The sequence below is a fragment of the Urocitellus parryii genome, chromosome 7, assembly GCF_045843805.1.
Source record: "Urocitellus parryii isolate mUroPar1 chromosome 7, mUroPar1.hap1, whole genome shotgun sequence".
In the NCBI taxonomy this organism is placed as follows: Eukaryota; Metazoa; Chordata; class Mammalia; order Rodentia; family Sciuridae; genus Urocitellus; species Urocitellus parryii.
The window spans coordinates 94,328,974-94,401,062 of NC_135537.1; the positions used below are offsets into that span (position 1 = coordinate 94,328,974).

Sequence of the window (72,089 nt, forward strand, 5' to 3'; positions counted from 1 at the left end):
CAAAGGGTGACAAATGCTCTTTTCCTGCCCTGCAGAAGGAGCCCCTATGGGGAGGAGGCCAGGCCAGCTGCCTCCTGCAGTGGGCTATGCAGTGATAGGAGACTTCTTTCCCAACTTAGGAATCACTTCTGAAAGCAGGCTGGAAATTGGCTGTCCAAGGTCATTACCGAGGGAACTAGGGAGAATCCAACTACTTTCTCCCTTGTTTTGCCTCCTAATATTTCTCAGACAATTAAAAACAAACAAACAAACAAAAACCACCCTGAGATCCAGTGAATTCTCTAGAAGAAGAAAGAAGGGGTGTCCCAGAGGGAAGATGTGGAGTCTTTTCAAGTTGTTCAGCCCACACCACTGTGAAATGCAGAGGGTCTTCCAGCAAAGGGTGCAGGTGGTTAGCTGCAAGACAGGCTGCTTCCTGTTCCTCAGGCCTGTGGGGTACCAGTGAGGGCCTGTGAACCTCCCTGTAAAAGCTGCACCCCTGGAGAAACTAGAGAAAAAGGGTAAAGATCTCAAAGGCTGGGTGCAGTGGTGCACACCTCTAATCCAAGTGGCTCTGGAGGCAGAGGCAAGAGGATCCTGAGTTCAGAACCAGCCTCAGCAATTTAGTGAGGTGCTAAGCAACTCCATGAGACCTTGTCTCTAAATAAAACACAAAAAATTGGGCTGGGGATGTGGCTCAGTGGTCGAGTGCCCTTGAGTTCAATCCCCAGTACACCCCCCCCCCGGAAAAAAAAAAAAACAAACTCAAAGGAGACTTCCTGTCCCCACCTAAGCCCTGAAATACTTCCTGCTAAGTATCAGGAAGCTTCTAGTAAAGCCTAAGGCTTTTCTAAACTCCTTCATGGAGGAGGGCTTCAGGGGCCAAAGAGCACTGGAGAATCCCTCATGGTCACTGTGGTCTTGCTTTGGTTGCAGTTCCTATGGTTTTCGAAAGGCCTCTGGGCCAGGGCATGGTGGCTTGGGCTGGCCCAGTACTGGAGGGACAGCAGTGGCCAGGCTGGGTGGAGGCGTCAGCTTCTGGTCCAAACCCCAGGAGCCACAGCAAGGGCTTGGCCAGAGGCCCAGTGGCTCCAAGTCACAGGAGCAATGGTGGTAGGCTTCAGAGGGCCCTCTGGCATGCTACCCAGGATGGTCCCAGGCAAAACTGAACTCAGCATAACCTGACATTAGGTACCTAGGGGTTTGTGGCACTTCATTTTGAAACTGTAGCTGGAGCTTTTGCTAAGGATGGGTGAACCCAGCGATGTTTGGGGTTTGGCAGATCCTTGTGACAGGTCTTCAGACACTAGAGGTTTGGAAAAAACCAGGAGGGCATCTTGCCAAGCCCTTCCCCTTCCCTTTAATTTTTAAAGCCAGTATGTACTTTGATGAGAAACTCAATACATGTGTTTCTGATTCATTTACATGTTCAGGGCCCTCGTTCTATAATTTGACGTCGAGGAGGCTAAGAAGCCTCTTTCATCCCGCGCTGTGGAGATGTCTGTTTTTCTTTTTGGGGGAAGCCAGACATCTCAATTTCCTGCCATGGAGTTTGACTCCGATGGGGCTTGAAGTTCTAGGTGGCCCTTAGACAAGTCCCTTGAACCCTGAATGACTGGACTGGAGGCAGTAAAGTCTCCTTTCTCTGCCTCAAGCCCCGTTCCTTTCCCACCTTGTAGGAACACCTTGGGGATGTGCACAACAAATTGGGAGCCCCTCCTGGGAACCCAAAGGCTTCCAGAGATTTACCACCCAAAGCCCCAGCAGAGCTCAGCAGAAGGGGAAACGGGCTCGAGAATGGTCATGAGGTCATTGCCCAGTTTAACTTGCAGCTCATATTTTACATATTTCATATCCTGGCTAGTAGGTCCCTAGCCCAGGCCCTCCTGGGTGCCCTGGCCTTCCTGGGTGCTCCCTCCTCACTGCTGCCCCCAGGACTGATTCTCACCATAGTCTCACAGCCTTTGGAATCTCTTCCTGTCCTCCTCTTTCATCTGTCTCTGCATATCTGTCACTGCAACACTGGCTTAGGGCCACCCCCTCTAAAGGCACAGCTCCCAGCTTGGAGGCTGCAGCTGGGGAACCCAACCATTGCCACACCAGTTTCACGTACAGACAGAGCCACCCAGGCCGTCAGTGCGGAGGTGGTCTTGGATGCTGACACCTACTGTTCTTCAAAGAGCTGGAATGGGAAATTAATCTGCCCAGGGTTTGACGGAATAAAGAGGGGTGGAGTCCCACAGGCACTGAATAGAGGCTCCCATTTCTATGGAGAGCTTCGGGTCTGCCCTCTAGTCACAATATCCTCAGATGTTCCACTGCTCCTGGGCGGTCTGAGATAATCCTCTAGTGATACGAGGCTTAAACATCTGCAATTTTCCATAATTCCCATTAGTAGGAATCACCCAACTGCAGGGTCCTAGATATTGGGAGCCGGCGACCACACCCTGAAAATTGCACTGGTTTCCTGCTTCTGCTTAATTGGCAGTAAGAGTTGTTAGAGGTAAACAACTCCTTGTAAGGCTATGGGGCTGGGCTCTGGCCTGCTTCCGCTGCGCTGTACCTATTAGACTTTTCCACGTGGTGCTAATTCATTGGCGGGGCTGTAATTCATTGGCGAGGCTGGGTACTTAAGCCAGGGCAGACCGACTGCTCGGGGTCTTTTCAACTTACTTCAAGGGTCCTGAATAAACTGCTGAAAGAAGAATCCTGTGTCGTGTTTTCCTTGCTGGCGAGGGGACGCGACACCCAGAGATCAACTGTGTCCATTAGGAGTGTCCAGCATGGAGTCGAGATTTAAGCAACCCAAGTGCCCGTCCACAAAATGCAAAATGTGATCTCTGCATGAAACAGAGGATTGCTCTCATCATAGCCTCTTTCTCCCCATGTCGGTATCAAAGTTCACTCCTATGTGCCCTCAGATAAGCTCACCCCTGAAAAAGCCCGCAGTCCTAAGCCATCCCAAACACACTTTGAGCCAGGGGTTTCAGAACATTCCTGCTCACAAATAGTGCTACATCCTGCACTGGGCGAGACTTCAAAGATTTGCTTCTTGTAAAAAAGATCACTCTCAGTTTCCAAAATCAACATTTCCCCTCTGAGCCTTTTAGCACTTGATTAGTTGGCAAAACCAATATTAGTTTAAATGAAAGGCAATCTACAGAGCAGAGTGACTCACGGAGCTGCCGTCCTCCCCCAGGGTGACCGAGCTGACAGGCTACGAGCCACAGGACCTGATTGAGAAGACGCTGTACCATCATGTGCATGGTTGCGACGCATTCTACCTCCGCTATGCGCACCACCTCCATGAGTAGTACCACCTGGGCCTGGGAGGCAGCTGGCCGGGGAGGGGGCATCCCTTGCCTGGCACAGTGTCCAGAGGAGCCTGAATCCTCAGAGGGGCTTCGTTACAGGTGCCAGTTCTTGAGCATCCTCTCCAGAACCTGCTCATGAAGCCGGCAGGTGCAGGGTGTTGGGGAATTGCCTGGATTCCAGATTGTGGACTTGGAATCCAGCTTCTATATGAAGTGTGCACACCAACTATGAAAAATGGCAATAACCAGAGAAGAATTGACCCCTGATCACTTAACTGTGGTCAGGGACTGGTTTAAGGGATTAAGCAGATTACTAACCCAGTGAGGGGGAGTCTCGTGTGCATGCTTCTCCTTCTACTGTTGAGGATGCTGAGGTCCACTGAGGTAGAGCCACTTGCCTATGGTCACTCATCAGGGAGGTGGCAGATCTAGGAGTCAAACCTAAGCAGAGTCCAGTTGCTGAACCCCGACCCTGCTGGCGATGCTCAGGGAAGGCCTACATGTTCCATGATAGAAATCAGCTTGGAGTGAGTGAACAGAACAGTGTTTGATCGGCCAATGGAGGTGATTTGGGGATATCTGCATGTTTCAGAGGGGATGCTCCAGTCACCGAAGTATCACTATCAAAGTGACACTCCGAGAGTCCAAATGCAGCAAAGAATAATTTGGATGGAGTGGAACACCTCCTCCTCCTGCTGCTGTTTAGTGGGTACATACAGATGGTCAGAGGAGCTCAGTCTCCTGCAGAGGGACCCAGAGGGCTTGTCCTTTGTTCTCGCTTTGCTGGGTTAACTAAGAGATGTTAGAGGACAAGTGCTGGTATCTTGTCGGAGGTGGGCGGCAGTTCCCGGGGCAGCTAAGTCTGAAGCCACATTTTGCAGCGTAGAACACGGCATCACTAGGGTGTGGCTGCTGTTTTCTTCTCCCCGAGTCACCACAAGCAGAGGCTGTGGCAATCAGGACTTTCAGCTGGACAGACTCCTTGCTCCCGTGTGCACATGAAGACTCCGAGTTGTGAACCATCCTTCCTCCCTTCCTTCCTTCATTCGTACCTTCCTTTCTTCCTTTCTTCCAAATCACAATCTCATAAGCATCCCTGTTACTCCTGAGACCAAGGTGGGTAGGGAAGCAACAGCTTAGCATCTGGATGGAGTCCGTAGTAGAGCCTCACCCCTGAGGAGCTGAAAGTGGTTCTGCCAAGGGGGCAGCCATCCCACAGGCTCCTGGGGAGGAGCGTGCTGGGAGCTTCTGCTGCAGCATTGAGCTGCACGGGAGAGAGTTACTCAGAGTGTGGCTGGACGCTGCCCATGAGGCCTCCGAGCATGGGGAGAGAGAACCGGTGGCATTGAAAGTCCTCACTTTTTGAATTTTTATTTTATTTGTGGTGCTGGAGATGGAACACCTTTTCCTGAGAGAAGGTAAGAGGATTTGTGCTTTGGAAAAATCATGAAGGTCCTAGTGACGCTAGTCATGTGACCCTGGCCAGGGCCAGAATGGGCAAATCAAAGAAAACCAGAAAAGGCTATCGTGGCCATGATGGCGACCATTCCAGGGCTCTGAGGGTGGCTGGGGTTGAGCAGCTCTCGCAGAGACCAGGGGACAGCAACCCTCTTCCCGGGCTCGGGGAGGGCGAGCATGGTGGGATCCACCATGAGCCCCGGTGACTGCCCAGCCTCCCCTCTGCCAGGGTGTCCTGATGCATAGAGAGGCTGGCATCAAGGAGTCCAGGCGTTCACCCAGCAGAGTGCTGGGAGCCGGCCCCAAACTCACGCCTCGCTTCCATGTCGAGACAGGCCCTGTGCCTGGGTAGCACCAGCCCTCAGGGCAGCCATGACCCCAACCTGGCAGTTTACCCTCAGTGTCTGTCACTGTGACCAAAATACCTGACAAGGGCACTTAGAGGAGGAAAGATCTCTTCTGGCTCATTGTGTCAGAGGATGCAGCCACAGGCAGCTAGCCTGAAGGCAGAAATGTCATGGGGGAAAGGCGCGGCCGAGGAAAGCTGTGGCTGAGGAAAGCCTTCCCCTCATGGGAGCTAGGAAGCTCAGGGGAAGAAAGAGAGGAAGGGCCAGGGACAGGCAAACTCCTCCCCAGTGAGCGCCTCCTCCGATGGCTCCATTCATCCATCAATGGACTGATCCATGGGCTGATCCACTGATGAGGTCAGGGTCCCTGGGATCCACTCACTGCCTAAAGCCCCGCCTCTGAACCTTGCTGTGGTAGGAACCAGGCCTTCACCAAGAGACTTTGGCAGTCATTCCAGATCCAAGCCTTAACCCCCTCCTCTCCCAGGCCAGACTCATCAGATAAAATAAGCACACATCGCCAGCAGCCGGGGTGGTGGGGTTGGGACTTCATGATGTGACACTTTGGCAACTTCAAAACCTCCTCAGTGTGTGGTCCCAGAGGCTCTCCTTTCTTCCCCAGGCCCAGAACTGGGGCAGAAGGGCCAGCGCCAGGCCTCCTGGTCCCAGCTCTCCATCCCTGGGTCCAGATGCACCTGTTATATTTCCTTAAACTCCAGTTACAGACACTGAGCTTGGAGTACAGGGGCAGTTGTTTAGTTGAACTGAAACATGGGTGGGGAGAGGGAAATGAGCAGGGAGGAAGAGTCTGCTTCTATGGGCTACTGCAGGGGCGGCTCATGCTCAGTCCCCGGGACTCTGGAGCCTGTATGGCCCCTGCCCCAGAGTTATGGAGCCCACAGGGAGAGGGAGCTGAGGTAGTTGGACTCCAGCCCCTGACAGTCACTGCCTGAGGACTGATCTCAGGGCAGGGCCTGAGGAGGGAGAGCAGGCAGGCAGTGGGAGTGGCCACTGGCTGTTGCCCAGGTCAGCCTCCCCCAGCCCCTCCTCAGCTCCCACGTCCCCTGGCCACCATCTGGGGCTGTGTGACGCTGTCCAGGCACTGGCCCTGCACCAGTTCCCCTCTCCTGCCAGCCCTGGCTCTCGACTTCTCTCTGTTTGGTGGGGCCACAACTCTCTCAGGGGCACCGTCACCTCTCTGCCTTCCTTGCCTGGGACCCTGTTGGCCAGCTGCAATGTCCTCCTGTCCAGCTCCTGCTTGAGGGCTGAGGGAGCCCCCACACAGGCCAGTTCTCTACACTCCAGCTGGATGCCAGCAGCTGCCACCTCTCCTCCTGGGGCCATGTGTCCAGCTGCTGGCCCCATAGAGCCCACCCAGGGACCAAAGTCCTTTCTTCCCTTCACCTCCTCATGGGAACTGGGCGAAATTGTGAGGGTGGCCATGACAAAACTTGCTGACGAGGTGGCCTAAGTGACAGACACTTATTTTTCCAAAATTCTCAGACGGGAAGTTCAGGATCAGGGTGTTGGCAGGGTTGGTTCCTTCTGGGCCCCTCTCCTTGGCTTGTAAGTAGCGTCTTGCCCTGTGCCCTCACATGGACATCCCTGTGTGTGTCTGTGGACCTCATCTCCTCTTCTTGCAAAGACGCCAGTGACATGAATGATGTGACCCCAGGCCTCTGTAATCACCTCTCTGAGGGCCTGTCCCCCAGCACAGTCACACTCTGAGGTAGTAGGGTGAGTCCTTCCACAGGGAACCTCATGGCAGGGGACCTGATCTCTCCTGCTTCTCACCCATGTCATGGGCCGGGCTGCCTCAGTCCAGCTGGCCAGGCGGCTTGGGGAGCAAGTGAGAAGCCTGAAGGCGTAACTTTGCAATGTGATTTTTCAGTCTTGTCACACGGTGCTAGGGCTCAGGGGCCTGGCCTGAGAGGAGGCCCCCAGGCTGGCCTGCTATTCTAGCCTCCTGCCCTCCCATGCTCCACCCAGAGCTGCATCACAGCTGCTGCCGACCCAGCACTTGAGTCCTTTGCTCTGATCAGCTAGAGCTGGCCTGCTGGCTCTCTTAGGAACACAGGGACATTGGCAGCCTCTGCTGCTCCCCCTCCATCCTCCGCAGATGGCTGCAGGTACCGTAGGCCACTGTCCCACCCACCTGGGCTCCTTATGACTTTGCAGTGAGAGGCACAGTGGCTCCTTCTGGCCAGTTGGTGAGGTCACTGAGCACAGGGACGGAGCAAGCAGCAGCTACCCTGCGGGACCAGAGTGGGTCGCTGTGAGGTTTCCAAGACTACACTCTGCACAAGCCAGGCTCTCTGGAACAGGGCCAAGGCCCTGCGGAGGCCTGACTGGACACGAGGGCCATAGTCAGCTGGTTTTCACACATTTTTTAAAGATGATCTTTATTGGGAGTGGGAGTCCATGGGGTCTGCAGAATCGCGGTCCCCAAGAAAAATAACTCACAGCCTTCCAGAAAGGCAAGTGTGAGCAAAAGCAGAGCCTGGCACTGCTGTTGGGAGGCCTCTGGGGTCAGTGTGAGTGGCACCGCAGCCCAGGGGGGCTTCTGTGCGCCACAGTGGCAAGTGGGCCTGGTGTCCCAGGGAAGGTCTCCAAGTGAGGCTGTGCCAGGTCTACCTCAGAACCTTCATGACAACAAGTGAAGACGGGACCTCACAGGAGAGACTGTGGCCTTCCCACCCACCCCACCTCACTCCTGGGGACCCCAGGCACGATGCAGTCATCTGGCCTCAGACTAGAGAGGCCATGCTCCCCCAGACACCCTGACAGGCTGGTGGGGAGGGCTCGGTGTCTGCGCACCTGATGATAGGTGTCGAGGGACACCTGGTGGGCTTCTGTGTCCATGGTTCAGAAGAATCATGACCTTCCACAGGACTGAGAATTTCACCTCTTTGGGTAGGCCCCTATCCAGAGTGGGCCAAGCCGAAATGACAGAAGAGAATGCAGGCCATGTCCCAGAAAGGCTTTGGGGCCTGAATGTGCAGTTTACAAAATTTTAAGCAGAACTGTTATGACAAAATTATAGGACATTAGAGTAACTGTATAGAGCCGAGGAGAACACTCTCTGAAGGGCACACGGTAGTCATAAGCTCAGATGCTTAGGGGGCCAGGCACATAGCAGGAGTGGGCAAGTTAGTATAGGGCAATAGAAAGTGGCAGAGTCTGGGCTGGGGATGTGGCTCAAGCGGCAGCGCGCTCGCTGGTTCCATCCTCAGCACCACATACAAACAAAGATGTTGTGTCACCTCCTTGGCCTCCCGCAACCTGGCTAGGAAGGCCTGGAGCTCCAGCGTCTCCACAAAGAGTGCACGGCACACAGTCTGGTAGTGGGCCTGCACGCCCCGAGGGTCGGTCAGCCGCGCCGCGCACAGTCGCATGGCCTGGGAGAAGGTGCGCGGGGCCCAGGGGCCACCGTCTGCAACCTCCTCCTGCTCCTCTGGATCCCCGTAGCCCTCGTCCGCTGCCCCACAGCCGCTGTCCTCGCAGTCGCTGTTGGCCATGAGGTCGATGAGCCGCTCCAGCTGTGGGCTGAGCTCTTGCTCCTCCCTCTCGTCCAGGCCCCAGTCCAGTGCGCAGTAGATGGCAAAGCCCAGCGACTGCACCATCTGTAGGACAAAGAGGGGTTGGCGGCAGGTGTCAGGGAACAGTGCAGGGCGCCCCAGAGCTGGGCAGGCTGCCAGCCCCTTCACAGGAGGGGAGTGGCCAGGCCCAGTGAGAGGCCAGGATGGAGGAGCCAACGGCCCACTGAGGGGATACACCAGGTACAACACGGTGAGGTGCGTGACTGAAGGGACTGCCCGCGCCACACCACTTTGCAGAACAGCTTGGCCCCTCGCAATCCAACAGACGTGGGACCAGTGCCTCAGCAGCTCTCTCTAGGTGCTGAACTGACGGTCCCGAGCGCAGCCACTGGAACGTTCTCCAGCTGAGAGTGAGACCGCACTCGGGACACTCACAGGGAATGCTACCACACAGCAAAGAGGAACCAACAAGCAGTCCCACGTGCTGATCCAAGGGACAGGATCGGCAGGGAGCCTTCAGGACACACCGTCCCTTCCAGGAGCCTCGGGGAGCTGAGCCTGATCAGATGCAGAGGGTCAGGGGCTCCCCACAGGCATCCTCACTGGGGTGCCACTGAGAGGGGTGGACCTTCCAGAGGTTCCACTGCAAGGTCTTCTGCTGGAGTGTGCCCTCGGAGGGAGAGTGCAGCCCAGCCCTTCCCTCCTCTGCCCTGTGCTCCCACCATGAAGTCCTGGTGGACACAGTGCTGAAGGTGGGGCCCGCGGATGGCTAGACCCGAAGGGATATGGGGGGTTACTAGTGGGTACCTTGCCCCTCGGGTGGGAGTGCCCCAGCTGCTCTGGGCTGTGTGCTGAAGCCTCATATGTTTTGGCCAGGTTTTAGGAGAAGGGAACCAAGGCCTAGGGAGGCAGCAACTGGCTCCTAGCCTCTGCCCGAGCCTCCTTCCTGCTGCCTTAAGTCATGATTCTGTGAGGGAGTCCTGCTTGCTGCCCCCACCTGCTCCCCAGGTCCCAGTTTCTTCTGAAGACAATGCCAATGGCAGCCCCTTCCCACCTCTCAGAACCACACAGATCCTTCAAGTGGAGTGGGTGGGCAGTTCCGTGGGGGTACCTGTGGGTATGTGCTGTGCCTGGCCTTGCTCTCCAGGTACCCCTCTAAGGTTGGGCCCATTTTGCAGGTGGGCAGATAGGCTCTGGGAGGCTGGATCCTTGCCGGGAGCTGAAATCTGGCTGACCCCAAGCCAGACATGGTGAAGTCTGACCTAAAAAGTCATCACACTGGAGTGGGTGGTGGGTGAGAGGAGGGGATCATCAGGCAGGGTGGGTGGGACCCAGTGCCGTGGCCCCCAGTGAACCAGGCACCCCGGGCTGTTCTGCCTGCTTTGGATAAGCTTGAGGCTCTCCGAGTTCTTCACCTATTGGTTCGGTTTGGTTTATGGCACTGAGTCTGAACCCAGGCCTCCAGCAAAACTCTAAAGTTTCCTTTCATAGTGTACATTTTTAAATGTTTAAAATCCTTTGACTACTGGCCAGAACTGGGAAGAAAAATATTTTTAGGGGGATGTATTGATTTAGGGCATTCTTTACCCAGCTTTTTGTTTGGTTGGTTCTTTGTTTGTTTGTTTGTTTGGTTGGTTGGTTAGCTTTTTGCTCCCCCCCTCAAAAAAATTAAATATTCAAGTCAACATGTCAAAATATGAGCATGCCTAATAAGGACCTAAAATTTTCCCATTATTATGTGATTTCTTACATATTTTAATGGAAATATATATTTACTTGTAAAATTTGTGTTGGGGATATTTCACCATTGGTTTCAGTTGCAAAAGACACCATATGCTCTGGAAAAAAATACTGGAAAAAAATAAAGGATAAATTATTGCTAAACCCATGCTAGAAAAGTTTGAATTATGACCAGTATAGAAATCTAAAGCAGAAGATCCTTAAGCCAATGTATCTAAAATCCCCATTAAGTGCTTCTGAAAATGCTGGTCCTTGGACTGTACCCTCAGGCATCTTCCCAGGTAGAGTTGGGCCCAGATGACAATGATGCGGAGAGATGCTCCGACCTGGAGTCATAGGACACTGCCCTCAAGTTGACAATGAGCTTGTTCCCACATCTCTTCCCCAAATCCTCCAACTACTCTACCAGGTACGAAAAAAAAAGACTACTGACCCATTTTACAAAATCAAGGCTCACAGAAGTCAAGGGCAAAGGCTGTACCCGGGTTCACAGTCAAGAACATAGAGAAACCAGGACTCAGTGTGGGAACTAAAAGTCCAATTCTTTCCACCTACTGTTTTTCCAAACTTGTTTAATCATAAATTTCACCCACAGCAGTTGTTTAAAATAGAAATTCCCAGACCTCATTCCTGGAGTTTCTGATTCCGTAGGTCTGGCCAGGTCTTGGAGTCTGTGTTTTTAATAAGTACTGGGACTCCCTTAGGTAAATTTTATGATCAGACAAGTTTGAAAAAATATATTCTACTATATTTCCTCTAGGACAGGATTTTTCAACAGCAGTTCTACTAACATTTTGTCTAATAATCCTGTGTTTTGGGGCTGTCCTGAGCCTTAGAGGATATTCAGCAGAATTTGAACTTTGCCCACTTTGGCACTGCTCCTGCTGACCCCCACCTCACCCCCAGTCCTACAACCAAAACTGTATCCAGATATTGTCAGATCGCCCAGTTGAACCATTGGCTCCAACTATACAAAGTGAATGCCTCATCTTATTTAAATTACAAATAACAATAATAATAATAATAAAACAGAAATGGGCACCAAACCATATTTCTTTAAATACAATTTTTAAATTCTAGCTTTTAATAAAGATTTGCAACAAGAAAACACTTTTCCTTCAAATCTATTTATTTTTTGTTAGAACTCTTATTTTCTTTGTCAAAGATCATCCTATTATGTTTCTATTAATAGGTTAAAATAAAAGAGAATGTAAGAGATCTTTCAGGGTTTGAAAATATTCTATTATGGTGTGTATCATATATTTTTCATAAAGGATCATTTCAATCCAATTATCCAAAACTTCGTGTAAAAATATGCTACTGCTGCAGAGACAAAAACAATTTAAACTAATGAGCCCAGAGGCTATTCTGATTTCTCTACATCCCTAGTCTTCATTAGAATGTGACATACATTTATTTTCTTTTAAAGAGAATTATAATAAAAGTAGTATTTGCTATATAATATGCTACTCTTTATCTCATTTCTATTTAGCTCAAAAGTTATTTCACTAAAAACAAAATAATTTGAAGCATCAAGATTTATGTCAATCTTAAATTTCTGGCTAAGCTACACATTCCCAATAATTACTAATCTATTTTTGTTTTAGAAAATTTTTTACTTAAGTTTCCTAAATATTGTGAAGAAAACTTAAACTACATTTTGGAATACATTTTAGGACCTATAATAATTTATCTCAAAGTCAAATGTACAGTTGCTTTGTCTAGTTTTTCTCTAAGGCAAGAAAAAAGCAATAATGCCTCCAAAGTAGGTTTACCTATTTTTTTTTAAGTTAAATGACTAAATGCATCTCAATTGAGATTCTGCAAGTAAGGCTAAAGAAATGTTTTATATGTGTCTGAACTTCTTGTATCATGGTGACTAATCATTGTTAGAATAAGAAATGTGAGTATAATTTTAAAGGGCCAGAATCACTAAATGGAACTGTATTTTATTGATAGTGACCATATTCTTCATGTAAAATTTAACTGATTCATTTGATTTTCATTGACTGTTAATGGAGATTTCACTTACCATTGGATTTTTAAAGAATTCATATTTGGCATAATTTTTTCTAAAGTACAGCTTATTTTCTTCTTCCATTCCCCAGTTAGACAGAACTTCAGTCATCCACTCATGGTCTTCTAGTGTTCTTTCTGTGAAGAATGCTTCAGTGAATATGTTAACAGATAAACAGACACACACACACAAATAACTGTACAAACATTTAGAATAGATTTTGTATACATGTCTCATATGCATAGAAAATTTCAACTCAATTCCTAAATATTCAGATTGATAAAAATTCCTCATCAATTTTGAATTAGTAATTAAATTTTTATACCAAAGCAGTCATCTGAAAAGAAAAATTTCATATCACAATGTACATTTTGCTAATTCTCAATTTCCTTTTATTGCTATGCAAATTATGATATAAATTTAATAACAAACTGCATTAAGATAAAGAGCTATCCTTCCTCCAACTCATCATGGTGCCAAAATTAAAATATTTGTTTCAGGGTTGAACAATTCACCTCATTAAGGGATGAAGAATTTTGACAGATTCAACACACAGTTAAGAGGCATAATCTGGGTAGATGAGAAAAAATTAAAATAGATGCTTTTAAAAGAAAATGTTAATGAAAGTAAATACAGATTTTTTAAAGAACCTCAATTCCTTATGGTACTTTGTACTTTCAAAACTAATATTAAGGAAAACATATCTTGTATTAACAATAAAGATAATTAGGTAAGGGGGGAAAGCACTGGGTAGAAAAGACACTTGAATGATTGAAGCAATGGCAACTTAAATAGGTAAAACATAATACCAAATTCCTATTTCAATAAGAAACTGTAATGATGTTCATATATTATTATTTATAATAGCCTCAAACTGGAAGTTACCCGAAAGTCTAGTTACTTGCATATGAATATGATGTGAAAATAAATAAGTTGTATAAAAGCATTCCCAGAAATGTGGATTAATTTTAGAAACATTAAGTGAAAGAAGTCAGGCCCAAATAGTATATGCTGCATGATTCCACTTACATAGATTCAAAACAGGAAAAATTATGCTATGGTGCCAGAAATGTGAACAATGCCTATACAGGATAAATGAGGCATGCAGGGAACCACTGGGGTAAGGTCAGTGCTGTGTTTCTTGATCTGGGTGTTGATTACCTAGCTACGTGGCATTCTCTGAGAAGTTACAGAGTTATCCACGTTGGCTTGCTCACTTTTCTTTATGTGTGTCATAATTCCATAAAACATTGGGGGAAAAATGTAACTGTAAAATTATTAATGCAAAAGAGGAAACAGAGAACAGCCAACAAAAGAATAAGAGATTCTCTGCTTTTTTAGTATTTCTAGGACCTTTTTGAAAAGTATCTATGCCTCAGAAATTCAACGCTCAGTAGTGATCTGTGACCTACTGCACCTGAACCCTTGAAAGTAATGTCATCCTTAAATAGAAGCTTATTCATCTGAAAAGAAGTTCTTGACAGAGTACTCAATGAATATGGATGAGTTTGAGTTAAGTGTGTATCAACACTCTTGGTTCTGTTCTTAACTCTGATTGCTCCTTTTCTGTCTCATTGACTGGTTCCCTTCACTGCTTCTCTTTCCTATGACTTGATTTAGTCCTTCACTCAATACCTTCCTTTGTCCTTCCTCAAACTAATTCACCACCTCCCCTTTTTCATCACATCTGGGAGGCTCCTTCAACTGGAATCTCTGCCTAGAAGTACCTTCAGCCAAGGTCCAGTCCTACCTTCTGACACTCTCCACCAACTCAAGCACAGTTCACCTGAAATGAAAGTCAGTATAGTGGTTCTTCAAAATAGTAAACATGGAATTACCATAGGATACAGCAATTCCAGTCCTGGGTGAGTACCCCCAAAGAAGTAAAAGCAGAGATTTAAAGATATTAGTACAACAATGTTCACAGAAACAAAATCCATAAGAGCCAAAAGGCTAAAGCAACCCAATGTTCATCAAGGGATGAATGCATAAACACAATGGAATAGTCACTTTAAAAAAAAGGGGTGAAGTTCTGACATATGCTACACCATGGATGAACCTCAAAGTTACTATGATAAGTGAAAAACTACAATCAGAAAAGGTCAAATACTGTAATGCTACCATTTATACAAGACACCTAGAACAGCCAAAGTCACAGGGACAGAAAGTAGAATAGAAGTTGCCAGAAACTGGGGGTGAGGGGGGTAAGGAGTTATTGTTGACTTGGTATAGAGTTTCATTATGGGAAGATAAAATGTTCTAAAGATAAATAGTGGTGATCATTGCATGACAACATAAATGAATTTAATGCTGCTGAACTGCACATTTAAAAATAGTTAAAATGGTAAATTTTATGTGATACACATTCCATAATTTTTAAAAACACCTTAAAGCAAAATAAATTAATCTTTCTTTTTATATTTTAGATTTTTCTCCACTATGATAAGTGTTATTTTTACCACATTCTCTCAAAGAAATGTAGAATTAAGTCACACTTTCATTTTTTTCAACCTCCTCTCCAATAATCCTTTACTCCTGATATTGCAAGCTATCAGGTGTTATTACTCCAAATGTCACTCATAACCAACAACTCCTACACACACACACATCACACACACACACACACACACACACACACACACACACACACACACACACAAGCTTTTCCACCATCACTACTATTGTTGGACCATCATTTTTTTCTTGTAAAGCCTCTTATCTCCAAATTTCTTCCAATCCAACCTGAACACTGTTATCACAGCAACTTCCTGTCTCTCGAGATGGTTGTCTGAATGTGAATCCTGCTTAAAAAATTTGTCTACTTCTACTTGTTACAAGATAAACCAACGTAGTTTGGCAACTGTAAGTTATTCATCCATTCAATGAACAAAGATTTACTAAAGGCCTGCAATTTATCAGGAACTCTGTTAGAGCTGAGATTTTTGTAGTGGATAAATCAGTAAGAAATAACTGCCTTCATGAGGCTTTGGGGAAGAAACTGATGATAAATAAAAGGTAAATCTTAAAAGGTAGCAATAAACTCTACAGAAAAAAATGAAGCATGGAAGAAAGAAAGTGCTAGTGCTAACTAGAAAATGGTGAAAGGAATCCATTCCCAATAACTCACAACAGAAGGGCTTATTGAGAAGGGAGTCTTTAAACAAGACCCAAGGAGAAGAGAGCATGAGCCCAGGGGATACTTAGAGGAAGAAGAACAAAGCCACCGAGATGAAACCAAGGCTGGTATTTCTGGAGCTTGGCAAGGAGGTTAATGCTGAGTAAGCACATGAGACAGTACCAGGAGGAGAGGCCAGAGAAATAATGGAGATGAGATGGGAGGCTGTATCAGGCCCTGCAGACCTTAGTAAGGACTCAGCTTTTCCTCTGAATTATGTGAAAATCATGCTGAACTCAGGGAAAACCTGAGCTGACATGTTTTAACTGGATTATACTCACTACTGAGTGAAGAAGTGACTTTAAAAGTTGTAAGGGTTGAAAAATAAAATCTATTTCATAGGCTACTTCAATGAACCCAGAGTGAGGGTGCGGCTTAGATGAACATAACAACAGTCAATTTTGTAAAAAACAAACAAATAACAACAAAAAAATAGGCAGACTCTGGATCTATTTTGAAGATGGAGCCAACAGAATTTGCTGGAAAATAAAATAGGACTGAAAAAAAGTGTACTTAAAAAGACACCAGGTTCTGGGTATAAGCACTCTGAAGGGCTGTATTAAGAAGATATCAAATGGGAAGTTGCATCCTTAATAATCTTCCAATCCCCACTTGACTCTATTTCTCACACAAACCGTGCTGGAATTTTAAAGTTTATGAAACATAGGTATGCACTAGTAAGTTCTGTAAGTACTGGAAACTGTATCTATGATCCTTGCAACTACACTGAGAGAATGTTCAGGAAGGAATCAACATGCTGGCTTGTTTGCTTTGCAGACTTGTTTCTTTGCATCCATTTCTCTCCCACCAAGGAAATAGCTAGGTTCTGTCTTCAACATACACTTTAAAGAAAGGAAAAATGACAAAGAGGAATTTTATTGGTTTTTGAGCTTCAAAGTAGACTTTATTGATATTTGGCAAATGCAACTGCTTAGGGAGAATCAGAGCAATTCCAATCCTCTGTTTTCTCTTACAGAGATGCACCCTCTGCTTCCTGGGAAAGAAACAAGGATAAAGGAATTGACAGTTGATGGAGTGAAAGAAAAAAAATAGAGACAGGACCTGTATGGTGCTGGTCCCAAGTGACTCTATATCCTGCCCCTTTCCAGCACTAGAATGTTTTTTGGTTGTTAAAAGTCCAATAGATTAAAACATGTGATGTAGCTCAAACCATAGTCTAAAGAATATATTCTCAAAGGGCTGGGGATGTAGCTCAGTGGTAGAGGGTTTACCTAGCACATGTGAAGCCTGGTAGGTTCAATGTACACCAGCACAGAAGAAAACAAAACAACTCTCCTCAAGAAGCCCTGCATCTAGCACAGCGAGAAGCAATTGCTGAGTCAATGTTAAATCTAATAAAAAAGCATGGACATCTCAAATGCCCCAGAGAGGAGGGAACACAGAGAACTAAGAAAAGGCCATGAATATAAGGGTCTTTATGCTTCAGGCAGTAATCTTGGAAGGAGCAAGAGTTTCCAGAACAAAAAAGATTGGATAACAATCAGACAAGTACCTCCTTCGGGACTTACATGCCCCACCACAATGTCAGAAATGTGAAGGTGGGTCTCAATGTTCAACACAGAACATTTTAGACCTGTATGCAACTCACTGATAGAATCTAAATTATTTATCCCAACAAGTCTAGAGAGTGATCAAACAATAGAAAACTAAATTGTCTGCAAGGACAGAAGAATCAGAGTGCAAAATTAGTTCCATTTTGTGAAATAAAAGTTGTATTTTGGCATGTCTCACTCTAAGAGCTGTTTTACTGCTATATTTGATTCTTATAACACCTTTAAGTAGATGAATAGTGGCCCTAAAGATGTCACATCCTAATTCATGGAACCTGTAATTGTTACCCTACATGGCAAAGCTTTTGCAGATGTTATTCAGGGCTTTGAATTGGGGAGAATATTCTAGATCAATCAAGTGGGCCCTAAATCGAACCAGAAGCATCCTTTTAAGGCACGGGCAGAGGAGAATAAACAAAGACAAAAAAGAAAATGCAATGGGATCACAGAAGCAGACATTCAAGAGGTGTGACCACAAGCCAAAGAATGCAAACAGCCACCAGAGTCTGGATAGAGCAAGGAACAGATTCCCCTTAGAATTCCCAGCAGGAAAATAACCCTCCAGATTTCTGAAAGTAAACATCCCTATTGTTTATGTCACCAAGTTTGTGGTAATTAGTTATAGCACTCTTAGGAAATTAATACAATAATCTAATGAGAAAGCTGTATTTCCATTTTACTGATAATAACTGAGGTTTAGAATAGCCAATTTTCCCCAAGGTTGAACAGTAGCAACATATCTGACCCCACATGATGCTCTCTCCCCTGCACAGAATTACTGCTACCTGCCTAGAGCTTCCCAACCAAGAGACATTCTCTGCCACCTACACTGTGTCTATTTATATCACAGGCATTCTTTCTGTATCAGCTAAAATCAATTTCTTGTTGTTTTTTTTTTTTTGCCGTTTTCATGTTTCCATTGTCTCAATTTTTTTATTTTGAAACAAATACAAAAAAATATTTGCTAACTAATTGAAAATAAACAAACATATTTAAATTGTAAGGTAAAAATAATGGGCAACATTTCAAATTACATCAATCTTCATCTTCCATGAAAGTAATTATAAATCCTTTCAATTTGGACTGCATTAAAAGGTAAATACAACTACACTTTCATCTCCCTCCAGTCAGAATGACAATTTTCAAGAACAGAAACAATAATAAATGCTGGCAAGGATGTGGAGAAGGTACACTCATACATTATAAGTTGTAATGCATATTAGTATAATCACTCTGGAAAGCAGTATACAGTAACCTCAAAATATTAGGAGTGGAACCGCTACATGACCCAAGTATTCCCCTCATTGAGAATTATCCAAAAAAAAAAAACCTAAATGCAGCATACATCAATATTTATTCACAATAGCCAAATTCTAGATTCACCTCAATGTCTATTGATAGACAAATGGATCAAGAAAATGTGGTAAATATATACAATGGGGTTTTACTCAGCTATAAAGAAAAATAAAATCATGGGGTTTCCCAGTAAATGGACAGAAATGAAAAAAAAAAATCATGCTAAGTGAAAAATGCCAAACTCAGAAAATCAGTGTTGAATGTTTTCTCTCATATGATGAAGCTGTAGCAAAATAAGGGAAAAAATGGGGGGATCAAATGTCACAAACACATAGCGAAGATCAGCGGAGTACAAGAATAACATTGAGAGGGATGGAGGAGGAATGGGAAAGGGGAGAAGGATGGAATGAATTTAATAAATTCAGATTATATCCACATATGACTATACCACAGGGAATTTTACCTTTTTAAAAACACCAATCAAAAATAAATAAATAAATAAATATGCAAAATGAAGATTAGTGTAATAGAGGAAAGAGCAAAAGGGGAGTGAAGAGAGGAGTGTAAGGAAAGGGAGCAGGGATTGAAATCAAATTTCATGCACCATGCAACTTGTCAAAATGTCTCCAAGTACCATGTAGAACTATAATCCTCTAGTTTAAAAAAACATAAAAAAGTAAATACAAAAAGGATTCAAAAATCAAGCTATAACAGATGTGTGAACAGCTATAACAGATGTGTAACTAAAAAAAAAGGCAACTCTGTGAAAGATGAAACTGACACATACATTTGTGCTTGTGCACACTGCAAGAATAAGGGGATGGCAGCAGGGTTAAAACGGGTGCAGTCTCATTTTTCAGTAATCCTTTTCAGATGTTCATACTGACAGATTGTTCTTTGTCTTGCTTCTAAGTTATTTTTGATACTAATTCAAAATTAAATCTCAGCCTCTCCTTTTTAGCATTATTAATTATAAATAACTTTGTCACAAACTAGCCTTGTCACCTGAGCCTTAATTTCTTCAGCTCCAAAATTAGGATAAAAACCTATGGTCAACACTTTCAGAATTGCTATGAAGATCAAGGAAACCAAGTTAGTATAATAGATTAAGCAGGTGCTGAAAAAAATGCTCGAACTCTTAGTACAGAGTAGATTAAAGAGTCTTTTAGATAGAACTTTTGTCTCCAAAAATGAAATTTTGACATAATAAGAGGGTTTTTTTCCTACAACTGAGTCAACTACAAAGTATTGTATACTAGCACTATACATTATTTTGAGTTTTGCTCAATATTTGGGTAGATTGAGAATACATTTTGTCACTCAAATGGATATCAATATTTTAATCAATAAAAACAAAATAGCCATTATTATGATTATTACTAACATATATGTGAGTATTTAGGATGTGCTAGGTGCTGAGCTGTTTTCCATTTTACCCTCACAGCTATGAGAAAGACACTGGTGATTTACTTAATAAATAATGAAACTAAGACCAAAAGAACAAACAGAATAACTTAAAAGAATGAAAAGTTGACTTTGACTGATGGTTTCAAAAGGTTCCATCCATGGTTGGCTGGCCTCATTGTCTCTGGGCATGTGGTGAAGTGGATCATCATGGTGCAGTGCCAGGGTGGAGCAGAGCTGCTTACCTCCCCACAGCAGCTGGGAAGCAGACAGAGTGGGGGTGAGCGGTAAGGTCCAGGGGCAAAATACACACTTCAAGAGCAGCCCCCGGTGACCTGCCTCTTCCAGTTAGGCCTCACCTCCCAACATTTCCTCTACCTTCCAATAATGCCACCAGCTGGGGACCAAGCCTTCCACACAGGAAGCTTTAGAGGACATCCCAGATCCAAACTACAACACCAGGATCCAGGCAATTGCTCTCCTCAGCATTATTCCCGGGGAAATGAAAACTCATATTCACACAAAAATCTGTGTACAAATGTTAGAGCAGTTTTATTCATAATAGTCCCAAGAAGGCCCTCAAGAGGTGAACAGCTACACAAACCGGTATATCCACACCACAGATACTTACTGTTGGATGTTAAAAAGGAATAGACTCCTGATGCAGTAACTTGAATGGTCTCTAGGAAATTATGCTGGGGGTGGGGGAAGGATGGCCAGTCTCAAAGGGTTACAACTACATGATTCCATGGATAGAACAGTCACAAAAAGACCAGATGACAGAGTTGAGAAACAGATTGGTAATTATCGGGGCTTAGGAATGGGGGTGGAGGGTGACTAAAGAGGTATCTGAGAAAGGAATCCTCTTGGGATGGAGCAGTTTTGCATCTTGAGGGTGGCGGTGTCTACACAAATCTATGAGGGGTGTGAAATGGCCCAGGACGCACTCCACCACTGTGGGCTCCTGGTCCTGACATGGTACTATAGTTACCTAAATTGCAACCGTGGGGGAAACTGAGAGTAGGGAACATGGGGCCTCTCTGTACTATCTTTGCAAGTCCTTCTGAATCTATGATTATTTAAATATAGACAGTTACCAAAAAAGTAAAAAAAGGAGTCAAGACTATTTCATGGAACCCAAAGATGGTTCCATCCCAGAAATGAGTCAGGCAAGCAATCACGAAGCAGCTCTGCATCTCTCTTGCCCCACAGCCCACCCCGGCCCTCTTTGCAGAGACACCTGCTTCTTCTCTGCAGACCACCTTTCTGCTGTTTGTGCCCATGGCTGCCACTGCTAAGTAGAGGCACTGGCATCTTTGTAGTTAGACCACACAGAGAAATCCATTTGCTGTCTCCTAGATCCGATTCAAAATTCCCAGAAAAATAAAATCTTCCAGCCCTGTGTGGGCCAGGTTTCCATACCAAGGTCCACGGCAGAGGGAGCCCATGTGTATTTCTACCTGCCAACACCTGCTCCTCCTTGGCTCCTGTTGCACACAGAGGTGAGGCTCGGGTCACAGGCAAGGCCTCTTTCTGCTCCAGGAGAAACTCATCCAGCCTGTAGAGAAAATGATAACCATCCACCCTCGAGTCCCACCTGATGGGAACCCTGGGAGGAAGGCTAGACACAGCCATATCACTTTCCCGCTTAAAAACAAAAGAGGCAACTCCAGGCCCACAGCCACACATTGGTCACCAGCTTGAGGTGCAAATTAGTTCCGGCAGGACACCTGACAAAGCTCATGGTCATCTGCATGTTGACCCCTGCTGGCACCTGGAGCTGGTCCCTTGGCAAGTCAGTGATGCCAGTCCATCTTTTGTTCATAAAGATATTGCCCTTCTCCAGGGTCCTTCACAGCCATCCTGGGGCAACTTTGGGGCAGAATTAACTGGCTGTGGTTTCCTGAAGCCTTCTGCGGGGAGCTGGCAGCCTCCAATATTGGGCCTGTGCTCTCCTGAAGGCTCGAGATGCCTGGCAGTGCAGTTGTGTCCATCTAAAGACCCTGTAGTCCAGGCTACGGTTTTCTTGGCAACAAAAAACCTGTAAAATCTTAACTGGCAGCCTGTTGATTTAATTTAGGGAGTCTGCGTTTACTCAAAGCTGTCTCCAGACAGCTTGCTAAGCAGGACAGCCAGAGCTGGGCTGTGCCTGTGGGCTTCAGTTCTTAGAAGGAAGCTGGAGAGTTGTGCCCGAGTTCTCTGCCTAATGAATTATGCCTTTGGGTGTGGAGGACACCAGCAAAGAAATTCTGCCTCTGCCTGGTTGGCTCTGTGAGCTTCCCAATTGCCAGAACCTCCCTGTTTCATAATTGATGTGCCAAATTTAGTTCTGGATGTAGGTTGCTGCAGAGTGTAACAGAAGCAGTTCAGTTTACCTTCTAGGATGGACTCTCTGTGGTCTCTGATCCTAAACCATGAGCAGAGAGGCCTTCAGGAGCAGGGTTGCATAACTGACCTGATTGTTGATATACACTTGCAGCAATAGTCTCAGATTTGACACTTCCCCTGGCACCTTACTGAAGCCCAAGGGCGTCTGCAGCACAACCTGACATCCTTCAACCTGACCTTCTGAGCCACTAATGCCTCAGTCTCATTAGAAAAATTCTCCAAGTTCCAAAACCCATGCAACAATCATTTCACTAGTGATTTCAGTCTGCAGGTCACTGATGGCCAGCTTTCTGTTCCAGCATCATGGAATCCAAGTGTCCCCACCCATGAAATGGGTCAGCTATGTGGTCATGTGCAGCTTCATTTCCTGGTTGCACCTTATTCCAAGTTCATTTGGCTATAAATGAACAGGAAACTACTCCAAGTTACCATGAGCAAAATTAGAAGATTTATTCAAGTTTAAAGGAATATCACATAGAAACCAACACACAAAGGACAGCTGGGTTGGAGCCAGGAATTGAAAGCTAACAGAACCTGGAAGTCTCGGGCTCTGTCTCCCATACTTGTGCTCCCTGCACACTTTCTTTCTGTATCTAAAAATGGGAGTTCATAACCCACTTGAATCAAATGTATGAAATAGATATGTCAAGAGCTTTGTAATGTTTTGAACAACCAATAAAAATAAATAAATAAATAAATAAATAAATAAAAGATTATTTTTCCTCCTACCTCATGACAGACTGACTCCCCAGCCCTGACCATTCTGTGTTTCCTATCTTGGAAAGACAGTCCAGTCTTCTCTTTATCTGAGCTCCAGACTCTCTCTGGCTCAGCTCAGGACAGATGTGTGTGTGGTGCCTGGGATTTGGGCCAGTGGGTTGGTATCCTAGTGCAAATCTTCATGGAATGGGAGTCCTGCTCCAGGTGAGGCCAAGTGGGTAGTGGAAGGCCAGTAGGTGCGCTGCCTCAGGATTAGCAACCACCGATGAGATAGGAATGTTGTGCATATCATCTAAATGTCTTTGAACACAAGGTCACTGCAGAACACTTGAATTACGTTGGACTGAAAAAACTGGTGATGGGAAGTATGTTTGCAGTACGTGTGCCCTCATCTGTAGTTCTAGAGTTGTCTCTGTCCCCACACAAAAATTCCAAGGGATGAACAGTCCAAGGATGCAGAGCAGACAGCCCACAAGTGACTCTTCAGCAGAGGGTCAGGCCCTGGGACATGAGGTGGCCACCTCCCCAGCCAGCCAGCTCTGCCTGTTTACACGTTTCTCTATGCACAGGGTGCTAAAATCAGGGTGCTGGAATCAGCACTAGGGTCATCCTGATTCATTCCCTTCCTACCCTACTCAGAAGCACACAGAAAACATGGGGACAGGGCCGACTTGGAATCCTCCCTTATAAAGGTTTAAGGACCTCAGAGAATTGGAAGATCATGAAAGCAGGCTTCAAAAAGGGCAGGATAGAAATACACACACACACACACACACACACACACACAAGTTAACAAAAAGTCACTGTGACTTTCACTCACTTTCTGGTGTAGTTTAGGATCTGACCCTTCCTGTTCAATGGATCCAAAATCAGTTTAGGTAAATGATAGGTGAATATAAGCACAGTAATCTTGAAAATACATTTGCCCATGAAAAATCAGTTCATAATCAAAAATCCAAGAAAATTAGAAATGATCATAAGCAGAACACAAGTGGCATTCTTGTACTCCAGTCAAATATGAAGGGCATTAGAGGAAAAATAGAAACAGGTAAATTAAAGGAAGTGTGATGAGGAAGGAGGCTGGTAGATTTGGAGGTCACTGGAATATGGTCAAAAAGTCTGTGCTTCATATTGTGCTTTCCAGAGAGAATGGTTATCAGTTTTCTCATTAGGAGGGGAAAAAAAAACCTCACGTTTTCAGCTGATTTTCTAGAAAAATATCAGCATTTTATTATCTGGATAGATTGTTCTTGATTAACATGGAATTTGCATGTATGATCCACTTCTGTGAGGTTCATCTGAAAGTGATGAATCCCATCAGAAGGGATGGAAAAGCCATCAGGGGCTGCTTGGGGCTGGGTCAGGGTTGAGATCTGGTGAGTGTGGAACAGGAAGGGATTTGGGGGAAATGGAAATATGCCACATCTTGACTGTGGTAGTGACTAAATGGGTTTCTGTATTTGTCAAAACTCTCCAATTTAAAATGAATATTTTTGTTGTTGGTGGTGGTGGAATATATCTCAATAAAACTAATTTGAAAACAAGAAAATGTTGTGCAGTAATGCAATGTCTGTGTCTATATCTAGACCTAGATCTATGATGAAAAAAGGAATGCTGCCCCAGGAGCACTGCGGGCACCATCATCCTGAAACAGAAGAGCTGTGCCTTCCCTCTATCCATTGAGGACAGCAGCAGGGCCAGGGCACAAAACTCCACATGGTGGCCTGGGGCTACAGGTGGGGATGGGAGGTTTGGTCAGTTATAAGATGCATGAGCTCTCAGGGTCTGTGATACAGCACAGTCATTATAATTAATATTTAAAACACTTAGCATGAGAAAGTAAATGTTAAGTGTTGGGGGGTGCGGGTACGCACATCAGGTGATGGACATGATAATTAACTTGATTTTGGAACTCATTGGGCAATGGACATGTATAGCAATTCACATCTTATGCTTTAATTATATATGATTTTATTTGCCAATAATATCTCAATGAAGAAAAAAAAATGAAAGACTCTCCAAAGCAGACCATGTGGACAAGGCTTACAGGTAGACTAAGGGGCAGGGTCGTTCCTCAGTGGTGGGGAACGGAGGCGATTCAAGCCCCGAGACCAGCCTGGGCCTGGCCTTGAGGTCGACAGGGCAGACTCTAATAAGGCACCAAACAACTGGGGCTCAACAACCCACACACCCCACCAGGTTTGCAGCTTTGAAGTTACTGGTCCCAACCACTCTGACCCGGGAGCATTTGGGGTTGGGGGCACTTCCCTCTCTGCCCTCTGCCTTGGCATCTGCTGCTCCTACCCTCTGTACCAGGATGGGTGCAGTGTAGGGAGTGAGGGGGAAAGTATTGGTCATCTAAGGATTCACTCGTGGGAATGAATTTGTCACTCTTTGTCATGCTCTGGGCCTTACAGGTGTCTAAAGGTACTATTTTTCTTGGAGCAAAGAGTCCTCCCCCATGTCCTGACCTTTCTTCCCTTGCAGGTCCCTTGCCAGGTGGAGGGAGGTATTACAGTTTAGATGTGTGGTGTCCCCCCAAAGCTCCTGTGTGAGACAACACTAGAAAGTTCAGAGATGAAACAATGGGGTCCTAAGGCATTGACCTAACCAGTGCATGAATCCCCTGACAGGGATTAGCGGGTGGTTACTATAGGCAGGTGGGGAGGGACAGAGAAAGCAGGCCAATGAGGACGTGCCTCTGGGGTTTATAGTTTATCCCTGGAGAGCAGATCTCCACCCTCCCACCTCTTTCTCTCTCCCATCTGAGGTGCTTCCCTCCACAGCACCCTTTTGCCATGATGTTCTGCCCCACTTGGTCCCACAGCAATGGAGTCAGCAACCATGGAAGGAACTTCTGAAACCTTGAGCCCAAGTAAACTTTTCCTCCTCCTCTATGTTGTTCTTGCAAGTCATCTGTAGCAGTCCCTGTGAGTTGGGGTGGGGGTAAACCTCAGCTTCTTTATATGAGATTTCTCTCCTCTTGGGGCAGCACCCTGGGACAGAATCTAAATATCATGACTTACAGGTCACTTCTGATTCCCATGGGGATCCTAGCATCCATGTTGCTCTAAGAGAGCTTACAGGTGCAACCCAGCAAGGTACAGCCCATTTGGGGCAGCCTTCCTAGACTCTGACATGGGCACTGCCAGTCAAACACCAGCCCTCCGGTGTGATTCCTCAAGCCTTGGTCACACCAGTCCACTGTAACCTCCCAGAAACTATTTTAATAACATGCTTGGAGTTTTCTCCTCGTGGCTGGGTTGCTTACAGATACAGTATGGGACAATCTGCATTTTAATTATAGTGTGCTGGGCAGGGAGGGGCAGAATACTCTTATAGGCTATGTGCCATACACAAAATCTCTCTGTAAAGAGAAAAAAAACACTGATAGGAGGGACTGCCTACTAGGAGAGCTGAATGTGCAGAGGTGTGAGATTGTTCTAGTACATTTTGTACCTTTGGGTTTATTGCCATGTAAACAGATTATCAAACATACACAAGCACACATGTACATGAGCACGCACCACGCACGCACGCACATACACACACACACACACAAATTAAAGGCAAATTACTGCTTGCCTTTTTTTGTAAGAGCATTCCAGGTCTGTATGTTTAACTCTGAAACCTATTTTTCTTGGTTACTACAACCACTTTTCCACGTTATTGAAACCTTTTCACAAATGTTAAGTTGTATAGACATACTCTTGTCAAAAATCTGAAGGAAAGTAAGAGTTCCCAACATAACTTCCACATCTCAGCTTCTCACTTTTCTTTGGGATTCATCGTGACTCTGAATCAGAATTTCAACATGCAGAACATCCCATTTGCTGAAGAATTAGCCAACAGTAATAAGCCTATACTAGGTTTAGGGTGGAATACTCAGCATTTTTCCAAAGTCTGCCTCACTGGATCCCTGAGAAGCCTGATGCAGGTACTAACACCCTCTTTCTACTTGCAACAGATGTCCAAAAGCCTCAGATAGCTTCTCCATCACAGGGTTGGAATCTGGGTCCAGGATCCCGACCCTTGTGCCTTACCAAATGCTGCTGGTAGTTTTGTGGAGTTGTTGAGGACAGCTTGCCTGAGCTGCAGGTCATACCTCCAAAAGGTCGCATGTTGATTAGTGACAGAGATATGTTCTGTGACATGCACTCTTCAGCAACTTTGTCACTGTGAACACTGAGTATGCTTACCAAACCTCGACAGTATAGCCTACTGCACACCTGGGCTGTGTGGTACAGCCCCCTGCTCCAAGGCTGCAAAACTGTGTGCACGCTACTGCAGTGGCACTGTCGGCCACCGTGACACAGTATATATCTAAACACAGAGACGGCACAGAAACATGCTAATCAGAATTTTTCAGCCCCATTATTATCTTGCCCCTACTTTGTATTTATGACCCGTCATTGACATGATGCATCCACATAAGAACCGCCCACTGTGGCCCAGGACATCCCTGGACCTAGGACAGCAAAGGTGAGAATGATGTGGTCCCTGCACTCAAGCAGAGAAGACAGGCAGGTGCCTTCCAACAGGAGGGGTAACATGCAATAGCAGCCCCAGGAACCCTGAGCAGGATCTACAACAACAGACGCAAAGCAGGCAGAAGCCTACTGGGCAGAGTTCTGTTAATCTCTCTCTAAGGTGTTGGGAACACTCCTGCCCGGCACCGTCAATAACCACGGGGCTCACCAGACTGCCATTTTGATAGTTAACCAACAATAATCTCATTCTGCCAAAACTTCACCCTTCAGAAGCAAGAAGAAAGGAAGAAAATGGCTATTACTTGAGTTATGACCAAGTGATCACTGGTGCCAACGTGCAAGTTCAAGTAGCCAGGGGGGACTCTCCTGCTATTTGCCTTGGCATTCACAAGTCTGCTCCCCAGGCTCCCATCTAAAGGGCACACAGTTAGGGGTTAGGGAAGATCTGCAGTTGAGGACATAAGCCCAGGAAGGTAAGGAGTGTGCACACAGGTGGTGCAGCAAATATAAGCAGAACAGTCCGAGTAACCAACAGCAGGTCACTGTGATACAAATGGCTCTGTGAGTAGCAGGCAGTGTGTGTAACAGCCAGGTGTGCCTGGAGCCATGTGAGATGGAGCCAGGACACCCAGTAGAACAGAGTCCAGCCACAGTGAGCTCTGAAAGCTGCATTGCAGAAATGCACATGAGCAGGTCAGGAGTGGGGGCCACTCTGGGTGGCCACTGGAGACCAAAGATGGTGCATCAGGTGGCAGCACATAGATGGATTCAAAAGGAGAATAAGACAGGCAGTGTACAGTGGGCTGCTGCCTCCAGGGTGGATGCTGGAACGGGGAGAAAGAGGCACAGGTAGGAGAGTATTCAAGGAAGACCCTTGGAGAGGGGGCTTGCTGCCAAGAGGATAACCACCTTACCCTGAGCATATCCAGAATTGAGGCTAGATGGTCTTAAGGGCAGTGTCAAAAGGAGGCTTCCTAAGATCTGTAAGCAACCGGAAAAAAAAAAAAAAAAAAAAAAAAAAACCAGACTAGACATTATCCAAATTAAAAAACTGGGGGTTTCAAAAGATGTCACCAAGAAAGTGAATGGACACACCTAGAATGAAGAGGAAAGTTTATAAGTTCTATATCTGACAAAGGAACTAGTCTCTAGAATACAGAGAACCCTTAAACTTAACAATAAAGACAACCCAGCTAAAATGGGGAAAGGCTCAAGACAGTTCCCCCAAACAGATATATAAATGGCCAATAAGCACATGAAAAAGCTACTCGGTATCAGCATCAAGGAAATGCACATCAAAGCCAAAGCCATACCACTTCACCATCACAGGAGGGCTAAGTCAGAACACAGATCACAGTGCTGACAAGGTTGCTGTGCACCCTGAATCTGCACACACTGCTGGTGGGAGTCAAAGGGGTACGGCTGCATTGAAAAGCAGCTTGGTGGTTCCTCAAAAGGTTAAGAAGAGTCACCATAAGACAGAGCATGTCTATGCCTGGGTGGACCCAAAGAGAAAGAGAGACAGGTCCACACAAAAATCTGTACACAGATGTTCCCAGCAGCACTACTCAGAATCAACAAAATGTGGAAACAGGCCAAATACCCATCAACTGGCGAACAATAAAACACAGTACATCATTTCATACAATGGAATATTACAATAAGAATACACACTACAACATGGAAAAACTCTGGCTTACAAGAACACCGAAAGAATAATGTCAAAAGAAAAAGCACATCATTTTTATTTCTTTGAAAAGGAGGTCTAGGCTATCCAAAATATCCTATATCTTAAAACAAACAAAACAAAACAAAACAAAAAAAACTCGTCACAGCTTGGGTGAAAATAGTTTTAAACATTTATTCTAACCAACAAGTCAGGCTGGTCATACAGAATCTGTACTTGACAGGTTAAACCCCAGCAGAGCACACAAACTCACAACTGCTTGGTTCCCAAAGTGCCTAGAGCTCTTTTTTGGGGGGTGGGGGCTTTGGGGGCTGAGAATCTGACACATGTGAGGTCATTTGCCAACTGACAAGCTGGCCCCAGTGGCATGTCACACTTGGTCCCTCCCCACTAGTTACATAACCAATGTGCACAACACACTTATAACCAGGACTCCTAATTGCTGTTTAGAACATCAGCTGTTATAAAGTGGGGAATCCAGGCTGGAACGTGCCCCTAACTATAACACGGTACCCACAGGACAGTATCTCCTTTCATGTTGCCAGTTCCCAGGACACACACAGTGAGCTGGAAATTAGAAAGCATTTGCAGGCATGAGAAAGGAAAGGTGGAGGTTTACAGTGGAGAGGAGAAACAGGATGGAACCCAACAGGGAGAAAGCCGGCTGAGGTCAGTGACACACGGCAGTGAGGACGAGGGACACTGCCTTCCTTCTCACTGCACAGCACCTGTCTTCCGAACGGCCTCCCTCAGATCACACCCTTCCTTTCTTCCTAACTGGAGGGGGCACCTCTTCCCTTCCCTTCTCATACTTTCACCAGAGGAACTCACCCACAGATTTATAGAAGGACATGGTCTTCTAGTCAGGTCTTCTAGTCCCAATGTCTATTGTACAGATGAGGAAAGTGAGTCCCAGCGAGGGAACAGGTGCACAGCATGATTTTAAGTTTGTTAAGTGCTCTGGAGCTCTTGGTTCAGGAGATTAGCTCTTGATGTACAACCAGATAAACTGGAGTTGATGGATACAGATGGGCAGCTTTGCCTCCTACCTTACAGGACCCCCAGGAAGATCCGTGCAAGTTTTAAATTAGTAACATAAAGCAGTAGCTAAGCTGAGCCCTGCACTAACTGTTTGCTTCTTTGTTGAATTCCTGATGTTCTGGCACTGGAGTGACCGCAGCTCTTAAGCTAGCCAATCCCTAGGCAGCCAATAGGGCTGAAGGCTGCCTGTCTCGTGAGTCCAGCCAACCTAGACCATGGAATCACAACAATTCCTGTAGCAGGCTCTTTGCCAAGTCAACATCTCCTGTCCTAGTCATCCTAAGGAAGGTGCAAGAAATGAGGAGCAGTCCTCACACGCCAGAACCCATTGCAACTACTCAAGACTGGCGAGCATCCACCTGGTCTATGCTCTCCCACCCATTCCATCTCAGGAAAACTACAAGAAAGGCTTTGCCAGCACCTTCCCCTCTTTCCCTTTGTATCTTGACTGATCCTAGTGCTTTCCTGTATGGTTCCATGTGGCAAGGCTGGGAAATGAGTGACAGACTCTTTCCAACAGTAGTCATCTCCTGATTTAACCATACCTGGAAAATAATAAAACCTACATTTTAAAACAGGCCTGTTCTAGAAGTAAACATTTTCTCCAGAAATTCTCAAATGAGGACATAAAAATTCACACCCTGTGTAGAGGCTGGACCCAGTGAGGTACTTCCTGGATAGCTTTTAACTGAGCAGAGAAGGGACCAAAAATAAAGAAGAGGCATAGGGCCTAGAATCACAGAAAAAGGCAAGACAGACTGGCAGAGGATGCTGGCACTTCACAAGGTAGTGGGCAGAGGTGCCGAGGCCGGGGATGGGCTTCAGGAAGAGGCAGGAATAAAGCAGGCCCACGGCACAGCATCCGGCAGGCCTGGGCCAGTTCAGACATCCAGCTCTGAACTGGCCCAGGATGCTCAAGGGCTCAGGAGGCCCATCACCCCGCACACCCCCAAGGTAAAAGTAGGGCCGCACCTCCCAGAAGCGTGCATGGAAAGTGTATAGGTGGCAGTTATGTTCAGCATCATAGAAGGACAGCTCACCCTCTTCGCACTCCAGCTCCACACGTAGGTGGTGCGAAATGGTCAGGACCAGGGGCGAGGTGGCCGGGTCTGAGGTCACACAGTGGTGCCCCTCCATACCCTGCGTGTGGCACACGTACCAGAAGCCAGAGCGTGTGTCATGGTAGCAGCTGTGTGAGTGGCCTTCTGCACCAGTATCTGGCTGCACCCGCACCACACCCACCCACCAGCTCTGCAGGTCACCTAGGGCCACCTCCCAAGCATGGGATCCTTGAGAGAAAGTGCAGGATCCCAGCAGGCAGGGTGCTGAGGAGAAGCACTCTGGTTTTCCACCTGCAGGTGGTAGCCATGGTTGGTGACGCTGGTGAGGTCATCAGACACTGAGAGCCAGCCTGCTGCAGTGTTGGGATAGAAGCTAAAGGGCACTGAGGGCAGAAGGGGGGCAGTTAGCAAACCTGATACTCTCCCACCTGCCACACCAGGTGGTGTCCCCAGGGCCCACAAATGACCACCTCAGCTCTAGTTGCCCTGGGTTGATGGAAATCATGGGTACAAATGTAAAGGCCAAAATATATGTGAAAATCCTAGCACCCACCCAGTTAAGACAAAGTCAGACTGGAGCAGGGTGGAACTTGAACCTACCTTGACTGTGCCCTTATAAAAAGGGGAATGGAGACAACACATGAGGGGAAAAGCCATGTAGCAGAGGGCAGAGGGTGAGGTGCTGCAGCTGCAGGCCAAGGGCAGCCAGGCCTGCCAGCCAACACCAGAAGCTAGAAGAGACACAGAGGGCCCCTGCCACAGGTTTCAGAGGACCACAACCCTGCTGTCACCTGAGCATGAGCTTCTAGCCTTCACAACCATGAGAAAATGGGTTTCTGTCATTTAAAGCACACCATGTGTGGTCCTTTGGTGACCTTGGATGGAGAAAGCCTTTCATTAAACACGTTACAATTCTGAATAGAGGAAGTATTTCTCTTTCTGAAGAGGACAGAGGGTCAGGGCCTGTATAGGAAGGTGGTCTGCCAGGAGGGGCTGCAGCCATCAGGCAAGAGGAAGATGACCAGGGTCAAGGGCCTGCTGGGAGGTCAGTGGAGAGAATGGGTAGAGCCTGACAGAGTGGAGCTTGGCATCTCTGTGCTAGCATAAAGTACCTTCCCTGGGCACGAACACTTCCCAAAACCCCTTACCAGATTTGATGGAACTGATCATCTTCCACGCACGGTACTGCAGGGAATCCAGGTACTGCAGGGAATCCAGGTACCGGCAGGGGTTGATGAGCATGCCGGGCTAGATGGGCTCCAGCTCCACCGTGCAGAAAAGCCTGTAGAAGGAGGATTGGGCATGGTGGGTGCAGTTGGGGCAAAGCACCTGGGCTGATCTGGGTTCACTGGAAATGGGCAACAGGCCTTGCTCCCTTGCCTCAGGCCTAGGTTTCCTGGCCGCCTTCCCCAAGACAAACCTGATTGGTCCAGGAACTGACTGAGCTGCCACACCCTTCAGGATTCAGTAGGACGGCTCATCCCGCCCCAGCTGGGAAAAATAGAAATAGGAGGTACTCCAACATAGATGCCATCCTTGTGGACAGAAATCACACTTACACATCTGCTTGTGGCATGTGTAACAAATTGGAAGGGACCTTAACAGAGCTCTACTCCAACAAAACCAAGAGGTCACAATCCTTTGCTTGAGCACCTTTGGTGACAAGGAACTCACTACTTCCCCTAATTCCCAAAGCCCACTCTTTTATCTTTGGACGGCTCATACAGGGACATAATTCTTAATTATTCATCCCAGAGAACCCAAAGCCATCAAGGCACAGGAGTGTGCAGGACAAGGGCCTGTCCTGAAGCTCTCAGTGGGAGGAGGCTGGTCAAGAAAGATGTCTAAATGTTAGATGGCCACTGAGAAGCATGAGCAGATGCACGTTGCTCTCCCTCCCCTCACAGTGGCTGGAGACGTTCCATGCCAGTCAGAATTGGAGAGCCTCAAAGAAAGGTCTCTCCATCTGGCAGTCCCCACCACTCCCTGTGGATCCCACCAGCTGGCTGCATTACCTGCCTGGCCCTGGAGCCACTGGATTTTGCACCTTTGGTGTTTCTGCCTGCTCTTCCCCTCCCCTCCACCAGAATTGTCAACTTACTGGTGCTTTCGGTGCTTGTGTTTCTGAAAGAAAAGACACAGACACAGAGAAAGCATGGTAAGTTTCTGACCTCAAGAGGAGCCATGCACCCCATGTTCATGGATCAGAAGACTTAATATTGTTAAGATGTCCATTTTCCCCAAGCTGATCTAGGTATTCAGCAGAATTCCTTTCAAAATCCCAGGTACTTTCTTTGTAGAAACTGATTCTAAATTTCATATGGAAATTCTTTAAAAAGAAGAGTAAAGTTGGAGGACTCACACTCCCCAATTTCACAGCTTATTATAGAGCAACAATAGTCAAGAGAGTACAGGACTAACATGTGGGCAGATGGGGAGATAAATGGAAGGAACAGAAGTGAAAGTCCAGAAGTAAACCCTCACATTCACTGTCAGCCAATTATCTATGAGGACAGCAAAATCATTTAAGAGAGGAATGGTCTTTCCAACAAATTGTAAAAATTATTAAATTACACACTAAATTGATAAAGGTGGACCCTAACTTGATGCCATATTTTAAAAAATGACATAAAATACATCAAAGGCCTAAATATAGAGCTAAAACTGAGAAAGAACTTGTGCCTAGAACATAAAGAATTTTTACAACTGACAAAGAAACAACCTAATTAAAAATGGATAAAAAAGTAGAATTGATACTTTTCCAAAGAAGATCTACAAATGACCAATAAGCACATGAAAAGATGCTAAATATTGTTAGCCATCATGAAATGCAAATCAAAATAATGAGATACCACTTCAAACTCAATGGAATGGCTACTTAATATATATATATATATATATATATATATATATATATATATAGAGAGAGAGAGAGAGAGAGAGAGAGAGAGAGAGAGAGAGATATGGAAAGGATGTAGAGAAAGTAGAATCATTATTCACCGCTGATGGCAATATAAAAGAGTGCATTTGCCTTGCAAAAGAATCTGGCAGCTCTTCAAAGGGTCAGAGTTACCAAAGAAGCTAGCAACATCCAAGAGAAATGAAAACATGTACATGTAACTGGTACATTAGTTGGGTGTGGTGGTATGTGCCTGTCATCCCAGTGACTTGGGAGGCTGAGACAGGATCACAAGTTCAAGGCCAGCCTCAGCAACTTAGACCTCAAGCAAGCCAGCCAGACTCTGTCTCAAGATTGAAAAAAAAAAACTAGCACTAGGGATGTAGCTCAGTGGTAAAAGCACCCTGGGTTCCACTCCCAGTACAAAACAAACCAAAACACTGGTATATGAATTTTTATAGCCCTATTACTACAAGAGCAAAAAGTAAAAACAAACCAAATAATCACAAATTGATGAACAGATAAAATGTAATATACAATAGAATAGTATTATTCCACCATAACAAGGAAAGAACTATTAGTTGCTAAGACATGGATGAAGTTGCAAAATATGCTGAGTGAAAGAAACCAGTCACAAAAGGTACATATTATATGACTCCATTTATGTGAAGTGTGTAAAATAGGCAAATTAGGTAAACCAGAGAGATTGGTGGCTGAAAGGCAGCAGGACAGGAGGAATAGGGGAGTGACAGCTGAAGGATTTGGAGCTTCTTTTTGGATGGATGAAATGATCTGAAATACAGATTGTCATGATGGTTGCACAACTGTACACTGCTGAAATCACTGAACTGTATGTTTTAAATAAGTGACAAGCTGGGTGTAGTGGTGTGGGGCTGTAGTTCCAATTACTCGGGAAGCAAGAAGGTCACTCGAGCCCAGCAATTTGAAGCCAGCAAAAGCAAGAATGAGATCCTATCTTTTAAAAAACTAAATAACAACAATAACAAAAATGGGTGATTTACACAGTGCAATATATAAATTATATCTCAATAAAGCTGTTATTTAGAAAAACAAAATCATAAACCAAAATCATTGGCAGGATGACAATTTCCTTAGCAGAATTGTCAAAGAAACAAACAATTTAAATCCTTTGAGTGATTCTGTAATCAGTGCCCTCTGGAGACAAGGCATATCATGGCTTGACATGAGGTGGTCAACCCACAAAGGTCCTCCCCAGAATGGGACACACTGCTGGAACACAGTATTTGCACCCCCATTCCAGAAGGTGAGCTGTCGGTGGTGAAGAGGATAGTGTGTCATCCTGATCATCCTGATTTACAAACCAGCCTTAAAGTTACAGAAACTTCTCAATGATGCAATCAACCACAGCGAGAAAAAATAAACTCAATGGCATCTGTTTTTTTAAGTGAGAATGGAATCATTCTTAAGAGAGAACAAGTCATATTTAAATATTTTAAAAATCTGGTTTTGAAAAACCACATTTACTAGGGGTAGAGAGATAAGAAACCAAGGATGGCACAAAAGCAAAGAGAACAGGGGGAGCGAGAGAGAGAGACACACAGGGAGAGCAGGGGAGAGAAGAGGCTGGAGACGCCACCCCTGTCACGCCCCTAGCCTCTGAAAAGCAGCACACCAATGCCATTCCTCAGGACCAAAGCCAAGAGGTCACAGGAAGACTGGCATGGCGGGGCTGGTGACCATGGTTCTCTAGTCCCTGAACATCCAGCCCCTCACAGAATGTGGCGGCCACGCTCCTCACCATAAGAAAAGAGATGTCATCTTCCTTCAGTTCCATCTGCAGCCACTTGATATCGTGGGCCAGCACCTCTGTCTCTTCTATGAGTTGCTTCATCTTCTCATCGGCCAGGAGCTGCTTCTGCCTGGTATCCTGGGCCACAGCGTCCAGAACAGCTTGCTCCTTCACCCAAGGAGCTTGTGGAACTCCTGCCGAATGCAGCCTTCCAGCCCCGCCGCCTCCACCTGCAGCAGAGAGCTGGAGTCAGTGATTCAGACCTGGGGAGCCTCTGCTGTCCCCAAGCCTGTGACCTTCAGATTTTCAGAAAGAATCCTATGTAGAACCCTAGAGATGAAGCATCGATGCAAGACTTGACTAGCACAAATTTATAAGTTTAAATTTCAAATGGGAGAGCATAGCAGCTGAAGGCCCTAAGCAGCTTAGTGAGACCCTCTTTAAAAAAAAGAAAAAGAAATCATTGCTTATTGATGATACCCCTAGTCCTGTAACCTCCTCACACACAACAGTCTGTATCTCATTTGGGTTCTCAATAGCAAGGAAAACCCTGTGTGACAGAAGTGAATTATTTCAAATAGCAACAATTTTTAAAACTTGTTTGCCTTCAATCTTTTGCCCTTAAATATGTCTGGTCAAAAGGTTTTCTAAAACAGTGGGAAGTATTTAACACTCAATCATAAAAATGTGCACTTTCCAAATCATAACCACAAAAATATTAAGAAAATGAGACCCAAACCATAAAAATACTCAGAGAAAAAGAAAGAAATACTTCTTGCCTAAGAAAAAGAAAGAAATTGCTTAGCATAATATGAAACAAAAAAGACTCAATCAATGAGATAAATGAATATATATTAAAGATAAGCTTTAAATGTCAAGACCTTATAAGCAGAGTTAAATACATGCATGTAATTCCAAAATGACTACTGTATAAATGACACCCCCCCAAAAAAAACCCTAAAAATAATTCATTGAAAAAGAAATGACAAACTGGGAAAAATGTTTGCAATATATTCAACAAACTAGTATTAGTCTTAATATACAAAAGCGCTCCAAAAATCCAATGGGAGAAAAGATAAATATTCCAAGAACAAAAAAAGGATATGAATTGGTATTCACATCATTCACAAAAGAAATCTATACTGTGAAAAGATGGGCAAACTAGAAGGGACCACGTAGGAAGAGTGGAATCTACTGATTCTTCTCACACAGGACAAGAAAGGATGGAGCAAAGAGGAAAACTCGGCAAGAGCCAAGGCAATTCCAGCCACTGTCACACCAGCAGGGACAGCCTCATGGTAAAGGGGTAAACAACAGAATGTATACTCAGCGACTTGGATTCAGAGAATTTAACGGGAAAAGCACCCATCCAGCTAGAACTCTGGAGGCCTCAACCTGACCACCTTAAGAACCCTGGCCTCCACAAGAAGCCTAAGAGCTCTCTGCTGCCTGGCAAGGAGAGGTAGATGCACCCCCCTTCCCCCTAGTCCAGCCCCATACCCACAAATGTAGGTATTCTGATCATGGAAATGTACAGGGAAGCATTCCCCTGGTGTGCAAACTCTCGGAGGGTAACAGGCACCTTGTTTCCCACCTTTAGAATGCCCTGCAATCTCTCTTAGGATCTAGTAATATAGCTAATATATGTGCAATATCTAGCTGGTATGGTAATGCCCTGAGAAGCCTCTGTGTTAGAGGCTCATCAGAGGCTCATCAAACCTCGACCTTGATTGCAGGCACATAGTTCCTAGGAATAAAGGAACTTATTTGCTAGATAACTACAATGTTTCACCAAGCTCTGCTGCTCCTGGAGCTGCCTAACAGTAACTTTAGACAATGGACTTTCTTGAGAACTGCACAAAGCTCCTACATTGCATACTATAACTGTAAAATTTACTTGCAGAATAAGCAACCTTACTGATACTCTAAACAATAATGTAGTTATGGTACTAATAACCAAATGTAACCTATTGGTATAAATAAACGTGGCCACTTGGACACCTTCCCTACCTCTGCACCTCATCTCTGTCTCCCCCTTTATTATTTTTTTACAGACAAAGCCAGCCAAACAGCTTTGGCCATGACGACACTGGTTACAGGGCAGAAATGAAGCCTGATGACTCCATGACAGCACCAGAAGAACACCACAAAGGGTGTCCTCTAGCAACGGAAGGCTGCAATCTCATTTGTGGACTGGAATCTTGGTCTGTACTCATGGCTCTGACCTAAGATGATCAAATGGTGCCACTCTTTCAACTCAGCTTCTTGGTCTCCAAAACATCACAAACATTGAATGGCCTCTTTCTGTGGGCACTCAGATGCATTACCTTATATCAAAGTTTCACAAAAATCCTTGGAAGACGGAATTTCTTTCTACAGGTGAGTGCATGAGTTTGGTGGGGGCCGAGGGATCTGCCTGTAAACACAGGGTTGGATTTCCAAGGTCAGCCTGCAGCTTACTGCCCTGGACTCTGTATTTCACAGCCTCGACTCCTGCTCTGCTCCTCCAGCTTGGGACAGGCTGGTTTCTGACTGTCTCACTTACCCTGGCTCTGGTCTGTCACCTTCTGAGAGATGACTGCTTCTAGTAATTACCACTCAGCTGCACTCATCTCAGCCACAGCTGACACACCTAGTTTGGGCTGCTGGGCACTCCCCTGAAGTCCCTACAGTGCCTGAGTGGCCAAGGACTGGGCTCAGGGAAGCCTCCTAATATCTAGCCATGGAACCAGCCACAAGCTCATTACTGGCCCCTTGCAGGTGCCCAGAACTTCCAGACATTTGGAATGTGCTCACTTTCCTTGTATTTTGATGAGAGGGGACAAACTAGAAAACAACAAGGTAATGAAGTGTCTTGAAGAAAATGAGGGAGACCTGAAGCCGGGTAAAAGGGAAGGGCTAGTCTGGGTAGCAGCAGGGAAAGCTTCCCAAGGAACGTGTAAGCTGAAATTTTAATGGCATCTTTGACTATAGGGCCAGGGGAACAGCTTTAGCTCATTTAAGGGACAGAGAAGGCCACAGAAGTGGCAGAAGCACAGAGCACCAAGCCACAGAACAGCAGATGAACTTGGGGCAGGCAAGGGGCAGACAACAGCCTTGGCCATGGGAAGGAGTCTGGACTGCAGTCTGGGGCATGGAACTACACTACGCGATTTTAAGCAGAGGAATGACACAGCGATGTGCTTTTCCAAAAGACCACTGGAGTGCTTGGAGAGTGGAAAGAACAGAACAAAGAACAGAAAACCAAGAACAGAAGCAGGGAGGAGCCAGGAAGGAGGCGCAGCAATGCAGGTGGATTTCGATGGACATGTATGGTTCAGAGACAGGGAACAGGGCTGTGGTGGAGTGGACACGGGCACTGAAAGGAAACCTGGAATCACAGGAATCGCAGGGGCTTGCACTGAGTGAATGGCGAAATGCAGCACACACTGAGGTTATTATTAAATGACAGTGCAATGGCACGGGTGGCTTCTTAAGCCATGCCTGTGCTGCTGGTGTGCCATGCCCAGGTCTTCAGTGAGGCAGTGTAGCCCAGTCAGCAGCTGAGAACAAGGCTGTATGAGACTTCCAAGTCCACAGCTAGCCCACGGGAGGCATCAACAGAGCCAAGGCCAACCCTCCCCTGCTTCTCCCTGGCTGCACGCTGAGTCCAAGCACTCACCTGATTGTGCTTGGTGATGGCCTCCTAGGAGCGTCACATGGCCCAGAAGGCCTTGGCTTTCTCCTGCAGCGTGTACTCCATGTTTCTACACTTGGCCTGATGTGGGGAATGAGAAGGAGGCAGGGAGGCAAGTTAGGACTGGAGGCCAGACAGGGAGGACAAACACCACATTTATAACTGGAATTCCACTTTGAAAAGAGCATGAAAACAGCATTTACTGAACCTGGTCCATGCCAATACCCTGGGGCACAGCTGAATGTTAGTCCTGATCTCAAATCATGTCTTTATAATGCTAAGGGCCCTCAGATGTCCTGTAGCCCAGCTCCCTTGTCCTATGCCTGGTACAGGGAACAGGGCTGAGGAGGTAGAGGGGCCTGTTGTCTCTCAAGCTGCCATAATACAGCACAGAAAGGCATCCTCCTCAGCCTGGGACTGGTCCAGGCTGAGCTGAGTCCCTGAGCTGTGGGGATAAGACAGGAGGAGGGACCACAGACTCCCTTTGAAATGTTCCAGACTGTACTGGTCTGAAGTCACTAATCTTAGGGAGTCTGACCCCCTCATTTCCCATCAAATGAAGTTATTTCCCATAAGGCCTTCTCTACACATTTCCCTCCAGACCCCTCCTTCTCCTGACATTCTCATATTGCTTAGATCATGTGACAGACTTTGATTGTCAAATTCAAATATTTAACTCTTCAGTAGTTTTTGTTTTCTAAATTTTAATTATTGCTTCTGAACATTCTGGACTCCCTGAAGAACACTGTAAATTTTAGGTTGGATTCCTACCTTTTCATCTACATTGTGAGAAACCTTTTCATATATTTTCTTTTGGAAAAACAGTAAATATTCTAATAATAATAATATAATTTACTAATATTAGATTAATTCTAATAAAAATAATAATGATTCTAATAATAGTACTGGTAAATTACCATCACCATTTATGGAGCACCTACATGTAGCAGGGACAGTGCTAATTACTTAATACCAGTTTCCTACCTGATAAGAGGGATATCACTATGGAGCTCATGGGTTGACAAATCAGTGCATGTCAAGGGCTGAGAAGTGGGCAGGCACACAGTATGTGCTTCAAGTTCTAGCTCTTAGTACCAATGAGTGCCACTTGTGAGCCAAGAAATTTAATTCTCCTACCAGATGTTCCAGGTTTCTTAATGTACAGCATAAATGCTAAGATAACCTCATCTAGATCTCATCCTTATCCAACTCCAATTTGTTTTCCAGATCTTTCTCCCCCCCCCCCCTGAAATGCAGACTCATCACACAATAGGTGTTTACCATGCTGCCTACTGCTGGGACCTCTTCACTCAGGAGCCACAGTGGGCAATTGAGACTCCCTCTCTGCCGGGGGCACAGGCTTATCAAGGAGGCAATGAACATCCTCTATTGAAACTAGGGATCTTCCAGGCTTGAATTGAAAGTTGAAGACACAGAAAGTAGTGAGTAGTTAGGAAAGGGTAGAAAGAACTAGAAGGGGAATGTCTTAGTCCATTTTCTGTTTGCAGTAATACAACAGCATAGGGTAAGCTATTAGGAAACAGGCTGATTCTGGCTCAGAGTTCTGAGCTGAGACTTAGGGCCATGTCTGGTGATAGTCTTCCAGGATAGCTGAGTTCCAGAATGGGTGAGGGCATCACGCAGTGGGAAATAGGAAGTGCATGTGAATCCTATTTCTTCCCTTCTCATAAAGCCATCAGGATGGTGGGGGCTCTGACACTCCTATCTAATCCTACTCAAAGGCTTCACCTCTAAACACCAGTCACATTAAGTTTCAACCCTCTTAATACCTTGCAATGGAGATTAAATGTCAACCTTTGTTTTTGGAGAGGATGAACCACTTGCAAACTATGGTGGGGAGACCTCTGAATATGGCTAAGAGTAACTGGAATCCCTGAGTTGACACTTCTCAGGCTGATTCTGGGAAGGTAGCCCCAGGCAGGGGACCAAGACTTCGGGACCTACGTCAAAGTCCAGAGGCATATATAAGAAAGGGGTCCATTCAAGGCAGTTAGAGGCCTGGGCCTCCGAGGGAGTTTGGAGTGTGCCTGGTATTGAAAACACTAAACTTGAGTTCTGACCCAAGAATTTTATCATGTTTACCCCAAAGCTTAAAGAAGTGCATGAATGAATTTTCCCAGGTTTCCATTTTCTCATTAGTATATGTAACTATCTTCACAGTCCCCTGGAAGGGTCTGTGTCTGAGTATTTTGTGGATTTGCAAGTAGTGTAAGAGTATTCTGAGATAGTGTTTTTGTTGAATGATGAACCAAAAAAAACCCACCAAGATAAGCCCATCCTTAGTCACCTCATACACAGTGTGACACATGCTCTTGGTTCCTACAACATCAGCACCAGCATTTGTAAATGTGTTAATGATTACCAGGCACTAGTCTGTATGAGTGTCATGGTCTTGGCCTAATGAGGTAAGAGCAATACACTCAGCATGTAGAGGGTGTATGGGTGCTGTAAGCTGGCCAAACATGTGCATCAACTGAGTTTGAGTTTCTGAGTTCTTCAAACAGGGAAGCTTTGACTCCTGAATCAAGCCAGCACTTGGAACACAGTAAAGAGAATCAATCAAAAGGATCTCTGCCAAGAGTAGAGATTTAGTTTCAGCAAAATAAAATCTTGTAATTAATATTTTAACTGGAATTGTACAGATACTAATTTTGCTTGGACTTAATCTGGCAACTTCCTTTGGTTTATTGCATATCTGTGATATAGGCAAGAGCAATTTATATGTTTTGTGTTTGTGTGCACCTACGTGGTAACATATTTAAGCCACATTATTGGAACACTTTTTCCTTTAAAAAGAGCAAGCATGTTGTTCAGGTTTGAGAAACACTGCGCTCCAGGACTTCCTAAGGTCCCCCAAGCACTTGTGTTCTTTCTAGAGCTCTGTTTAAACATTTCCGTTATATCCAAAATCTCCTAAGTCTTTTTGGTCATATCTCCCTGTGCTGAGGACACCAGGCAAGCTCTTTAACATGCCCTTGGATGCCCTGTGGGATCTGTCTCAAACTTCTTCATTCCTCATGTAGAATGTCCTTCGGTCACTGCAGGCCCCACCCTATGTCCCCAATACTGCTACTGGCCTTCCTTTACTGCTCTGGGCCTTCAGGTCTAGAGAAATCAGTTGTTCAGAGGCTCCTTACTATGCCTCAACAGACGAAAAAAGTAGGCCCTCCTCTTAGAGTGTCCCATCCTTCACTGAAACTTCAATTATTAGTGAGAGTATTCAACTGTGCCTGTCAACTTCATCCAGGCAGTGCCTCTAGGACTGGACTGTATTCTGCTGGACACACTGTGCCCAGCACATTGCAAGTGTTCAACCTACCTGCTCTCTGCACACTGACAATGATCAACAGCCACCCAGATGCCTGATTATCCAAACACAGTTGGCTGCCCACAGCTCTGGGATCAGAGCACAAGCATCACTGAGAGAAGGCTCTCTCAAAGCCAATGACCAGAGCACAGACCAAACTAGGCCCAGGGGAAGTCTAGCTACTAGTTCTGTGACTTTGGCAGTTACTTAAACTTCGACTGTCTTTATACTGTACCTCATTACACTGTAAGATAGGGATAACACTACTAACTACAGCAAGCTGAAATGCCCCGCAACCCTGCAAAGCGCAAGTTCTAATCAATACAACCGTGAATGTTATGGCAAAAGGGATTCTGCAAATGACGGAATTAAGGATCTTCATATGGCAATATTCCTCTGGATAATCTGAGTGGGTCCACTGTAATCACGAGGGCTTTATGAGAGAGGTGGTAGTCAGCCAAGGAAGGCAATAAGACAACTGAAGCAGAAGTCAGAGTCATGCTCCTTAAAGATGGAGAAGACAAGGAAACATGTTCTCCCCTGAAACCTACAAAAGGAATGCAGCTGTGCAGACAGCTTGAATTTGGGCCTTCCTACCTCTAGAACTACAATTAACTTATGCTGTTTTAAACCACTGTGTTTGTGCCAGTTTACTGTGACAATGATAGAAAATTAACACACCCAGCCTTGTTGAACGTTTGTGAGCATTACATTTGCTAACATGCACATGCTTAAGAGAATCTAACATATAGTAAGTTCTCTACAAGTATCCACCCACATGATTTTTAGTTTTGCTTCATCCTTAGATGGTGGCCAAAGTGATCTTTTTTCTAAAACATACTATCTCATCACAATCCCTCGTCTGAGAATCCCACAGGGCTCCCCACAGCCAGCAGAACTTTTGACCTAGCTCCTTCTCACATGGCAGTGGGATGGGAGGGGGGATCCCACACTGCTCCCCCCAGAACCACCATGCATGTCCAACCATGCAGAACCATGTCTTGTCTACTAACTCCTGACTTCCCCCTCTAAAACATGAACTTCATAAGATAAGGGGCTATCTCAGGGACCTGGGCACCCAGAACAGGTTTTGGCACACAGGAAGCCCTCAGCTCATGTTTGTCTGGTAAATGAATGAGTCCCACCCTGCTTCAGGCGGCCCTGGACTAGACTATTCCCTGCCTCTCAGGCATCACCCTGAGGGCCCACTGGCCTGACACAAGGCTCCATCTGCATCTCCATCCTGTTGTAACCACTGAAATTCTCTAGGTGCCTGGAAAGTCAGGTTTCCTCACTTCCAGACCCTTCCAGACACTACTGTCTCTGCCATATACCCTCCCTCATTCCTTCCCCTGGCTAATACCTCCACAGCCCTCAGGTCTCTCCTGGAAGCTCCTTGAGGGTGAGAATTCTCTATCTCATCTCCTGCAGCTCTTCTAGGACCTATCAGGGCAAGGCATCTGCTATTTAAGAAAGCTGTCATGGACCCTCATGCTTCCTGGTCCCAGGCTCACTGCTCTTGAATCCTGGCTTGGGGCTTGGCTCCAAACTGGGGAAGGTCTGTGAGTGTTCCTGGCCTTGACTCCTGCCCATCTCCTGATCTGCAGCTCTGCCAGCCCGATGAGAATTAGTCACACATTGACTCATGGTCCCACTATCTAGACCCCAGTTCCCAGTGAGCCCAGCACTTTCTCCAGCTGTCTCAAATCAGTATCCATCACTTCTGCTAGTGGGAGTGCATAGGAGTCACAGGGTTACTCAATCAAACATGCATAATGATGGCATTCCTGAGTTCTCTTTCACTTGTCTTTGCCAAAATGTGTGTGGAACTATAACAAAATTATTTCTTAATAAAGGCACTGCAAAGAAAGGAGAGGGTGTATGTGGAGTACCTCCTTCTGGACACAATCAGCTTCCTGCCAGCTAACCAGTGTTCTCCAATCTGTTGGTATGATACATGCATTAGTAGGTGATAAAACAAATTTACTGCTTCTTTCCTTTTTGAGTGCTGGGGATGGGACCCAGGACCTCATACACACCAGGCAAAAGCTCTACAACTGAGACACATCCTCAGCTCCAAATTTTAGTGTTTTCACATTGTGTAACTTCTTCCAGAGTACAATGGGCATTTCCAGAATTTTACTTTTATATTTTTTTACATATATATGGGTGATATAGGGTGTGACTCATTCATTCACAGACAAATGAGCCGAAAATGAATATGTTTCTAAGGGCTAAAGTCTAAATATTTCTGAAAAATTCTTAGCTAGGTTAACCCTTATTTTCTAATCACTTTTTCCTTTCTATAACAAAAACTCCTCCACATTACTTTTACCCTGTAAGTTGTTCCCTGGTTTATGCCTATTGGAACTCTATGCATTAAGATGCTAAAAGAATGATAGAGAACCAACCAGTGGGCCTGAGCCAAGGGCCTCTCCTGGCAGTTACACAAACTTTGGGATCAGCTGAGGACGGTGACTGAGCTACGGAAACCTTAAGGCTCTACATCCCTTGCCAGGTCCTGGGCTCCTTCCCCACTTCTAAACTGAGGGTTCGTGGGCTACCCACACTGGTGCAGCTCAGAGGGACCTGGCCACCTCTGCTGGCTGGGCCAGGCCACTCAGAAAGGGGCAGGGCTGTCTGGAAAAGGTGGCTGACCCTGTATCCCACTTCCTGTTTGCACTCTCTGACCCATCCTGGGCCCGTCTTGAAGAAGGCAGACCCAATAGATAACCACATTCGCAATGGGGGTCTTGAGGAAGCCCCCGGAGCCCTGGAGGCCTGAGCACGCGCAGCGCTAGCAGGCTGGAGGTCAGAGCCTGGGTGTGGGGATGCGGTCCAGCCCCGGCCACCACGTGTGCGCTGGATCACTGGGGGCTCACCGCCACTCTTACCCGAAAGTCGTGGGCAGTGTCCTTCACTGGCTGCACGTGATGTCCCCAGTGGCGGGGGGTCGGTCTGGCATGAGCAGCAGAGCAGTTCCTTGTCCTCCAGGCAAAAAAGACTCAACTGGCCGCGGTGCAAGCGGCAGAGGCACAGGGACGAGGGGCCTGTCCAGCGCGCGTCCTCGGCCTCCTCGCGCAGCAGCTTCTCCACCAGGTTGTTCAGGGTGTGGTTGGTGCGCAGGTCGGCGGGCGACGCCCAGTCCTCGCACACTGGGCATGTGAGCGCCATTTGCACTTCCCTTAGCGGCTCACGCACCCACTGTAGAAGTTGTGGCCACAGTGCAGTGTGACAGCATCGCGGAAGGGGTCGCAGTAGATGGCGCAGAGCAGCTCCTCTTTGAAGGAGCCGGAAGGCGCGGAGGACGCGGCAGGTCCGGGCTCCATGACCCATGAGCTGCGGGCTCCAGCACCCGTAACTTTGGCTTGCGTCGCTCCCAAACCGCTAAGCGGCCGACTGCTGGGCGGTAGGCAGTGCCCGACTCCTTCCTCTCGCAGCGGTGAGCGGCGGCGGCACTGGCCAATCGCGAGTGGAATGCTTGGCTGGTTCCTCCCCACTTCCTGTTTGTGCATAAAGGCGGGAAGAGCGGTCCCGCTGCGGAGCTGGCTGTAGCCGCCGTCTGCCTAAAGGCACCTCCCCCAGCCACGCTGCGCGCCCTCGTGTCACTGGACGCCTGCGTCCTTATTGAAGTGGGAAATGAAGTCTAGGAACCCCTTCCTTAACTGAGTCCCGGAAACCTCTGGCCCGCGACATGGGAGACATCCAGGATCCTGACTTGGTTCCCAAGTCGTGGCTGGGTCTTAAAGCAGCTTCGGTGGGCTTGCGCTTAGAGTGGCGGTGCCTTCGTAAAGGCTTGTCACTCAAGCCATCGTCTGTCACTTCTTTTGGCCAGTCTTCTGGCCTGGAGGAAACAGGCGAGGAAAGCGGGTAGTGGGAAGACCTCTGAGAAGACAGAAGACGCGGTTCTTGTCCCGGGGTTGAATGAGTCTAGTGTTTCAGAATGTGTTTGCTTGTGGGGAAAATGACTGTAACCTATCTCGTCCCTATGAAATGTGAGGCTGAAAGTAAGATAAGGGTGGAGCGTGCTCCTGACATCAGGCAGGTCTCCATTAAAGCAAAGGAATAAAAGACTTCTTTGAACTAGTATCCAGGATAAATTCCTGCGAGGTTTGCGGGACTGAGCCCCTCTGATTCCCCTTTCCTGCATCAGTGTGATTATTTTGCAGCTTTCACATGTAGGATGCTGTTCACATGCGGTGCTTCCATTCCTGGTTTCTGCTGAGAAACGACTCTTGGTGTTGTACGCCTGTATGTCTTGAGAGCAGAGGCACTGTCTCAATTTTCCAAGGATGTTTCTATGGTGAACAACTTTGGAAGGCAGAAATAATTTCTCCTCCAGATAGAGTTCTGGCAGAACTAGTCCCCATTATAGATTCCAGTTTCCTAAATTTGTGAATTTCTCTTCTATAATGCAACCTACTGGGGCCCTCATCACAAAGACTTGTGGGAATTGAGGCTCAGGAAATTGGCCCAGTAACAAAGCTGACTACACTTACTGCTGTTATGAATTGTCCTTTGTCTCTGACCAGTTGGAATCATATTTCCTACCAGCATTCATGAAACTGTATCAAGTTAACTGCTTGAAAGTAGGATAAAATTTCAAACCCTTTACAGTTCTAGATAATTTTCTTCCAAACTTCTTCAGAATAGCCCTTTCCTCATAGGGAATGCACATCACTAATTTTCATTGCCTTCAGTATTTCTTTTCTGTGATCTATATTCACCTGGGGAGCTTTGTAAATGGCGATTCCCAGACCCCATTTCATCCTTCTCACCTGTTTTGGCCAGGAATCTGCATTTTCACCATGTAATTCTCAGGCACAACAAGTTGTTAGGTGTCCAGTGATGGTTACTGGTTCAAAAATGAATATTAGGGCCTGGGGTTGTGGCTTCATGGTAGAGTGCTCGCCTAGCACATGTGAGGCCCTGAGTTCGATCCTCAGCACCACATAGAAATAAATAAATAAAGATATTGTGTCCAACTAAAAAAAAAAAAGGTATTTTTTTAAATGAATTTAGAAGCAATATCTAAAGAAAGCCACAAGATGGGGCTGATAATCCTGCACTACATTTACCACAGACTGGAAAATGCTGTCATGTCATTTTCTTTCATTGTGTCCTCTTACCATGTGTCCCACTTGTTCTGTGAAACTATCTATATTGCTATCTGTGGGTTTCATTCTGTTCTTAAATGATTTTCTTTGTTTGATTTCTAATTTTCTCAGATTCTGAGTGGGACCACAAATCAAAACAAAGATGTAGAGTAGAAATTAACATGTATCTTTTTAACAACAATCAAAAGTTAACACTAGAGCAATGAGGTTCGCCAGTCCTTTTGGAAATAGGGAAGGGTTATATTCCAGACTCTAGCACTAGCCAGGGAGAGGCATGACCTGGGGCATATATTTTATTTTTCTGATTTCCTTTTCCTTAACTGTATAAAGAAAGGTAGCATTAATTGCTCCAAGTGTATACCATATCAGACACTGAAACTGTCTAATTCTTTACATAATTTCAGGTAGGAGTGACAAAGATTTTATCTACAGATCAGAGAAAAGATCTCTAGATAAATTGCAGTGACTATAGAAGTCTGTCACCAACTTTTCTTTCAGCAGAAACACTTCATTCAGAGGTATTTATTAAATTTCAGTCCTCAGTATAGTAACTAAACTACTACAGCAATCTACAAAGTTCTCATTGTCTCTACTTCCCCCTACCACATGTCATGTCCCAAGCCAGGTACAGCTATATTTCCAAACTCCTTACCATCAGCTTGAAAATCTATGTAGAGAGCAATATTTTTTAAAGTGTTGTTAGGGTATAGAGAGAAGAGAGACTAATGTTTTCTGTTGCTATAATTGAGTACCACAAACTGGGAAATTTATTAAGAATATAGATTCTTTATCTCACAGTTCTGGGGGCTGAGACTAATGTTTTCTGTTGCTATAATTGAGTACCACAAACTGGGAAATTTATTAAGAATATAGATTCTTTATCTCACAGTTCTAGAAGCATGGTGCCAGCCTGATAAGCAGCCTCTTGCTGCATTTTAACATGGCAGAGGGAAGCAGGGCACACTTGCCAGTAATCCCAGTGACTTAGGAAGCTGAGACAGGATTGTGGGTTCAAAGCCAACCTAAGCAACTCTGCAAGGCCCTAAGTGAGAACTTGTCTCACAAAAAACAACAACAACAACAACAACAACAACAACAAAAAAACTAGGTATGTGGCTCAGTGGTTAAGCATCCTGGGTTCAAAAAAAAATGTGGCAGAGGACATCACATGGCCTGATAGCTCAGATCTCTTCATCTTATAAAATCCTCATCTAATCTGAATTACCTACCAAAGGTGCATCCTCAGATAACATTGGCATATGAATTTAGGAATTAAGTTTCCAATACAGGAAATTTTAGAGGACACATTCAAACAGAGCAGAGAAGAATGTCCTCTTTTATTTTTAAAGCAGTGAACTAGAAAGTGACTACTGCAAATAAAAGGGAGAGATTGATTACATAAACAAAGCAAGCCCTAACTATATGCTGCCTACAGGGAACCCACTTTACACATAACATACAAATGAAAGTACAAGTATGGAAAAAGATATACCATGTTAGTGCCAATCAAAAGAAAGCTAGCATGGCTGTGTGTATATATAGGACACAGCAGCTTTCGGATCAAAAATTTATTACAAGGATATGGAACCCAGATGCTGAACAGGAAAGGTAGTGGCAGGGCTAACAATAGCACCTTCAGGGACAGCCAGCCATAGCTGCAGACCTAATGGAGCTCTTTCATCTGTTCTCAAGGACATCGTGGTGGCACATTTTAGTCTGAAACTTGGGGAGTAATAGTGGTGACTTAGACCTTGGACCTTCTCTGAGGACTACACCATGGAAACACGGAAGATATGAGGCTCCTAGTTGGTCTGAATCAATGCAGGGAGACCTTCCATAATAAATATGAGTGTTTGGGGCTGTGATTGTGGCTCGGTGGTAGAGCGCTCACCTAGCATGTGTGAGGCCCTGGGTTCGATCCTCAGCACCACATAAAAAATTAAAATAAAGATATTGTGTCCAACTACAACTAAAAAAGAAATTTAAAATAAAGCAATATGGGTGTTTAATCCCACATGTTATCTAAATAAGAGACAATATCAAACTGAAGATCCTGGAAGAAGCCAAGACTACCATGAACATCTTGCAATCCATGATCAAAGTACTGAATTCACCAGACTGAAGTAATTTCCATATACCTTCCCATGCCTACTTCTACAAAGTTTCCTGTAAAAGAAGAACCCGGGATCCCCAAAGCACTTCTTGCTCTTGAGATAGTCTGCACTCTGCTCTAAGAATGTGTGTCTTTCCCTTTCCCTTTCAAATAAAGCTCTTCCTCTTTACTAAAACCTGATGTGTCCTTCAATACTTTTAGGTGATGTGTCAAGAACCTAGAAGGTCAGAATAGGCATCTCTGCCCCTGGATAGACCTCTTTGAACTCCCTTATGGTGACAACATGATGAGGGGGTGGTCATTGAAAAGTGTTTACCTACTATGAAAGAGAGTAAAATCACTTTTATGCAGGTTTTAATATTTACTTATGAGGCGTCTCCCCTAAAAGCTCATGTGAAAAACAATGCAAGAATTTTCAGAGGTGAAATGATTAGATTATGATTGTGGCCTAATCAGTAAATTAATCAACTAATATGGATTAACTGAATATTAACTGTAGGCAGGTAGGGTGTGACTAGACGAGGTAGGCCACTGGGAAATGCCTCTGGAGAGTTACATTTATCCTTGGAGTCCTTTCTTTCTGCTCCCTAGTTTATATATCCTGAGCAGCTTTCCTCCACCATGCCCTTATGCCATGATGTCCTGCTTTATGTTGGGCCCAAAGCTATGGATTCAGCTGACCATGAAATGAACCTCTGAAACCATGAGCCAAAATAAACTTTCTCCTCTATGTTCTTGTCAGGTCTTTGGTCTCAATAATGAAAAGCTAACTAAAATAGAAATTGGTACCAAGAAGTGTGGTCATTGCTATGACTAACCTGACCATGTGCTTGAGAAGCCTTTGGAACTGGTTTGCAGATGGGAGAACTTAGAAACATTTTGAGATGCAAGCTAGAGATGCTTTAGAATGTTGTAAATGAAGCTTAATGGGTGATTCTGGTAGAAGCTTAGAATGTTGATAGGACTATATATACTGGGCTCATGATGTTTCAGAGAAGAGAACACTATTGGAAATTGGGCTGAAACCATTCATGTTACATTCTGGCAAAAAAACTTGTCTACATTTTGCCCATGTCTTGAGACTTTCTGTAAAGCTGAATTTAAAGGTGATCAACTAATTAATCTGGCAGAGAAAATTCCAAGTGTATCCCAGATCAGACACTGAAACTGTCTAATTCTTTACATAATTTCAGGAAGGAGTGACAAAGATTTATTTAGAGATCAGGGAAAAGAAATTTTGGTGACTATAACAGTCTGTCACCAACTTTTCTTTCAGTAGAAACACTTCATTCAGAGGTACTTATTAAATTTCGAGTCCTCAGTAGTAGCAAGTCCTTCAGGGGTAGCATGAATATTGCTGTTGGCTTTTAGCCAAGTTACTATGATAATCAGGAACAGAAAGATTGGAAAATCTTGCAGTTTGGCCATGTGAGTAAAATAGGGTCTAATGAAAGTGTGTTTGTTAAAGAGAACATAACCATTAAAGAAATACCAAGTACTTTATCCAGAAACAATTGGAAAGGTGGCTTGAGGACATCTCAGGAATTGATGAGACCACTGCCATCTCAGGCTAAAGAGTATAAAAGTGTAAAATCATTTTGAAAAAGACAATGGGTCACCCTGCTTGTACGAGGGCAGGAAATGTTTTCACCATAGTCAGCCACCCAGGACCTCAGAGGATGCTGCAGCCAAGGCTCCTACTTGAGATGATGGTGGGCCTTGGCATCATCCATGTGGTGCTGGTTCTGTAGGAATGCAGGATGCTGGGGTTTAGGGGCTTCTGCTGGGATTTCAAAGGAAGGCCCAGGAAGCCAGTGCCATATCCCTGTGGGCTGCCCCTGAGGGGGTGATGCATAAAGATGTGAGAAGGAAGTCAAAGCTACATAGAGACCCTCGGGATTCAGAGATGCCAGCACACAGGACACCTACTGAGGGGAGCTGCAGGACTGAAGCAGAAACAAGCCAAGAGAAAGGCCATGTGGGCCACGACCAGCAAGGCTGTAAGGTGAAGTTACACAAGCCCTTCAGAGAAACAGTGAAGCACCATGTCCCCAGATGCTGGATGTGGAGTGATAGGACTTGTTTATTCAGCTTTTGTTTAGATTTTGATCTTGCTTAGGTCCCATCCCTTCCTTCTATACCTCTATTTCTCTCTTGTGGAATGGAGATTATTATGGTTTGGACATGAGGTGTCCCCCAAAAGGTCATGAGACAATGTGAGAAGGTTCAGAGGACAAATAATTGGGTTATGAGAGCTTTAACCCAGTAAATTGATCCCCTTATGGGATTAGCTGAGTGGTAACTGAAGGCAGGAAAGGTGTGGCTGCAGGTGGTGGGCACCAGGGGTGTAACTTTGGGGTATATATTTTGTATCTGGTGAGTGGAGTCAGAGTCAGTCTCTCTCTCTCTCTCTCTCTCTCTCTCTCTCTCTCTCTCTCTCCCTCCCTCCCTCTCTCTCTCTCCTCTCTGATCTTCCACCATGATGTCCTGCCTCACCTCGAGACCCTAGGAATGGAGTTGGCCGTCTGTAGTCCAAGACCTCTGAATCTGTGAGCCCCCAAATAAACTTTTCCTCCTCTAAAATTATTCTTGTCAGGTTTTATAGTCGCAGCAGCAGAAAACCTAACTAAAACAGAAATGTTTACTCTGTACCACTATATTGGATATATATATATAATATCCAATTTGCTCTTTGTAGGGGGAAACATCCATGAGTTTGCCTTGAGTCTCAGATAAGATTTTGGATTCAGACTTTGGGTTATTGCTGGAACTCTTAAGACTATGGAAACTCTTGGAAATGGTCTAAATGTGTTTTGCATTGTGAGATGGGCATGAGTTTTGGGGGATGGGGGTGTAATATTATAATTTTGACATAAGGTATCCCCCAAAAGTTCATGTGTGAGACAAGAATTTTCATAGGTGAAATGATTAGATTATGAAAGGTATAACCTAATCAGTGTATTAATCTACTAACATGGATTAACTAGGTGAATACTACAGGCAGGTAGGTATGGCTGGAAGAAGTAGGTCATTGAGTGTACGCCTCTGGGGTTTAAATTTTGTTCCTGGTGAGCACAGCTCTTTGCTTCCTTGGTGTCATATCATATCCTAAGCTGCTCCCCTCGGCCATGCTCTTCTGTCATAATTTTCTGCCTCACCTGGGGCCCACAGCAATGGAAAAACCTAACCATTGACTGAACCTCTGAAACCTTGAGACAAAATAAACATTCCATCCTCTAAGTTGGTCTTGACAGGTTTTTTGGTCACAGTGATGAAAATGTTGACTAACACATCAGACAACTACAGGCTCAGGTCAGTTGCCAACGTTTACAAATTGGAAGATTTCACATAAAACATTTATAGTTCTATCTATGCTGTTTTTCATTTTTAAATTTTTAATTGAGATAAAACACATTAAAAATTTATAATTTTAATCATTTTTAAGTATGTAGTTGGTGGTATTATTTTCTCATTCCATGCAACTGGTCTCCAGAACTTTTCACCTTGCAAAATGTTTCACCAATACCCATTAAGCAAAATGTTTCACCAATACCCATTAACCAACTCCCCAATTTTCCTTCCCCACAGCACCCAGAAACAACCATTCTACTTTTTGTCTCTAAGAATTTGACTATGTAACTCACAAAAGTAGAATCATGTTATTTGTTTTCTTGTGGCTGGTTTATTTCACTTAGCACAATGTCCTCAAAGTTCATCATGCTGTAGCCCCTATTGTTTTATCATAGACTGAATAATATTCCTTTGTATGATATATGACATCAGACTTCCACATGCAGTTTATCCAGTCATCTGTTGATGGACACTTGGGTTGCTATGCCTTTAGGCTATCGTGATTAATGCTGCTATGTGTTTGGGTGTATAGATGTCTCTTTAGAACCCAGGTTTCAATTCTTTTGGGTATATGCCCAGAAGTAGAATTACTAGATCACACAGTAATTCCATTTTTATTTTTTTTGAGTAACCACCATCCTGTTTTCCATAGTGAATGAATGCCTTATTTTTCATTCCAATTGCTTCTCATCCTTGCCAACACATATTACTTTACAGATTTTTTTTCCATCGTAGCCATCTTTTAATGAGAATAAGGTAATATTTCATTGTGGTTTTGAGTTGCATTTCCCTGGTAATTCTGAACATCTTTTTATGTACTTCTTGGCATTTATATATCATATTTAGAGAAATGTCTATTTGAGTGTTTTGCCCATTTTTCAATTGGATTATTTGATTCTTTTACCAGATTTTCAGTATCTTTATTCACAAATCAGTATTATAATGGTCAGTTTGGATGTAACACCTATGATAAAATAATTATGAAAAGTATCATATTTACAATTAAACAATTGTTTTATATAAGTGGGTCATGTAACTTCTTTCAGTAACAACTTAGTGGACCTAATTCTACTCTCTAAATGGACCAATTTTATGATTCTCCTGGAAGTTTTGAGTTGGGCATAGTTCCTTGGTGTTCCTTTCAAGTGATCAAAGCTTCAGAAAATCCCTAGAAACGAATAATTGGAACTAGACCTCCTTAGGATGGAGTAGAGGTAAGAGTGGGGGAAAAGGACACTAGATATGATGCCAACAGGATGATGCCATCTACTTGGCTTCAGAGCATTCTGCACTCAAGCTCAATCCAGAGCCTATACATATCCTGTCACCTCTCAAATGCCCAAAACTGTTGTATTTATCAGGAAAAATGAGAGAGGGGGGCCAAGGAAGAATCAGTCCCAACAATCATATGAACACTTCTAAATTTTCAATACCAAGGATTAATTTCTGAAGTATAAGCTTATAATCAGAAGCTGTCCAGTTAGCCATTAACTGGAATGCAAGTACATGATTGCCAAGGAGCCTCTGGGCTTACAAAACCATATACATCTTATTTGTCTCTGATTTTAAAATAATCCATTCCCTTGTCAAGTATGCAGTTAAACAGTAGAGAAAGTGGTGCATCTGCAATACCAGCTGGTGCTAAGGATTTCAATGATTTCAAAGATGTGGCCTAGAGAAATTTATTAGGCACCAGACAGGTTCTTTCCTCTAAGCCAACATGCCCCCATTTAAGTCACTTTTGAACATCGTTTCAAGCTTATATTATACAAATTCTAGTTGTGGTGGAGGTCAGTCTCCAAAAGTTTCTTGAGTTATTCTGTTTTTTTCTAATGTGTTTTCCTGAATGATCCTTGAAACCATATTTACATCTAGTCCCAGTCATCTTTCCTGTACAGGTGTTGTAGAGTTGTGATTTTCAAAGGTCTGATTATACTGTTTAAAAACAATTGCCTGAGAGAGTCCAGGTGTCGAATTTTCAGGTCTATTTTTACCATCTGATGGTGTTTGCAAGCAACTGTCAGTGCCTGACCCAGAAGGGCAAAATGTTCTTTAGCTGGGAGGAGGGGAAGGCATAATGTCTAGGGGTAATGCAGCACGTTTGTGGGTTGGTATTTGTTTGGCTTTTACACCTTGTTCCCCAGGCAATTAGGATCCAAACTGCATTCTCCTCAGCATCTCTGAAGCTGACCATCACGTTTTTCATTGCTCTCTGAAGAATTTTCTTGAATAAATGTTTGAATTGTTCCAATGTCTTCATCTGGTTCTGTACTCATCTGTAAAACATCCCAAACTTTTTGGTGCCAATTAACTTGAATATAAATGACATCTGCAAGGGTTGCATCCTTGAGACTCCCATACTTCTCACACAGCAGAACCAAGTCCTGAATGAGACATTCCTTTCTCTGCTGGAACTTATGGTTTTCAGTTGGTTAACAGATTAAAAACAATCCCAAGCTTTTAAGGTTCTCATCGTTTCATACATGGGGATTTTCAAGATGGTCCTCCTGATAAACTGGGCAACAGTCTCATCCATCTCTTTGGCAAGATCCCCATCTCCAGCAGAGCCCTCAGCAATGGTGCCCACCAAGGCACCTTCAAAGCCACCAATGGCAATTCCCACACACAAAGGCTCCAGGGTTTGGGGGTCCGAAAGGGCCAAGATGTAGTCTGTTGTTGAGTAAGAGATCTTTATGTATTCTAGATTTTAACCCCATGTCAGATATATGATCCTATATTAATTCCACATCAAATATTTTCTCCCATTCCATCGGTTGTCTTTTTACTCTCATACTTGTGTCCTTCGATGCACAGACATTTTTTAAGTTTGATATACTGCAACTTACATTTTTACTTTTATTGCCTGTGCTTTTGATGTCATATCTAAGAAATCATTGCCAAATCCATTGTCATGAGGTTTTCTCCCTACATTTCCTTCTAAGAGTTTCCTAGTTTGACATCTTATGTTTAGGTTTTTGATCCATTTTGAGATATATTTTGTATTTGGAATAAGGAAGATATACATTAATTCCTTTGCATGTGGCTATCCAGTTTTCTTTTAAAAAATTTGTTCTTTTTAGATATACATGAGTATATTTTGACATACATACAAGGAGTATAAGTTATTCTAATTAGAATCCCATTCTTGTGGCTTTATATGATATGGAGTTAATACTAATCATGTATTCATATATGACCATAGGAAAGGTATGTCTGATTCATTCTACTGTCTTTCCTAATCTCTCTCCCCTACATTCATTCCCCTTTGTCTAATTCAACGAACTTCCATTTGTCCCCTCCCTACTCTTCCTTGTTGTGGGTTAACAACCACATTGTCAGATAGATCATTTTTCCCCATTGTGTGGTCTTAGCACCTTAGTTGAGAATCATGTGACCACATAGATTATAAGTGTTTATTTCTGGGCTCCTTATCCTTTGCCATTGGTTTCTATATCTGACTTAATTCCAGGAGTATATAGTTTTTTTTTTTTTTAAAGAGAGAGTGAGAGAGGAGAGAGAGAGAGAGAGAATTTTTTAATATTTATTTTTTAGTTCTCGGCGGACACAACATCTTTGTTGGTATGTGGTGCTGAGGATCGAACCCGGGCCGCACGCATGCCAGACGGGCGCGCTACCGCTTGAGCCACATCCCCAGCCCAAGTATATAGTTTTGATTGCTGTAACTTTGTAGTAATTTTTGAAATCTGGAAGTGTGAGGGCTTCAGTGGTGTTTGGTTTGGGTTTTTTTTTATAGATTGTTTTGTCTATTTGGGATCCCTTGATATTCCATATAAATTTTAGTATTATTTTTCGATCTTTGCTTAAAATGCTCCTGAGATTTTGATAGGTCCTGTGTGCAGTCTGTTAGTTGCTTTGAGCAATGTTGACCTCTTAACCATATTAAGTCTCCAGTCCACAGACACAGGATGTCATCCCATTTTTTTTAGAATTTCAGCAATATTTTATTGTACTCAGAGCACAAGTCTTTCACTTCCTTGGATAAGTTTATTTTTTAAGTATTTTGTTCTTTTTGATGCTATTGTAAATGAAATTGTTTCCATAATTTCCTTTCCAGATAGTTCATTGTCCACTTTTGCTTTTATTTAAAAAGAAGAAGAAAATATGGCTCTATCAGCTGACTTTCCTGCATGGCAGCATGTTTTGAGCTCAAAAGCAGCTGCTCCTTGTAGGAGGACATTTGTTCTCCAGTTTGCTACAGCCCCTGTCTGGCCAGCTTTTCCTCACATTCCCTGCCTGCCCCCTACAGGCCTTTGTGTCTTCTACCCCTTATTTAGATCATCCACAGCAGTGGGTACACACTGATGCTATCCATTAGGAAGGAGCTAGAGTGGTGGAACACTCTAGAACAGGGAGGCACCTTGACAACAACATTGTTTTCTTCTTTCTACTCTCAGACCCCCACTCAGCAGTCACTTTGGACAGCAGGTGTTAAGTCTCCCTACCAAAAACCATTTCTCTGATGTAGGACACCAGCTGGATGTCCTCTAGTTGAACCCAATATTGCTGCTCACTTCCTGGAGATAAAACCAGATCCCAAAGTTGGGCTCTGGGTCATGCAAGACTGCCCCCACTTCAGATGCCCAGCTGCAAGTCCCAGGTTGTGGCCCATGCCTCTGACTGTAGACCAGGGCCCCTATGATCCTCCTCCATTTGTTCCATTAATTTGCTAGAGGAGCTCACAGGCCCAGAGAAACACTTGACTTCCACTTTCCCATTTATTGTAAAAGATAATACCAAGAATACAGATGAATAGCCAAATGACAGAGATGTGAAGAGGCACAAGAAAGGGGTGTGGACATTCTAGGCCCTCTTTGGAATGCCACCCTCCAGCACCTCTGTGTGTTCAACTACCTGGAGGTTCTCTGTCTTTTTGAGTGTTTAGGGAGCTTCCTAGGCATGATCAATTCCATTCCAATTACAATGGCCCCAGGTGATCACTTCAACTTTTCTCTCCTATCCAGAGGCTGGGGGAGGGCACCCAATGTCCATCCCTCTATCCTGCCTCAGTCTTTCTGGATATAGCCCCCATCTTGCATTTATTTAGGGGCCTCCTACCACTAGTTGTCTTGTTAGTACACAAAAGACACTTATTACTTTGGAGATTCCAATGGTTTTAGGAGCTATGAGCCAGAACCCCCTGGGGATGCAGATATGTATTTCTTACTTCACAGTATCACAGATGCAGTTCTGGCTATATAACAGAAAGGTCCCAAATGTAGTACCCTGAGCACGTTAAATGTTTCTCTCCTGTAAAAGTTCACCTAGGTCCAGATCGTGCCCAGGGTGACCATGAGGCTGGATAGGGACCCAGATCTCATCTCACATCACTCAGCCATTCTCAACATCATAGACCAAGATGGCTGCTCCAGGTTTTCTTGTCAGCTGGAGGTAGAGAAGGTAATATTGGATGGTGTGCCCATTCCCTAGAAGGGTAGTATCCTTAGGTTGCATGCATAGTTTCTACTCACCAACCACTGTAATGGTACATTTTATCCATGATCACACCTGTGAGTGAGACTGGGAAATGTAGTCCAAATTTGGGGTACGCTGTGACCTAAAAAAATTTAAAATTCAATTATTAAAGAGAAGGGAAAGAAAATGGATACTGGGGATTAGCAAGCAGTACTTTCATGGTTGAGATAAAAGGGTTATTTTCAAGTTCAGGATGTGGTTTTGAGTTCTTTATATTGGACTCAATTGTGGCCCATTTTAATAAACTCAGTGGTTTCTGGTTAAACTGGAGATAGACATTCCTTGATTAGGGACTTGAATCATTTTGCCCTTGTCTCCATGAATATGTGCTTTGCGCTTTTCTGTTCAGAACATTTATAACCATACTTTCCTTTTAGAATAAAATTTATTCTAATAGTAAATTTACATTATGTAAATTAAATTCTCTCACCCTCACTGAAGAGGCTCCAGTTACATAGTAACAGCCCCTCCATTGATGGTTTTAGACTCAGCTCTGCTCTTTCCTATTTTCATGGCCGTGGATACATTTCCCTTCTCAAAGCCTCCTTTTCCTTTCTGCAAGTAATTCTATCTACCTCAGCTATGGTTGTAGAGGTCAACAGAGGATAAATGAAGGTTCTTGGCACACAGTGAACACTCAATAATTTTTATCTGTGTTCAGATATGTGTATAATCTCTCCCACTAACTCTATGCTGTTTAATTCCTATCATTTCTAAAAACAATAACTATAGCATTTTTTAGCATTTTCACAGCTATCATTTAATTTGTGCTCTGCAATACCTGTGAAATAGGTACATGTGTTAGTAAGCTTCCCATCAAATGTGACAAAATGTCTGAGAAAACAACTTAGAGGAGGAAAGATTTATTTGGGCTCATGGTTTCAGAGGCTTCAGTCCATGGTCAGCTGGCTCCGATACTTGGACCTGAAGTGAGGCAGAATATCATGGAAGCAGGGTCTGTTGGGGAAAAGCTGCTCACCTCATGGCAGCTGGGAAGCACAGAAAGAGAGAAGGAGGGGACTGGGGACAAACATCCTCCTCCAAGGACCCACTCCCTCCATTTAGGTTCACCATTTATTTGCAATTCAAGTCTAACTGGGTGTCCCATATCTGTCTGGCAACCTTTCTCTAAGTTGGAGTTCTTCTGGGAAGTCAAAACTGGGAACTGCCTTGCTGCCTTGAGACAGTCTCAGGATACATTTATCTTGTAACCAAATTCTCCCGGATTCCATTTTGTAGCTCCATCACTGAGTGACCTATGATGATAATGATGATGATGGTAGTGAAGAAAATCAATTCCTTGGTCAGCTCATTTGTCTATAGAGCTGGAGGAGGGTGGTGCCTCAGAAAGAAACTGGGCTTCAGAGCCCTCTTGGGCTGGATTCAAATTCGTGGAAACCAGTTAACTTCTCTGAGCCTCAGCTCCTGCATATGGGGAGGATGGGTGATAGTGCACTATGAAAAAGTGGTCCATATTAATTTTTATGACACATTCATAGAGGGTGACCAAAACAGCAACCACAGAGTGCTTGGAGCTCCCTGATTTTCATTCCCATCCATGAAGCCCTCAGAAGTGTTGGGGGAATATGTGTAGGATTGTTCCTGATTGGGGGGATAGTCCCTGGGCAGGGACGGGGCTGGTGTTATTTTCTCAGGGCTACCATACCCATATACATGGCCTGTTTCAAGAAGAGGAGATACCCAGGCTTGTCTTTGGAGGGTGGCAGGTAGGCCAAGTGGGAATGACTCAAAGCCCAGTTATCTGAAGGGAACTGTGAGTAAATTAAAGGAGAATCCACATCATATGCCTAACAATGCCTGATGCTGAAAAATTCTTCATAAAATGAGGCTTTGATTATTCATAGTTTTATAATGAGCTCCTTATTAGAAAAGTGGAGCTCTGGGATGGAAGGAGGAAGGGTGCCTTGTAAACCAGGCTTTGACTTTAATAAGACCATTTGTAAGGACAAATTAGGGGCTTCCTGAAATGGATCCTGGAGGGTCTTAGAGTCTGTTAAGAGAAAAAGGAAATGGAAAGTGTGTCTACCTTGTGGGAACAGCTGGGTTATAAAGTGTCCCTCTTTCCAGTGGTAAATCTCCCTATCCCCCTGCCCAGCAATAAGTATTTTTGTCCCTAGTCCTTTAGGGCAGCATTTGCCAGGAGTGTTCAGAAAGACTCTGTTCCATGAGATAGTTAGAGGTGCCCCATTGGCAAAACATTCAAATGAGGTGTGTCATTCATACTGGCATGGTCAAGGTTATGGTAAGTTACACTGAGTAGAGTACGCATCACTGGTTTTATGCAAGCACTCATTGAATGCAGCCTAGAAACTTTGAAAATTTCTAAAGGATGTGGCATTAGGCATGTAGTGAGTGTGGATTGGGGCACAGGGGAGGTGTCACACAGGACTTCTGAAGGTATTGTTCCTCCTCTACCCAGGATCAGCCTTTCTCATCCTGGACTTAGCTGTGTCCACCTCAGAGATCTTTGGGGAACAAGCTCTTGTGTGCAATGCTCCTGGCATCACCATCCTTTCTTGAGAGACTCTCCCTGTGTTGTCCTAACCCTTCCCCTGCAGCTTATGCCCCTGTCCCTGATAACAGTATTTCCATATCCCTAAAGATGCTGATAAGGCTACGGAAGGGGATATGGTGGTCCCCCCATGCACCTGCATGTGGGGTCTCTCAGATCTAGTTTTCCCCATGTGGGCCTGGCCTCCTGGGTGAATGGTGGTTAAACAGGGGAGATGGGAGCAGAGAAGCACCAGAGCAGAAGTCATTTTTTTGAGGGTATGGTACTGAGCAGTCTGGCTTCATGACCATTCCTCGTAGAATGGACCAGTTGCAGGGCACAGGAGCAAGAGGAGGGGCACAGGAGCAAGAGCAGGGGCACAGTCTCTACAAGCCTCATGTGTGCTTCCCTCCTAAGCAGGCCAGTGGTCAACAACCCAGGCTAGGAATCAGCATGCCTAGGTTCCAGGCCAGCCCTGGAACTCTCTGTATGACGCTGGGCAGGTCGTTTTGCTGTAGTTTTCTCATCTATAAGATATCCCTATCTTATGGGGCTTTGATAAGGCTGGGGTGAGATAGTATACACTGGGGGCACACACAAGAGATGACACTAGCATGACCCTAAGCAGATGGGACAGGCACTTCACTGTTTCAGGATCACCCCAATAGTGCCAGATCAGGGGGGCTATGGGGGTGGAAGAGGCAGGTCTTCAGGGGGCTGTGACATGTACCAATAAGTACAGACTATTATTTAAACATTTTGACACACAGAGTGCCTATTCACAATTTAATATCCTCAGCTGCACATGAAATATTCATTCCAGTAACAGGCACACACGGTGGGTGGTAAGTGAATGTTAGCTATTCTGTTTTGGCTTGTAGCTATATCTGAGCTTGTGGGGAGCACTTTATTTATTTATTTATTTATTTAGTTAGTTATTTAGTTCCTAAGGCTGTGGGCCACTTTCTTGGAGGCAAAGACATCTTCCCTGGGAGCTGCCTCATGGGCACATATCAGACACTTAACAGTATTTACTCCTGCCTGTCTCCCTCCAAGTCCACTGCACCTTAGGAATAGCCAGGCCTAATTGACCCATTAGCCATCAAAGACACTGTCCAGCGATGCCCATCAGGAACTGGAGCCCCAGTGATCATTGAAAGTACTCAGAGAGCTGACAGGAGAAAATGGTGCCTGTCCTTTCTGGGCCTCTTCATACTGTGTGCAAAGCTCTGAGTTGTGTGAAGGGGTGGGTTGGGGGAGGGGATGGTTTTTTTAGTCACTCTGCTGTTTCCCAAGGTATAATTATTACTCATGATGACAGTTTGTTTAAGAGAGCAGACTCCAGGCTGCATATTCTGATGCACTTTTTACCTAGATGCAATGGGCAGATGAAGAAAACGGCGTGGTTTTATTTTTAAGAGACTCTCCAGGTGGGCTGCAGGGATGGGCACTGCTCTAGGTTTTGGGGTCTTCTCCAGCTCTTCCCTTTTCCCCATGTTAAGGGCGGGATTGGAGCCAAGATCCACAGCCACCAAAATCCATGGAAGGAAGAGTGTTCCCTTTTTGCATCTTGGCTAGGGTTGCTAACATTTCCCCCCTCTCCAGTTGTCTCTTCCTTTAATGTTCTGAGCCCCCACCCCTAGAATATGGCAACAAGAAGATCACTCAGTAACCACAGGACAGATCTCCCTCCACAGTGTGCCAGCTCTCCCACCCAGGCTTAGGGCTCCCCATTTTCCATGCTCTTTCTCTTGCGGAGGCTCTTCCACCTGACTCTCTGAGACTTCCCCAAGCTAGGGCAGTCCCTCTGGTACCCACAGGAGGCTCCTCTCAGCCCCTCTGGGAATGCACCCAGGGTGGTTTTGATCTTCAGGGGTTCCTGTCTCAGCTGTGTGGGAAAGGCCAGACTACAGTCCTGGCCCCTTGATTAGGTAGCACACTTGGTCCTGGTTTCTAGTTAGTGTGCTTTGTTCTCCTGACCACTTCCTCGGGCACCCAAAGCTCCTCTTTGTTCTGCAGGAGTGTGTAGCTCTAGAATCTTTCCATGGGGCCTTATCACCCACCAGCCCAAGTGCCTGCTTCTTACAGGTTCCAAGAGAGCTGATTCTGCTGCACCTGTGCAGACACTCTTGGCAGCATCCGGTCTGTCCCCTTGCTGTGGCACAGGTGGTTGGTGCTGATGTACAGAGCTGTCAGTTGAGGCCTTTGCAAGGGACTCACCACAATTCCCATTCCTGAGCCCCAGATTCCACTGCAGCCACAGGTGGGGCTTTCTTGGGAAATGGAAGGAGGGTCCTGCTCACAGCCTGGGCACTGGCTTCTTCTGCCTGCTAGCTGTGTGACCTTGAGTGTCTCTACTCTTCTAAGCCTCCCTTTCATGTTTGAAAATGAAGACTTTGTCCCACCTCTTTTATGGGGTCCTTGAGAGAAATGCACTACTTGTGTGAGGATGATCCAAAAAACTCATGGGAGTTGGCTAAGGGAATTGAAAGAGTTTGGGGACAGAATGATGTGGGCCTGAGTCTTGACTCATTTGGCCAGGTAATGGAACTGCTTTGAACTGTCCTTTCTTCCTGGAAACTCATTCTAGGCCTTCATTGAGTTTCCTTCCCCTGCACTCTCAGAGTTCCATCTTTTCATCCAAATTTGAAGGAGTCTGTCTGTCCTTGCAGGTTTACAGTCTGGCATGGGAAGCAACGTGTGGAGGTGAATAACTGGCAATATGTGAATTTGCAATCCATTACAGGGGCACAGGGTGCTATGAGATTAGACGACAGGAAGACTGGTTAAGAAATGTGACAGAGCCTCATGAGGAGTGGCATTTGGAAAAGCTCTGAAAGGACAGGTAGGATTCAGCTGTGGGAACTTGGGAGGGTGATGTAGTCAAAGAAGAGTGTAAATAAAAGCAGAGAGGTGGAAAGACCTGGTCTCAGTGACTCATTTGGGGCGGAGCCCAGGGTGGCAAATGACAACAGAAAATAAGGGTGGAAGTGAGATGGCCTGGATCTGGAGACGGAGGAGTGTGGGACACCATGGGATTTTATTGGGAAAGCAGCGGTGGAGAGCTGTGGAAGCTGTTGCCTTGGGTGGAGGGGCCTTCGTCAGATTCAGGAAGTGGTGCGAAGTGGATTGGAGAGTAGATTGGAGCTTGCGCTTGCTGGATAAAGGACTTCACAGTGGCTCAGGTCCTGAGAGTGAATACATTGTGTGGTTTGGGTTGAATGTGGGGTCTGGATGGTTTCTGTGCATCAACTGGAAGCTTCTACTTTCTCAGAGCTGAAATTCGTTCTTGAATGACTTAGAAAATTATAGGCTTGTGGGAACATCAAGCGGTGTAGGCGCTATAGGTAATCTCCCAGTTCTGAATTTTCTTTCTTCCATGTTCTCAATTCACACCTAAGTCCCTTTCCAGGGGCCTCACCTTGGAGGTGCTGGGTACTGATGACTCCCAGGTTCCGCCTCGCCCAGGCCCTCCATGGCCTCACTCGAGAAGCTCATTTTAAATGCTGCAGCTTGGAAATGAGACCTGTCTTTCTCTCTCCCCAAAGCATATCCTCCTGCTGCAATCTTCCTTTCCATCTGCAGTGCTTGTTTTCCCGCAGGCTGGGTTGGAAAATATGGCTGTCTCTCCCCTACCTCTCTGCCTTTGCTCTTCTCTGCACATATCTTGCCCATCACTAAGTCCCACAGATTCTTTCTTCATGCCTCTCATTCCTTCCTTCCTTTCTCAAGCCCAGGCCTTATTACCTCATGTTACTAAATAAAAAATTCCTAAGGGCTTCTCTTCGGATCCCTCGAAAGTTCCCCAGTGCCTCTAGTCAGATCTAGATTCCCTTAAATTTACCCTGACTATAATATCCCCTTCTATCCCAATGTTCCTGTACTTTCCAAAGGAAGCCCTTCACCCCAGCCAGCCTGCTGTGCTTACTGGTAACCATCAAACCTCTGTAGATTCCTGGGTCCTGCCTGGAGCACCAGCCCTGTCTGTGTACTCCAGTCCCCAGTTCTGCATACTTATCCCTCAGGACTCGGTTGCAGGCCCACCCATTCAAACTCAAGCTCCACTGCAGCCTCCAGGCTTCTCTGTGTCCCCTGAACTCCCAACATATATCAACTCAGCCTGCTGCTAAATTCCCCCAAGACAGGGAAACACTTTTCATGTTGTTCTCCTTCCTTCTGTCCTCAAATTGCCGGGCTAGGCGATTCCATTTCTATGGGCTGAGAAGTTGGACCCCACCCCCGCTGCACACTCATGCCTGCTCACCTGCACAGATACCCACAACCTCTTCCTCATTCCCTGCACTGGGCGTCACAACAGCTAGTTGTGACATCCACACTGCAAGGACCATATTCCAAGCCTCTTGAGTTCTCGCCCCAGGGACAGGATGCCCTCCTAACCCCTCCTGAAGGTGGAGACTTCCGGTAGCCCAGAGAGGAGTCATGGATCTGCCCCCAAGTCTCCCCATCTGTGAGATCCTTCTCTCTCTTCTCTTTTGTCCTCTGGCTTTGAGCCCTTCTGGGCCCTGGTGAATGACAGGAGACAGGAAGCAGGTGGGAGTGAAATTCACCCCAACTGAGGGTAAAATTGCAGTGGGAAAACAGGAGAGAGACTCCTGGGGGTAAGGAAACAAGGTTTTAGTGACCTGGACTTTGACCTAGCAGTGTGCACACATTTGCCATGGTCACTGGACTCTGAGCCCTCAGCTCCTCCATTCCCAAGAGGTGAAAACACTCCATGTACATTAACTTCCTTATCTATAGAGGAGGCTTCCATTGTCCCCAGTGTGACCGCTGAGCCCTCTGCCTCCATCTTTACCTGACTCTCCTTTGCCCATGTGCTGAACACTCAATCCCCACCCCCCACTGGGTTCTCACCCAGGACCCCTGGGCACATGGGTCAGAGATCTCTGGGTAAATGGCTGCTTCCTGGCCATCCTACCACAAGTTTCTGCATGGGTCACCTGAGAAAGCCTGAGTGAGCCTTAGGATTCTCATTTGTGTACATGATAAGGGGGTTGGGGACTTTTTAACAAGAGGAAAGCTTTCTTCAAAGTAGATGATAGGTGGAATCCCAGTATATAAACCAGGTGAGAATAGACCCATCAAGAGCTGAAGTGGGGAGGGGAGATGCCCCAGTTCCTCTCCATAGTGGCTCCTGGGGTCATCTTATGAGATCTATATTGAGGGGGGTGTATATATTGTTAGGGGTTCCATTCATTATGGGGGGACTATAAATGTTGAAGTGGGGTTATATACATTGTTAGGAGTAGTGTACATCATTGGAAAGTTGTATGTCATGTTTGGGGTGCTGTATGCATTGTTAAGAGATCATTTATTTTATTGGGGGTATACCATCATTGGGGGTTTGTATATATTGTTGGCAGACTGTGTACATGAACCCTCTGAAAGTAAATACTTTTTACCTCTAGGCAAATGCAAAAGTTCATAGCTTTCATCTGACTCTCCAAGGAGCATGTGACCCATAAAAATTAGGAAGGTCTCTTATAAGATGTTATCAGCATTACAGGTCATTCATACCCATGGCCATAAACTTGGGCTCCTCTTTAATTCTAGGCTGAAAGCCCAGTGGACAACAGAACCACACTGTTCTGATGGCCATGATCACCGCCCCAGGATGCAGCCTGGTGCCAGACACATGGGCGTCATTCATTGTATACAGCATGCACCTGAGTGTTCTCCAAATAAGGAGGGCTTTAAAAAAATAAAAACATTAATTTGAATATGTAAACTTTTGGGGGTAATATTTTATATATTATTTTAGTGATGGACCTTTTAAATGACATACTATATAAAACAATACATTATCTTAAAAAGACTGCATTCCCCAATGCTCCCTGATATGGATGGCTTTGAGTAGTTTGCCCGTCTGTGATGCCAGCATCCATCTCAAACTCTTCCTATATCAGCTCTTGGTTGTGCACATACCTCCATCCCCATAGTCTAGGGAGAATTGGCTGTTTCTTATTAATCCAGAAGGTGTTTATTTTTAATAACAGCCTTTTTGAGAAATAATTTGCATTCCATAAAATTTACCCTTTAAAAATGCACAATTCATCAGTTTTTCAGTTTGTGCAATCATCACCATTACTAATTGCAAAATGTTTCATGACTCCAAAAGAAACTCTGTCCCATTAGCAGTCAGTCTCTCCAGCCACTGGCAACACTAATCTGCTTTCCATTTTTTTATCCAGATCCTTTCCATAGGACTTTAGTCCACTTCTAGATAGAGCTGAGTGTGTTCCAATGGAGTGACAGCTAGTCCTTCCATGCTACGTCAGGAGTGTCTGCTTTTCCTCCTTGTGGATGTTTCCCTGGGTTTTGAACATCTGCAAGGAAAAAGCCCTTATTCTTCCCCAAAGTCATGCTTCCTTTTTCAGGGGTGTAGAGCTGGTGGCTTTGAAGCAGTAAGTCTGGAGACGACTGCATTCCAGTCAGCCCTCTGTTTAGGTGGGTTCCGCATCTGCCAGTTCATCCAACAGTGGATGTAACGGGGCCTATGATGTTCACATCTGTACAGAAGGTGTGCAGATATGTTTTCTTCTCATTACTATTTTAACAATGCAGTGTAAGGACTATTTACCTAGCACAAACACTGTATTAGGTAGTATAAGTAATATGCAGATGAGTTGAATGTACAGAAGGATGTATACAGGTATGCAAATATGGAAATACTGTGCCATTTTATATAAGGCAAGGGACTTGTGCATCCATGGGGTTGTTATCTATGGTGATGTGGACCAGTGTCCTGTGGACACCAATAATGACTCTATTTACTACAGATCAGGAGCTATGCTCAACACTGGGGATGCAGAGGGGAGCAGGAAACTACCCTCAAGATGAAATAGCCATACACACAGTCATGTGAAAACCAATTGTGCTGCCAGATAGCAGTGCAAATGCCATGGAACCACCAGGGCAGAGATACCAGTGTCCCCAAGGCAAGGCTCAAAAGGCATCACAGATGAGGAAAGGTTGTGAAGAGTGGATAGAAGTGACCTGGACAGAAAAATGTGGTGAGGTGCATTCTAGAATGAAAACACACGTCCCACTGGGGATGCTGTGAATATCCCAGGGGGCTGGACCTAGCAGGATCATGGTGGGAATAATCCTGGTGGGATGCAGACAGGCCTTCTATCATGGTGGCTTGCCATATTAACATTATTCTCCGGCATCAGGGAGCTGTGGGATGTGTAGGATGTGTAGGATAGGATTTGTAGCTGTATGAGTTTTCATGCAGAGGAGAGTAAGTGTTTTGTTTTGGAGAGGACTCTGGTCCCAGAGGAGTGCTTGTGCCAAGCACAGAGAAGCTCTGAGTGGGAGATCTGCAAACAGGCATTCTGGGGTGTGGCCAATGGCAGCAGGCAGGGCCGGGCCTGTGCACAGCCATAGGAAGTGCAAGCCCTCCAGGGGCATGGTCAGGTCCACAGTGCCTGCTGCCTGCTGCCAGAGAGGCTGGTGATCAGAGCTGATCCCTAGGAAGAGCCCACTTTCTGCACAACTCAGCTCTTTCACCAGTGACCCAGGAAGTCACAGACCAGACAGAACACTGATGATTTTGTGGGCTACAGAGGAGAAAAAGAGAGGAAAATGTCTGATGTGAGAGCGTATAGCAGTCACCACTCCTCTGGCTTCCCTCTCCTCCTGCCTTTCCCTTCTTTCACAGAGAAAGGCACTAATTACCCCCCATCCTGGCTCCTGGAGCCTCACCTTCTAGCTTTAATGGGGCAAATTTCTACACAAATACTTTTCTTCCTAGAGGGACTTCTGTCTCCATCTCTTCTTCATCTCTTACAAGTGTTTAAATAAAGATTCTGTGTCCTTGAGGCAGAGAAGCCCGTGCTGACATCTGGGTGGACTTGAGAGGCAAGTAGAGGAGCTGCCCATCACTGGGATGGAGGCCTAAGTGGCCTGGAGAATAGCCACTGTCTGGAACTGACATCCTGCACATTTTGGCAAAGTGAGCCAAAGTGGGTTGCAGATGGCTGCTGCTGTTTGTGAGGGGAAGGGCTGCTTTCCCCAAACTACAGACCTGACATTCCGACTATGGGACTGGGTAACTTATTCATAAAGAATCATAGCACTGACTTTCTGCTGAATGAGGAGATGGAGGAGAGGTAGGCTGGGAAACAAATGAGAGCTCCAACAGGCCTGACACGTTCACTGGAGGGTGAGTCAAAGAAGAACTGCAGCAGGAGCCACAGATACAACAGCTCTTTGGAACCCAGGGGCCCGGGCCCTGGAGTCCACAGTGAGGGATGCAGGCTGCATGGAGGAACTTAGGGATGCAGGAGATACATCAGTCATGGGTTACAAAGTGACTAAGCCTGGCAGGTCCCTCTGGTCCCCAGATGGTTTTCACCTCTCCTTCCTTTGCTGGAAGAGCTATCTCTTCTACCCAAGTGTTCCTCATCCCCTCTTGCTTCCTCTTTCTTCATGTTCACCTTGAAATCCTCCCCAACTTTCCACCATACCACATCTGTGAGGCTGCCTGGCCCCCCTCTTGCCTGGGTCAGATATAGTGGCCACAGCAGGCACCCTCCTCCTTCAGTCTGTGAGTGAGCCTGCAGACAGCCTTGCCTATCTTTAAATCCATTTTCAGCCCTGTCTAGTGACCTGGGCATTATCTGGTACGTAATCAGTTCTCCACGTAGCTTTTAGAACTCCATTCAACACGTCATGAAGGGTGGTTCACTGTGATCCCGGCGTCAAGGACCTGATTCAGCTACATGTCAGGTGCTCAAGGCCTTGGTGGGTGTTGGACGTACTTCTCCACTTGTAGCTCCAGTGTTCCATTTGCAGATGGGAAAGAGCCCAAGAAAGAGGCTGTATGGGTCTCATGTTGAGTCTGTTCTCCTAGAATTCTTTGTTTTCTGCTCCATGCTGCCATAGGAGAAAGTAACATAGAGTCTCCTCTCGTCTCAGAGAAAGGGAGCATCACAAAGGACTGGAAATGTCCCCAATGAACAAAGCATTTGGGAGAAGAGGGTGGACTGCTCAAAGTCAGCTAGTGTGAACTCCTTCTTAGAGAGATGTTTTATTTTCCTCCAGTGCCTGCTAGTTTTGTCCCATGTGTTCCATTATTGGATGCTTCTTACTGCTAGAAGGTTGTTCCTCTCACTGAACTGAAATCTCACATGCCCTGGTGCTAGAACTGCACTGTGAAATAGCCCAGGATGGTGGCTGCTCCTTAAGACAGCCCTCAGAGATAAGAGGGCCACCTCCCACTCACTCTCTAACCTCAGCTTAACATAGAAAGTTGTTCTCATTTCCTTGCTTGCTGTAGTGGTCCAGATGCCCTGCCTCTGTGGCCCTCCAGGGCTGGACAAATGATTTTGTTACCATCTTGAATAGTCCTAGCCAGTGGTAGACATAACCACAAAAAGCAGAACCTCTCAGCTGGTGGTTTGCAGCCTCCTGCTGTTGTGAGCTCCTATCTTCTCCTCTATATGTGAACTTTATGTTTTGCAATACTTTTTTTGCTAATTAAGTTTAATAAGTAACATGCATCTACAAATCCTTTCATGTTTGAATTCCTCAGCCTGACATTTACGACCCCACAACTCCTCTGTGGTTCTCCATTCTCCCAACCTTGCTCCTCATCAGTCCTGTGTTAGTCAACTTGGGCTGCCATAACAAAGCACCAGACCTGTGGCTTCAACAGCAGACCTTTACTTCCTCCCAGTCCTGGAGGTTGGAAGATCAAGGTCAAGTTGTCTGCAGGTGTGCTTTCTTGGAAGGCCACTTACCTTGGCTTGCAGATGGTTGTCCTCTCCTTGAATCTTTTCATAGTCTCCCTCTGTGTGTGTCTGTGTCCTAATGCCCTCTTCTTCTAAAGTCACCAGTTAGATTGAACAAAGGACCACCCATATGAACTCATAGTATCCTAGTCACCTCTGTGAAGGCCCATCTTCAAATGAAGCCATATGCTGAGATACTAGGGGTGGAATATATGAATTTTGTGGCTCATAATTCAGTGCAGAGCTCTATGTTCTACTTTCATCTAGTTATGCTGACCTCATCTCCTCTTTTCAGAGCACACCCTTTATTTCCATCTCTATGCCTTTGTCTCTGCTACCCTCTTGTCTTCCCAGGGTGCTCTTCCATTAATCTCTGATGCTAAGCATCATCCAGTGTGCTTAGATGCCCATGGAGATAGACCATTTCTCCTGATGTATCCCATTCTGCTTGCCTCTAGAGACTCACATCATAGCAAAGCTGTCTTGTTTCACAAACTGAAGGTGCTTTTCTTTCCAATTTAGATAAAATGATCTCTAGATAAAATGAGATCTGAGTAGCATATGAAAAAAAATTCAAAGATCCCAGGAAGGTGAAACCTGATACCTGAAACCTGTCTGTTAGAAGGTAATGCTCTTGGGGAGCAGATTTTTTTCTTTTGAATTTTTTCTAATTAGTTATACATGACAGTAGAATGCATTTTGACACATTGTACACAAATGGAGCACAACTTCTCAGTTCTCTGGCTGTACATGGTGCAGAGTTACAATAGTACTATAATCATACAGTCCTCATTCTACTGTCCTTCCCATCCCCACAGCCCCAACCTTCTCCTCATTCCCCTCT

General features: G+C 45.2%; 2 pseudogenes; both read right to left on the reverse strand.

Annotated features, from left to right (window-relative positions):
- Nucleotides 1–3,386: 3,386 nt before the first annotated feature.
- On the reverse strand, nt 3,387–46,230 carry LOC113178011 (E3 ubiquitin-protein ligase TRIM35-like; annotated as a pseudogene).
- An 8,801-nt stretch (nt 46,231–55,031) lies between these two features.
- On the reverse strand, nt 55,032–56,018 carry LOC113178012 (centromere protein N pseudogene; annotated as a pseudogene).
- Nucleotides 56,019–72,089: the final 16,071 nt, after the last annotated feature.